Here is a 72,089-nt window from a genome sequence, read left to right on the forward strand (position 1 = left end):
TTCTGATTGTCTCAAACCAGATGGTTTCTCAATCAATTAAACCATGTTGTTCCCTTTCGGAAACCCAATTTCCTAGCGAACGAGAGGAGGAGAGGAGAGGAAAGAAAGAGGAAGGGCAGGGGAGGAGAAAGAAAGAGACAATAGTGTGATAGCCCATTAAAGTTAACTAGAGATGAGAGAGAGAACGAGAGAGGGGAGACAGGAATAATTTAAATACAAGGGTAAAATAATTAGTTTTTAAAGTTTTTTTATAGTTAAGAGAGATGTGTGCCATTTTAAAAATTACAGGAATGATTGATACAATTTAAACAAGCGGATAATTTATAAAATTTATCCATAATTAGGTCTGTTACGAAGCAAGAACGCGAAGGCAAATTGAACAAAGTTTTACATCTTTAGATTTCAGAAATAACAATCATAATAATATTCTCTTAACATGGCAATGGTCCAAGTAACTTACTACAAGTAGAAGTAAAATAGATATACGTATATATTGATCAAGCAAAGACAGAAAACAGCAATAAATATCAAAAAGTTGAAAAGAAAACAAATTTATACTACAATGACAACAACAATAAAAAAAAAAAATTATTGATACAAATTCAAACCTTCGTTTGGCAAGAAGGATAATAAAGGGAGGAGCATCCTTCATGCAGGATCTGAGTGTCTCATTATCTTCCTCCGTGAGCTGAGCCCAAGGGGGTAACAATTTGGGAAGCCACTGCAAACTCCTGCGATGGCTTTGGGCGAGGTGAAATTTCCTGCATCCCTTGCGGACTTCTGGCATCGGAAGAAGCCTCAAGAACTGAAAAGGAGGATGGTGATGAATTTTCTGTTGTGCCAACAGGTTGCATATTGCTCACCAGAGGTACCTTGATGGGGTAAACTTCAGTTACCTCTTCACTGCCCTCATCCAAATATACAACATCCTGCATGGTTAGCTGGTGGTATTCAACAATCTCCCTTAAAAAGCGGTTCTCCCGTGCAAAAACCGAATTTTCTTGCGCCAACCGAGCTTTCTCTGCCAGGAGTGTCTCAAGCTGGAGCCGTACCTGTCGTGCAAATATACGCATCAGGATAAGGCAATTTTAAAAGGATTGATTTTATTGATTCGGCATCTTATTTTTCCTTTTCTATCATTACCATGACTTTCTATACATGATACCATAAGAATAAGTAGAAGGCAGTAACTGCTGTCTAAAACAGGAAAAATAAAAAGGAAATATCTGAATTTTTACAACAGAAAATAAATCCATTTTGACCTCAGTATTACATATATCACTAACATAAAAGATCATTGATTCATTGTACACAACCACCACCAAGTCTTAATCCACTAAGTGGAGACGATTATGTAGATTCTAGCTCATTAATTATCTAATGAAGATCATTCTATTGCATAGGTACGAGTTCTAAGATTAATGGTCAAGAGGTAAAAATTAATAGTATTAGCATCCGGAAGTGAGGCATGAACAGCTCAGTGAATTCAAGAAAAAGATAAGAATGCAAGGAAAAAAAGTGGAAGGGCAAAGCCTTCAGTAGGATAATAAAAAAGAATACCAAATCATCATCTTCCAGATTAACCCCCTTCTCACGACTCTCTCTAAGGACTCTGTTTTCTTCTTCCAGCTGAGAGCAACGTGCCTTTGCAAAAGCTAGGTCTGCTTTGACTGTCTTCAACTCACGAAGAAGAAGCTTTGCTTTGGCAGCCATTGCATTGGCAACCTGGGATGTCAACCACAATGTGCATATCATGCATCTCATCAAGGCAAAAATGCTTAAACATTATTTGAACAGCATAAGGATTAGGAATCATTTAATAATTAAGCAAATAAATTCTCTAGACGATTCTTAATCTGTTCCCAATTCCACTTCTTTAAGTTCAGGTCCTCCTCATCATCATCAAATTATTTCTTTAGAAAATCTAGCACATTAACAGAATAACATTGATGCAAGGGAACCTATACTTTGGTGAGGGACTTAACAGGAAAAACTGTACAGGCTAATGTAAGGGAAGACTTTTCAAGTGCACATGCTAATAGGATTCCCATCTCAACCTCAATTGTAGCATATAACTGACAGTAGCAACAATAACATAAACAGAAACAAAATATGAAAGCAAGAAACTTAGAAACAACTTGCCACATAAAAAAATGGAAATAAAAGCATCATAGGAAATAAGTTAAATAACTGGCATATTATCAACAGGTAAGTAAATGGGAATCCAAAGGTGAATACTTGCAATCATTTCAAACTACAAGCAGCATAATATTGCAGTAACAAAGCATACCCATTTAACATAGGGCAGAAGATAGATTTTTGCTAGAATCCAGAGGATGGAAGGAGCTCTATGGTATACATATGAGTGAATTTAGAAAAGCACTGGGCTTAGCATGTCAGTTTTTTCCTGGGCAGTGCATCTCCCATGTGGCACAAAGGCCACTTCACTAGGTACTTGTTGCATCATGGTAGGATAAATTTTTTAGCCCACAGGAGTGGGGAGATTTAACAGGGTTACTAATACATGTGTAAGGTTGCTTCTATGCGATTGAAAGGACACAGATTTGAGTTGTCAATACAGTCTAATTTGCAAAGCAAGGGTGAGGTTGAGTATAAAAATGATCCTCCCCCATCTCTTGCAAGGGTGAGGTTGGGTATAAAAATGATCCACCCCCATCTCTTGCAAAGCTGGAACTCTTGTGCACTAGGCACACCCCTTTTTACTAATACAAGTGTTAACAACCCCCCCCCCCCCCCCCCCCAAAAAAAAAAAAATAATAAAAAATAATAATAAAATAAAATAAAAAAACCATCTGTTTAGTTATAGTATTGGAACAAAAAATATGAAAGAGGTAGCAGCGATGCATCCAAGATGCTTCGTTATTTAAACCAGTGATATACAGTAAGCCACCTTACGTCGCGGGATGCCTTCAGTTGGGTTTCTAGATCCGTATGCATCAGGGTTTGTGTACGGGCCTGCAGTAGGGGTTGTTGCTGTGTACTACCAACACTCAACATCTGATTCTGCTTGTCAGAACGGCTATCTTTTTTCCTCATTTGTAGCTTGCGGGTTTCTTGAATGATCTCTGAAGTCCGGTTCTCCACGATATTAAGACCCTCCTGATAACAGAAAGGGAAAATCATTGCTAAAGAAAAAAGTAACCTTACTATGTTAGTTTTCAACTCAAAATGACACAATTATCAATAGATTTAATAGATAGAAATATGGCAGCACAATGAGATAAGTAGCTAATAACTGAGTTTGCATGAGTATGCATTTTGGATTCCATGCATATATTTGTGTCCAACCGAAGATGGTAGGGGCGGGCAAGCAGGACAGGACTACTCCTGATGGTGCTACCAAGAATAGTGTGTTATTCCGGTGGTTGCAGCTGTGGCAGTTGCCACAGAAATCAAGTTGGTAGTTAAGGAGGAAAACCATAGGTAAACAGCAATTTGAATCCATCAAAGTGACCTCATTTCTTTTCTGCCTGCTCTTTGCTTTTGAACTAATTAGTACCCCAATGGTTTATGATCAGAACATCTTTTGTCTATAACTAATACTAAATATTAGGCTGTCACGCCTCCAATCTGAGGTGTGGCTAATTCCGAAAATTATGAACAGAAGAGAAATGGAGGGAGAATTTGAGAGAGAAAAGAGAGGGAAAGAATTGGAGGGAAATAACCAAATTCTCATTCATAGTTCCTGCCCTCTATAATAATGCCTTTTACAGGCAAGTCCCTCGGTTAATTAGGCGTAACCGAAAGTTACAATCAATATAAGCGTCAACCGCTAGGTACAACATCTAATGCACCCCCATGTTTTATTACATAATTGCCCTCAGGTTCGTGACATTGAAACCCCCCCCCCCCCCCCCCCTTCCTAAAAGTCTTCCTTGTCCCAAGGAAGATAAGTAGTTGAGCAGGTTGGGGAAATTTCTTCAACAACTGTAAAAGGTATTCCCACATGGCATTCTCTGGCTGCAAGTGCAACCACTGCACCAACACTTGAATGAGGGTTAATTTTCCTTGATGAATTACCCTTCTGTACCAAATAGCTTGGGGTTCCACCTCAACTTCCACATCTTCATCCACTGGCGGCAAGTCAGTGCTCACAATAGCAATAGATTCCAACAATTTCTTCAGGGACACGTGAAACATTGGGTGGATCTCCACTCTCTCCAACAATTGGAGCTTGCAGGCCACGCTTCCCACCTTTTTCATTATGGGAAAGGGTCCAAAGTATTTTGGACTTAGTTTGGATGGTGGTGTTGTAGAGAAAGAGTGTTGCAGGAATCTCTTCACTTTCAGAAACACCCGGTCACCTACATTGAAGCTCCAGTCACTCCTCTTACGGTCTACAATTTGCTTCATTCTGCTTCTTGCTGTAGTAAGCTCCCTCTTTAGCAAAGTGAGTATCTCCTGCCTGCTTCTTAGATACTCCCTTGCCATTGTTTGTGCCTCTGGATGGTCCATCACTGTCAGAAGTGTAGGAGTCTTATACCCAAACAATGCCTCAAAGAGGGGGCCTTCTTGATGGAGTTGTGGTAGCTCGTGTTATGCCACCACTGTGCTAGGGAGTGTTGAAGGAATTAAAGCTCACTGAAATCTTGAGTTACTGTTTAGTTTGTTGTCTTCTTTTAATAATAGTTGCTACTTGTATTTGTTAGTGTAGTTATGTTTATACGGTTATTAGGAAGCTGTTCCAGCTGTATAAATAGGTGGTTATCCTATTGTTAATGGTATTGATCGAGGCATTTATTTTCAGACAGTTTTCTGATTCGATTTCTTTCTCTGTCTGATTTTCATCTTTATCTTGTTCTATTCAAATTCACATGATATCAGAGCCACGACAAATGTCTATAGCTGCTGCTAACGATTCTAGTGCCTCATCTCTACCTCAATCAAACTGTTCCTCTGATTCGGAAATTGATTTTCCGCCTGTTAAGAAATCTTTAAGTTTCGTTCCTATTAAACTCAACACTGATAACTACTTGTTTTGGAAAGCACAAGTTCTAGCTACTATTCAAGCCTTCGATCTTCTTTTGTTCATAAATGAATCTCAAACTCCTTCAAAGTATATTCTGAATAAAAATCCTAATACGGAAGGTTTAGATCCGATGATTTTGAATCCTGCATACATGACATGGGTTCGTTTTGACCAGCTGCTACTTGGCTAGTTATTCTCGACGATGGATAAGGAAGTTCTCACTCAAGTTATACATTGTGAAACTTCAAAGGAGGTATGGTCTTCACAAGAAACTTTGTACTCGCAGCAAACCATTGCAAAGTCGTTTCAATTAAAACAACAATTGAGGTAAGTTAAGAAGAACTCTTTGTCGGTTAATGACTATATTCTGCGTATTAAGACCATTGCACATGCCTTAGCTGCAATTGGTGAACCCCTAGGTGGCAAGGATTTACTGTTGTCTATTTTGAGTAGTCTAGATCATGACTATGACACAGTAATAAGCTTGATGACTTATCAGATGGATGAGATCAATTTCGAAAAGGTGCAATATCTTCTTCTTATTCATGAACAATGCTTAGCCTCTAAAAATTCAGTTGATTCCTCGTTTGTGAATTTTGATTATGCTGTCCATGCCAATGTTGCAACCTATGGTTCTCGATCGGGTAGTGAATCACTTAATAACAATAGAGGAGGAACTAGAAGAGGAAATATGTCTCGCGGAGGAGGCTATGTGAATAGAGGTGGTCGAGGTAGAGGTCGATCTGGTGGCAAGAGAATTTATTGTCAGTTATGTGGCAAACCTGGTCACTTTGTGGACAAGTGTTGCCATCGCTTTGATAGAAATTTTCAGTGAGGTTCTGGTCAATTTCAAGGCTCTGGTCAGTTTGGCCAAGGAGGAGATTTTCAAGCTCCAACAGAACCACATGCATACTTAGCCAATCCTAGTGAGTCTAATGAAGTGTTTATGGCTTATCTAGGTTCTACCTCTCCTTATAATTATCCGTCTCAATCAATGGATACCTATTCTCAATTCTCTCATCGTGCTGATTCTCCTTGGTTTGTTGATTCTGGTGCAACAAATCATATTACCACTAGTCTCAACAACTTATCGCTATCATCTCCTTATCAAGCCACTGATAAGGTCATTGTTGATGATGGTAAGGCTTTACAGATTTCTCATGTGGTGTTGGTCATTTACATACACAGTCTTGTCCTAAATCTGTTCTTTCGTTGCCTAATGTTTTATATGTTCCTCATATGAGGAAGAGACTTCTAAGTGTTTCACAGCTTACAAGAGATAACAATGTAGTTGCTGAGTTTGACTCTACTTCTTGTTTGATTAAGGACAAGTACTCCGGGCTGGTGTAACTCCGAGGAACCCTTAGAGATGGTTTATATCAGTTGGTGTCAGCTTTTGATTCTGCAGTGACTAAATCATCTCAGACCAACAATTCTTTTGAGACCTCAAGACTTGTTGCCGAACGTTGTTTTTAGACCTCAAACATTGTTCTGTTTGTTTCCAATAAATGTCAACAGAATCTGATTAGTCTAGATCTGTGTTCGAATGTAAATTTGGTTCAGATTGTGTAGGATAACAGTGGCATGCCAAATTAGGGCACCTTGCCTATCATGTACTAACACGTGTTGAATAAAGTTCAAGTTTCTTGTCCAAAGTCTGCTTTTTCATTTTTGTGATTCTTGTAAAATTGAAAAATTCCATCAACTATCATTTTCCAACTGTCCAATTACAGCTAAAAACCCTCTTGAATTAGTTTATTCAAATGTTTGGGGTCCAGCACCTGTTACTTCCATTGAGGGTTATTGTTACTATATTGTTTTTGTTGATGCTTACACACGCTACTTATGGTTTTATCCTTTAAAACTGAAATCTGATGCTCTTCAAACCTTAGTAACCTTTCACAAGCTAGCTGAATTACAGTATAGTTTAAAGTTGAAAGCCTTACAAACTGATAATGGGGGTGAGTTTAAGGCCTTTCTACCCTACCTTTGTACTTGTGGCATTCAACCTCGTTTTTCATGTCCCACACCAACAAAATGATGTAGTTGAGAGAAAACATCGGCATATTGCTGAAATGGGATTAACCTTGCTAGCTCATGCTCGAATGCCATTATCCTTTTGGGTTGAAGCTTTTCACATAGCTGTTTATCTCATTAATATTCTACCTTCATCTGTTCTCAATTTCTCCAGCCCATTCGAGCTGCTCCACCATAAACAGCCTAACTATTTTGCTCTTCAACCTTTTGGATGCACTTGTTTTCCCTATCTTAGACCTTATAACCAGCATAAGTTTGATTTCCATTCTGCTAAGTGTGTTTTCATTGGGTATAGCCATGATCAAGCTGGGTATAAATGCTTACATCCTTTAGGAAGAGTGTATGTTTCAAGGCATGTTCAATTTAATCCCAATGAATATCCCTATCCGAATTTGTTTCAATCTTCTGGACATCCAGTCTCTGTGGCTCACCCTCCTGGACCCTCTTCAATTGATATTTTTCATTATCTTCCCTCATTTTCTTCAAGTGTTCCTCGTGTACAACAGTCTGTTTCCTCCTTATCACACATTAGTAGTGATAGCTCAGTAAATACTTCTCTAATGCCTTTGGAGAATCCAGCTATGTCTCATCATTCTTCCTAATCTTCTTCTAGACATTCTTCATCTTCTCCACCTTCTCCATCAATTCGTGTCCCTAAGTATAAATTGCCACCAGCACCATCAATTCATCCTATTCTTACTCGATCTCAAGCCAAACTGTCTTTGGCTACTTCTCCTCATGCATTGTTCACTACCCTAGAACCTAGTTCAGTCCATGATGCTCTCTTAGATCCTCACTGGGCTAAGGCTATACATGCAGAATTTTCTGCATTACAATCTAATCATACTTGGGATTTGGTTCCCTTCTCCTCAGATATGAATCTTATTGGGTGTAAATGGGTGTTTCGGGTCAAGTATAAATCTGATTATAAATCTAATAAGTCTATTCTAAAACATAAGGCTCGTTTGATGGCTAAGGGTTTCTTACAAACACCCAGTATAGATTATAGAGAGACATTTAGCCCTGTTGTCAAGGCTCCAACAATACGAGTTCTATTTTCGTTAGCTGTAAAGTTTGGCTGGGATATACAGCAAGTTGATATAAACAATGCCTTCTTGAATGGAGATTTAATTGAAGATGTATATATGGCACAACCGGAAGGTTTTACTGATTCTCAGTTTCCTTCTTATGTTTGTAAACTTAAAAAGTCCTTTTATAGGCTCAAACAAGCTCCAAGAGCTTGGTAGACCAAGCTACGCCAAGCTTTACAAAGTTGGGGTTTTATTCGGTCAATTTCAGATACATCATTGTTTATTAAACGAACTCCTAAGACTGTGTTGTTTCTTTTGGTGTATGCAGACGATATTCTCATCACCGGTTCTGATTCTTCAAATACATGATTTGGATACATATTTTGAACTCAAAACCTTAGGTTCAGTTAATTACTTCCTAGGGTTTGAAGCATTTTGGGACAAGACTAGCATTTACCTTACTCAATCTAAGTATACGATTGATTTATTGCATAAAGCTGATATGCAGGATTGCAAGCCGTGTGATACACCAATTAACTTGGGGATTTCCTTTACTGATGAAGGTGATGATTTTTCAAACCCATCTCTATATAGAGCCATCATAGGTTCACTTCAATACTTGACCTACACCCGGCCAAACATTTCATTTGTGGTGAATAAGCTGAGCCAGTTTCTTTCTACTCCTAAAATAAAACATTGGACAGCCTGTAAAAGATTACTTTGGTATTTGAAAGGCACTGTTGGCTTAGAATTGTTGTTTACACCTAATACATCTGATTTAGCCTTGATAGTTTACACCGATGCAAACCATGCTAGCTGCAAGGTCACAAGGAAGTCTACAAGTGGTATTTGTGTGTTTCTCGGTTCCAACTTGTTGGTTTGGAGCTCAAGGAAGCAATCTGTTGTTGCTCGCTCAGTAGGAAAAGCTAAGTATCGAGCTATGGCACAAGGTGTAACAGAAATTATGTGGTTAAGATCACTCTTCACTGAGTTAGGATATTCTTTGTCACATGTTCCAATCTTATAGTGTGATAATCTAGCAGCTAAGAGCATAGCAAAAAATCCAGTTTTCCACTCTCGCACAAAGCATATTGAGATAGATGTTCATTTTGTTCGTGAAAATGTGGAAAATAGGGATGTTGAGATTAGATATGTTCCTACTATGCATCAAGTAGCAAACATTTTCACAAAAGGGTTGCCGAGAGATAGATTTTCTTTTCTATGCAATAAACTTGGACTTCAGTGGTCTCCTGTTCATGCATCTATATCAGCAGAATCAAGTTCAAAAGAGGCCAAGCAGTTGAATTCTACACCTATCAAGAAGTCTACATTGAGGGAGAATGTTGAAGGAATTAAAACTCACTGAAGTCTTGAGTTACTGTTTAGTTTGTTGTCTTCTTTTAATAATAGCTGCTACTTGAATTTGTTAGTGTTGTTATGTTTATATGGTTATTAGGAAGCTGTTCCAGCTATATAAATAGGTGGTTCTCCTATTGTTAATGGTATTGATCGAGGCATTTATTTTCAGACAATTTTCTGATTCGATTTCTTTCTCTCTGTCTGATTTTCATCTTTATCTTGTTCTATTCAAATTCACAAGGAGAGGCATCTACCCCAGCTCTTGGGTTTTGCAAAGCACATACACCTCAAATAGGACTCCAGGCAATGGTTGTCCCTTTCAGTTTGTCTGTCGGTTTGGAGGTGATCCATGGTTGACATGTGTAGCCCCACCCCTAGGCTCATGAACAATTCTTATCAAAAGTGACTCGTGAATACCTTTATCTCGGTCTGATACAATGGACTTAGGAATTCCATGTATCTTGGCTACCGCATCTAGAAATACCAGAGCAACCTCTGGGGCAAAATAGGGGTGTGTGAGGCTGATGAAGTGAGCAAAACTTCGTCACCCTATCAACCACTACCATAATGACATCCTTGTCTTCAGATTTTGGGAGCCCTTCTATAAAGTCCATTGAGATTTCCTCCCAAACTTGTTCAAGGATGGCCAATGGTTGTAGCAGTCCCGGATAGGGGTGGGTAAAAAAACTAGTAAATTGAGGAAATTGACCGCACCATGCGATTTTTTGGGAGGAGTGGTTCAACACGGTTTAAGAAATCCCCAAACCGCACTGTTTAGGGATTTCTTGATTTGGTTAAAAACCAAACTGACCGAGTAGCGTATTAATAAAAAAATTAAAAAATATATAAATGCCTAAATGTAAGGCCCAACCTTAGGGCTCCCAGCTCCCTTCTTCCCCTTTTCTTATTCTTCCCGTTACAATCTCTCTCACTCTCTCTCTCCTCCAAGAGCACTGTTGTAAATCATTAATTTTGCGAAATCCAACCGTCTGATCTTAAATTCAATCGGATTTTCATTTCACCAGCCCTGATCTACAAGAAGGTAAGTCTTTTAGTTTTATCAGCTTTATTTTAGCATAGATCCATGATATATATATATGGGTGGTTTGGGTTTCGCCGAAAGTTTAAGGTTAGATCTACGAATATCCAGCCGTTGGATCTTATTGATATTTGGGTATGTTAGTCAATGGGGGTAAGGGCATCGGGGGGTTGCCTCTGATCGTTGGCCACGGTGGTTGGCGCCAATTGGCAGTGTTTTTCCGTTTTGGCCGAAAATTAAAAACTAGATCTATGAAAATCCAATCGTTAGATTTGGCCCATTTTTGAATATATTAAACCCCTTGACTTGGCGTTTCTAATGGTGGGCTCTAATCATAGGAATATCCGACCGACAGTAGTTGTCGATGGCCGCTGGTGGCGGCGGTTGTGGTGGTATAGGTTGTTTTTAGGGTTGGCCTAGGTTGGCAAGGCCCAGATGGTTCATAGGCTCGTCCAATGTGCTTGGGGCCGACTTTGGCCAGTTGTGGCAGCCTTGGTTAATTCAATTCTTAGGTGATTTGATCTTGCATTTATTCAATTCTCATGTAATTTGATAATTTTGTTAGGTGATGTTGACGATCACGGCCTCTAAAACCGTGAAAAGGAAGCAGTAGAGGAAGCACCAAACCACGAAAACGACACCAGATTGCACCATAAAATGCGGTGCGGTCTGGTGCAGTTTCCACACACTAAACCAGACCGCGCGATTTGGTTTAACACTAAACCGCACATATAGTTTGGCATATTGAATCTCCCCTAAACTTCCCAAATCAGACCGTGCCCGCCCTTAGTCCCAGAAATGCCACTTGCTCTTGCTTGGATCTTTGGCAAGTCATTCAAGCCGTCACAAACTCCATCACATCTTTTTTAAGTCCTGGCCATTGAAACAATTGTCGATTGCTCTAAAGCCCGAGTAGCCCCCTAGATGGGAGCTGTGAAGCACCTGAAATACCTTAGTTCTCAGCTCCTTATCATCCCCCACCATCAATCTCCCTTTGAATCTGATCATGCCGTTGGAGAGTGAGTACCACCAAGCATTGGTGGCTCTGATTGTCAATTGGGCATGCAGGGCTTTAGTCGACTTTGCCTTGTCATAGCTACCAGTTAGGTCCCTCACCCAATCAGGTACCACTGTCGTGATTGCCTGACAAACCCCTTCTTCTTCTCTTCGCGACAGGGCATCTGCCACTACGTTTTCTTTGCCCTTCATGTACTGAATTTTATAATCAAGGCCTAACAGCTTGGGCACCCCTTTCCTCTGTAGCTGGGTGTGGAGCCTTTACTGCAACAGATGCCTTAAGCTCCCATGGTCTGTTTTTATGACGAATTGGGTACCCTCCAAGTAGTGTCTCCACTTATCTATAGCCACAATCATAGCCAGCAACTACTCATAGACACTCGTGCCCAGGTGCCTTGCAGCCAATGCTTGATTGATGTAGGCTATAAGCCTTCCTTCTTGTACTAATATTGCCCCCACTCCACTGTTACATGCATCTGTCTCGATCACAAAGAGCTTAGAGAAATCCAGTAGGGCCAAGACCGATGCTTCTGTCATTGCCCTTTTTAAGTGTGAGGAATGCAACCTTTGCTTGGGGATTCCAAATTCCAATTAAAATTACCCTTCTTAAGTAGCTCGGTCAATGGTTTACTGATTATCCCATGGTGCTTTATGAATCTCTGGTAGTACCCCGTCAGCCCTAAGAATCCCCTTAACTCTTTGATTGCAGTAGGCCTTGGACCATTCCAGGATGGCTGTAATTTTTTCTTGGATTCGTGCTGACCCCCTTCTCCGAAACTATATGCCCTAAATACTCCACCTCTTCCCTTGCAAAGGTACATTTGGACAGCTTCACATAGAGTTGGTTGGCTTTAAGGATTTCAAAGGTGGTTTAAGGTGGGATAGGTGTTGTTTCAGGTTAGGGCTGTAAACCAAGATATCATCAAAGAAGACGAGTATGAATTTCCTTAGGTGGGGGGCAAACAAGTGGTTTATCAAGGCCTGGAAAGTGGTTGGGGCATTGGTGAGTTCAAATGACATCACCTTAAACTCATATAGGCCTTGGTGTGTTATGAAGGCGGTCTTTGGAATGTTTGCAAGGTTCATCCTGATCTGATGATACCCTGCAGGGAGGTCAAGCTTGGAGAATATTGCAGCCCCCCTAAAGTTCATCTAGAAGGTCCTCAATCAAGGGTATGGGGAAATTTTTTTTCATAGTAAGGCCATTTAGATGTTTGTAATCCATGCAAAAGTGCCAAGTTCCGCCCTCATTTTTAACTATAAGGACGAGGGATGTAAAGGGACTTTGGCTAGGCTGGATAATGGAAGCATTGAGCATGCTTTTAACTTGTTTTTTGATTTTAGTCTTTTGAATAAGTGGGTAATGGTAGGCATGGATGTTAACCAATTCTGAATTGGGTTTCAAAGTAATGGAGTGGTTATAGGGTCTGTATGGGGGTAAGGTCTAGGGTTCCGCAAATAAGTCTTGGAATTCCAATAGTGAGTGTAGGGCAGTAGGGTAGGTTACCCTAGCAAAGGGATCATTGGTAATAGGGCTTCCCGGCTCCTCATCCACCTCCATAGCACGGATGGAAAATATCTGCGATATCTGCCCTTTCCCCTTAGTCATGAGTTTCTATAGCCTCTTGCCCGTGATCACCTTACATTCCCCTGCTTCCACATTGCCACTCAATGTTAACTTCTTCCTTTTTGTTTCCAAGGTGACTTCTAATTTGTTGAAGTCAAAGTTTAAAGGGCTCACCATTCGCATCCAATCCACCCCAAGGACCACATCACACCCTCCTAACTCCAAATTCTCAAATCAATAGAAAACTCCTTCCCTTGCATCATCCACTTGAAGCCTACACATTTGTAGTGGCTATACATCTTGTTGTCATTAGCCACTGTGACAAATAGGGGAGTGGTGGCAGTAAGCTTGCATCCTAACTCCGTGGTAGTGGCTTCATTCAAGAAGCTGTGAGTGCTGCCACTGTCTATTAACACCACAATCCTCCTCTTCCCAGCTTGTCCTCTCACTTTGATGATCTTTCTAGTGGGTTCCCCCCTGAGCGCATGAAAGGAAATCTCTCTCCCCTCATCATCTTGGGCCTCCTCTAGAACATCTTCCACAATGTCCCCATTGTTCACTTCTTTTTCCTCTTCTTCCTTCTCCTTATCCATCCCTTCCATATTCAATAGCTGCCAACGGCACTAATGGTCGGGGCCATAACGCTCCCCAAATCTAAAATATAACCCCAACTGCCTCCTCAGCTCCAAGGTGGGGTTCCTGATTGCCAAGGGTTGTTGATTCCCCTTCTATTGGCCTACACTCACTCCTGACCCCAAAACCTTGAACTCGATTCTTCCTGTAGATAACCTCCAAGGTAAGCTCCTGCAACTTTGCCTTTTCAGCTGCTTGTAGAACGATAGAGGGCATCATCATCGTCACCATGGACCTCAACTCATCCTTGAGTCCACTAATGAAGCTTGATACGAAATATTGCTCAGTAAGGGATGGCTGAGCATTTCACATTAAGGCCCCTAACTCCTCGAATTTCTCCAGGTATTCCATTACATTCCCCTCCTGTCTAAGTTTATTAAACTCTTCAATGACGTCAGCCATATTTTTCTCTCCAAACCCCCTACATAGCTCTTTAGCAAAATCAACCCAACAAGTCTCCATTCTCCTTAATCGAATCCATCCTTGATACTAGGAATCAGTTGTATCATTGAGATAGGTTGTGGCCAAGGTGATCCTACGAGGTCTTGCCACATTATAAAACTGGAAAAAACGCTCACATTGACAAATCCACCACCTCAGTCTAGATTCGTCAAATAGAGGTATCTCCAACCTCGACAATGACGTGGTGGTACCAGTATGCAGGTTAGTCTCCCTTACCTGGACACCCAACCTCGTGTCCTATAACTCCTCCGCCTCTGATCCTTGCAAACAAGGAAGTATGCCTTGACCGACCAAATCTGAATTGGCCGCTGATCTAGGGGAAAATTTCGGTGGCAGCCGAAATTGTGGTAGGGACGACAGCATGTTGAACATGTTGTTGATTCGCTACCCGAAGTGATCCATAGCTTCTCGATTCCTTCCCAATTCTCGCTACATGTTCTCTCAAGAGGTGGACAAGTCCTCCCACATCCCATCCCTAATCGCAGCCACATCTTCCCAACTCTGTGTGATTGCTTCATGCGTTTGAGTCATCGCGAACTCAATTGTTTCCATCCTTGACTCCAGCAGCTTAAGTCTTGTTCCTTCTGCCATCTTTTGATTTCGATCTCACTTCCAACCACCGTCACAAAAACATCGTCGAGGACCATCAACTCTAGTACTAGAATGTCACGCCTCCAATCTAAGGTGTGGCTAATTCTGGAAATTACCAGTAGAAGATAAATGGAGGGAGAAATAGAGAGAGAAAAGAAAGGGAAATAATTAGAGGGAAAGAACCAAATTCTTATTCATGGTTCTCGTCCTCTATTACAATGCCTTTTATAAGCGAGTTCCTCAGTTAGTTAGGCATAACTGAAAGGTACAATCAATACAAGCATCAACTGCTAGGTACAACATCTAATGCACCCTCGTGTTTTATTACATAATTGCCCTCAGGGTCATGACATAGGCCTACAGACAAATTAAATACTACTCCAAGGATCAAACCAAAAATACCATATTCATACTTAAAAGAGGGACTAATTTGGTTCCAACCTCAAATCCTTGAGGCAATAACATGTTACAAATTCTCAAAAGAATCCTCGAACTTCAATTGAACCTTACCTCAAGGGCATTACCAATGGTGCCACCAATGTAACTCAGTGAAGATGTAATTTTGTCTAAGCGTTTCTGCAATGCAGGATTTTCTTTCTTGGGATAGCTCTCAGGAGAATTATATGAATTGTCTGGCTGCAAGAAACACGTGGATGGAAAGCATCAAATCATAAGTACCAGAATATCTAAAAGTATTTCAACACTAATTAATCTGGAACCAAGGTTTTAGGTAGTGATGGATCAATAGAATTTGTTGTGAGAGAAAAAAGGAACTTCAATAAATCACTACACATTACACAGGGTACAACATAATTACTCTCAATATACCACTACACACTTAATTTCTCAGCCCTTTGCTTTTGAACCAATTAGTCATTTTTTTTTAAAAAAAAAATTCCAGAATGATACCCTGCACTATTATCATTCAAACGCATTCTCAAATCATGATCTCACCTGATCCCTTCCTGCTGTATCAGACCTCTGCAGTCTTGCTCTTCCTGGTGTTTCAAATTCTTGGGCTGCATCATCGTTGTCAATAATGGCTTTGGCTTTTCTAGCTAGACCTCCCCAGAATCCATGTTTAGGTTCACTCAAACTTTTCATTGATACATATGTGGTTGAGTCCTAAAACCACAAATACCACATTAATAAGCAGAGCAAGTGTAAAATAAACGTAGTCTTATTTGAAAAAGGATGAGCACCAGCACAACTGGAAAAGTAGGAAGTCCAAACCATGTTACAAGAGACCAGTATAAAAATGCAAGTCTTAAAACCAGTAAAATGAACTGGATAACAATTACAATATTATTAAATATTACAATTTTTAAACTCCTTGTGGCTTCAACTATGGTGATGAAGCAAGCTTCAAGGAATATGCATCTTGGAGATATGCGCCTCCCAGAACTTTTCTTAAAGGGATCCACCTAGTATTTTATCTTGACATAAGTTAATTATCAACCAATACAGTTAATAAATAATTTGTTCAAAAAACCAAATGGAATTAATTGTTCAAAATCAATCTCTTGGTTAGACCAAAATCATTCCTCCCTCCCTCAACAACAGCATACCAAGCCTTTATCCCACTGTGTGGGGTCAGCTACATAAATTCTAACTTTCCATTCATTTCTATCCATAACCTTACCTCCTATAAGGGCCATATAATTAATATCAAACCTAAGTGTCTCCAACAAGGTTCTTCTTGACCTTCCTCTACCTCTTTGGCTGAATACTTGTTCCATCCAATCCACTCTCTTCACATAAGCCTCTATAGGTATTCTTCTCACATGAACAAACCATCTTGATCATGTCTCACATCTTATCTTAAGTAAAAGCCACTTTGAACTTATAACAAAGTCTCATTTCTAATTTTATCTTTTCTTGCATGGCCGAACATCAACTTAGAATCCTCATCTCAGTTATGCTCATAGTTTTCACATGTCAACACTTTACTACCCAGCATTCTGCACCATACTAGCTGTTTTATAAAATTTTCTTTTTAGTTTTAATCAAGTCCAACTATCACATTCACATCCGAGAAACATAGATATGACAATGCCTCTTTGACCATAAAGATTTGACGATCTCAAAAGCTGTCCTTAGCATTTCTTGTCTAATACAAACTTGCACAAAATGATGCAACAATCTGCGTATCAAATATTTTATATTCTCAACCATTAAACATATACAGCTTCGTAGATTCCTTCCAGAATAGCAGTCCCAGCTGAGAACCTTAATTTGCAGAGGGATTTTGACAGTGTTGCAGTTGATTGAACAGATCAGCTCCTCTTACTAATATACTTTACCCCGGCATTATACCTGGGCACTAACAGTTTATTATTTGTTTTCTTGCAAAGCTGTGAAAAGTCAGGTTTACAAGTCAGTATGATTGTTTATCAAAACTTCCCGCAAACCAAAATCAATCTCTAGTTTAGACCATGAAAAGTGAAAAAAGATTAGCACTTATTAAATCCAGAAAAAGAAAAGGATAGGTCATTGTCAGATCTTCGGATCTGGCAGAGGATATTTGAGATAAAATTCTGGAATTAGCAGGAATTGGGAGGGAAAGATATATGTATATATATAGATAGATATATACATATATATATAGAGAGAGAGAGAGAGAACGGTAAGAGAAGGTTTGAGAGACAGAATTGGAGGGAAAAGATTCAAGTCTTATCATTCATGAATCCCCATCCTCTGGCTGTGGCTTATTTTATAGCCTCACAGCCTCAACCATGCACTCGTGTGAGCATACAACCGGTAAGCATAACTGCTTCTATAGCTAAGTACAAGCATCTAACAGAAAGGAAAGGAAAATTACAATTATTGCCCTTGGAACGTGACACATACCCCCCCCCCCCCCCCCCCCCCCCCCAATGAAACATTTCTTGTTTTCAAGAAATTGTAACTATTGTGAATCAAGGCAGAAAAATCAAGGAAAGAAAATTTGCCATAAATCAAGGAAGAAAGATTTGCCACTGTTGGATTAGTTGTCAATTAGCATGTGATTAGATGTAATTAGTTATCATTTAGGCATTAATTGTAACCTTAATTATTATATAGCTTACTATAAATTTCAATGAAATGAGGCTAGACCTAACATAGAGTTCTACTCCTAAAAATGATTTGCTCTCTTTTCTATCTTGTTCAACATTGTTTTTCTCTCTTTTTCACATGGTATCGAAGCCTAAGAAACCCTAGGACTCATCTTTCTAAGCCTTCATCACCAACTACTCTTCTTCTGCTACTGACAACCCATCACTAGCAACGTTTATTGTTGCCCAGCCTTACCCGATACTACAGCCATCACGAGTAGCCTTCACTGCTGCAATAGTACATTATTTCCCATTCTTCCCTTGGCCCTTCCCATTAACCAGAGATGTCAGCCATCACTAATGAAGCTAGTTCCCCAATACAAGGGAAACACCGGCACCCATGATGCTTCAACCGTTGGGAGAACTACAGCCAATCAATGCAGCCTATCGGCTGGATGGAATGAATTATCTTAAATGGTCCCAGTTGATTTGAACCATTTTGAAAGGAAAAGGAAAAAGAAAAAGAAAGATTAACCATATTATAGGAACCGGACCAAAGAAAAGAGATCCAGCCTATGCGGCATGGAATGCAGAAAATTCCATGATCATTGCATGGTTGTGGAATTTCATGGCTCCCGAAATCAGTGATACCTGCATGTTTTTGTCAACAACAAAAGAGGTTTGGGATTTTATCCAACAAACCTACTTGAAGGTGAAGGATACAGTCCAGATCTACAAGTTGAAGACCAAAATAGCTGCAGCAAAGCAAGATAACAAAACTGTTACCGAGTATGTCAATTACCTAAAGGAACTATGGCAAGAAATGGATCACTATTGGGTAATTGAGATGAAGAACAGTGATGATGCAGCCACCTTGAAAGCTTTTATAGACAAAGATCGCACCTATAATTTTCTTGCAGGCCAAAATGTAGAGTATGATCATATGAGAGTTCAAATCCTAGACAATGATGACCTTCACTTAATGAAGTGATTTCAATTATTATAGATGAGGAAAGCAGGAGGGGTGGTACGTTGGACCTCAAACCAGTTGAGACCTCAGCAATGGTGGCCAAAGAAGGAGGAAATCGCGGGTTTAAGAATGACCAACTGCCAAGAGAAAATAGAAAAACAAGTCTCAAATCCATGGGTAATGACAACCATGAGAACATGTGGTGTACTTTGTGCAAGAAACCACAGCATACTAGGGAGATGTGCTAGAAGCTACATGGAAAGCCACCAAGCAAGGAATGGGGAAATAGAGGTGGACAACATCAACATAGGAGCCCGGGGTAAGTTAATATGGCAACTACATAGGAGGAAAAATAGTCCCAAGAACTAAAAGAATTCAACGAGGAGATTGAAAGGTTACGGTGCTTTTTAAGTACCCTTGAGGCACCATCCTCTTACATGCTCACTGCAACAATCAAGTAAAACCCCAATTTCACATGCTTTAAATGCTTTTGATACATCCCTTATAGACTCATGGATTATTAACTCCAAAAACACAGACCATATGACTCCTTTCTCCCAGTTTTTTCTCTCATAATCACCCTATTCTAGCAATCGGAAAATTGCTACAGCTAATGGTTCTTTGATCACAATAGCTGGAATAGGAGAGATCAAAATCAGTCCTTCCTTGACCCTAAAAAATGTCCTCCATGTGCCTAAATTGTCTACCAACCTAATCTCCGTATCCAAGCTATCTTATGACACTAATTGCATAATGTTTTTTCTTCCTTCTTGCTGTTGATTTCAAGACAAGGACTCGAGACTGATGATTGGACATGCTAAGGAATGGGATGGCTTATACTATCTTGAGAAATCTGATAAATTACCTGTTGGCAGGTGAAAGCAACCCTTAACATGTCTTTTAGCAACCCTCCATGTGCCTAAACTGTCCACCAACCTAATCTCCGTATCCAAGCTATCCTATGACACTAATTGCAGTGTGTTTTTTCTTCCCTCTGGCTGTTGGTTTCAGGACAAGGACTTGAGACTGATGATTGGACATGCTAAAGAACAGGATGGCTTATACTATCTTGAGAAATCTGAGAAATTACCTATTGGCAGGTGAAAGCAACCCTTAACATCTCTTTCAGAACCACATATACCCCCCAAGGACACTATTTGGCTGCATCATTACAGGCTGGGACATCTTGCTTTTTCTACTCTTAAAATCATGTTCCCTTCGTTGTTTCAAAACCTTGATATTAGAGAGTTTCATTGTAATGTCTATGAGTTTGCTAAACATAGATATATTGTTTTTCCAGCTAATAATAATAGATTTCTTACTCCTTTTGAATTGATTCATAGTAATCTAGTTTGTTTCGTTCATTGATGATTGCACAAGGGTTACATGGGTCTTTCTTCTTAAATCTAAATCTGATTTGAGTGATATTCTTCCCAATTTCTTTTCTATGATCCACAATCAATTTGGGGCACAAATCAAATGATTTCAATCAAACAATGTAAGGGATTATTTCAACCAAACCCTTTCCCACTATTTTTATTCATGAATGCTCGTGTGTTTCTACTCCTCAACAGAATGGGATTGCAGAACGAAAGAACAACCATCTCCTAGATACTACTAGGGCATTGTTGTTTCACAAAAATGTACCTAAACAATTTTGAGGAGAAGTTGTCCTCACAACCACTCATGTCATAAACCGATTACCCTCTCGAGTGTTACATTTTCAAACTCCAATAAGAGTCTTTTCCCACTTCTATCCTGCTCTTCCTACCACAAATCAACTTAGTCCTAAGGTAGTCAGGTATGTTTCATTTGTTCATGTTCCCAGCCCTCATAGGGGGAAGTTGGATCCTAGAGCTCATAAGTGTGTCTTTGTGGGCTATTCTTCTACACAAAAATGGTACAAATGCTATCATCCTCTGACTAAGAAATTTTTGGTTTCTACGGATGTTACCTTTGTTGAAAGTGAACTCTATTTTACTCACCCTTCTCTTCAGAGAGAGATCTCAAGTGTGGAAGATAAGGATGAACTGCTCCTTCCTAATTTTTTGTAGCCAACTCCAGCTCCTAAATCTCTACTTGAACAACTTACATTTGAACATTCCCTTGACCTGTTGCCTGAACCTGCATTTGACTCTACCTCACAAGCTCATGAACCTAAATCCTCTCTGCAACCTGTTCTCCAAACTGCCAAGGAGGAGACTGCCACTGAAAAACGGTTTCTCCAAATTTAATCAAGAAGAAATAATCTAGAACCCGAACCAAGGTTGCACTTATCATCAGTTCCAATGTCTGGAAATGAGGTAATATCTATCGACTCATCTTCTTCTAATGTTGATTCACTGACTGATATTAACCTTCCTATAACACTAAGGAAAGGAATTAGAGAGTGCACAAAACATCCCTTATATCCACTCTCTCACTTTGTATCCTTTAAAATATGTTCTCCCTCTCATAGAAGCTTTCTTACAAACATACACAAAGCATCCATTCCTACCACATTATCAGAGGCTTTAAACTGTGAAAATTGGAGTGTTAACCTAGGACTATGCAGAATTACCCTATGATGATATAGGCCTCTCTCAACACTCACAAACCCTCTTGGTGTTAATAGGAATTGAAACAGAAAACTTAAGCAATCAAAATAGAATGAAAATAAGAACATGAAACATAAAGCAAACCACACAAACGCCAAGATTTATCCTGGTTTAGTTCCCTTTGAGGAAACCTACATTCAGCCTTCAGAGAGCACCACGAGCAGTCTTATTAAACCAAAGAAATCGAACCAATACAGCAACAAGATCTCCCCCCTATTCCCGAGTACAAACAACAACTTTTCTCCCAAGATTACAAAGCTAAATCAGAACTCTAGCCTTTCTCTTAGAGAATACAGTGCACTCATTACAATAGAAAAGAATAGAATAGCCACACACACCCCCTAGCACTCTATTTATAAAGTGGGCGGATATCCCTAAAGAAGACATTAAATATTTACAATTTAACCCCTCAATTTCCATTAATCATAGTTTGAGATATAAACTTCTATCTAATTCTTCAATGGCCCTCTAACCCTCAATTGTTCACATGCACTCTCACTGCAAGAGCCAGAGCTATCTTAAATACTAGCTTCCTCCCTCTCACAATCCAACCCAAGCTTACACAATGAATATGACCAAAAAAACAAAAAAAATCAGATTTCCTTATTGCTATACCCTGGTTCATAGGCTAGTTTTGGACATTTCCAAAGAATTCTCCTTGTTCTTCTTCTTTACACAACATTCCAAATTCCATCCCTTGCCCTTAGCCTCAGCTAATTTTATGTCCTATTGGTAGAGTTTTCTTACATAGGTAAGAACCCTAGCTTTAGGAGACCTAGGCATACCTATTCCAACAACTCTACTCCACCTAACATTTCACACCAGAAGCAATTTCCAGCAAGCTCATACTTAATTCCAGCAAGCTCATATACGCTTGGGAATTCTTTAGGGACACACCATCACCACTAGGTTCATCTCACCTAGCTCCACCATGAGACAAGGCCTAGATAGGTCCCCCTAGATCCTAGAAACTGATCTTTAATGGGCTTTTGACATATACAAGGTCTGATTTGGAGATTTTTACTTTAGTGATCTTACCAAATCTACATGATTCCTATTTCCCTCACATCTGCAAATTTTCCCTCCTCCTAACATCCCTAACCTTAGACACCTTTTCTATCTAATTTTCCTAGAGAAATTAGGTTTATCTCAAAACAGGGATATACTTTACACTTGATTATTACCTACTAACACCTTATCATCTACTATGACTATAGTTTGAAAAAAAACATTTCCTATGATGAGTCCACCCTAAACCTAGAATCTATGCTACTTTTCTAGTATTTATACACTTATAGGGCATCTGCACTATCATAGTCAAACTCACACACAGATGAAGAAATTCCAAGATTTTTCTCTAGGAGTTCACTCTTTCTTTTGGGACAATTCTTCTTAATATGTCTCTCATCATGGCAGTGATGGCATCTTATCATTTTCCTGTCATTCCTAGACTTTGACCTAGACCTACCCTTAAATTTAGGGCCCCTGTTTTCTGGTCCAGTCCTAACTGTAAGAGCATCATGTATAGAGTTCTTTCCTTCAACCTTATGTTGTAATTCCTTGGAACTTAAGACTACGGTCACATCATCTAGAGACAACTTGTCTCTACCATGTTTTAAGATGTCAACAAAGATTTCATATGACTTTGGTAAAGAGTGCAATAAGACTAATACCTTATCCTCATCATCATATTGATGTCTATGTTCTCAAGATCCAAACATAACTTATTAAACTCATCTATGTGCTCCTACAGTTTCTTACCTTCATCCATTCTAAAGGAGAAAAATTTGGTTTTCAAATATAACCTAGTAGACAGGGTTTTAGTCAAGTAAAGGGTCTCCAATCTTTTCCAAAGGTTTGATGCCGTGGTCATTTTGGCCACTTCCCTCAAGACTTTGTCCCCTAAACATAAAATCAAGGTGTTAAAAGCTTTCTTGTCAATTTCATTCTTTTCTTTTGATTTTTCCTTTTTATGTTCTCCAATGGAGGTTTCAGGCAGTGTTTCTACCTCATCTAAAGCCTCTTCTAGTCCTAGATTCCCTAGTAATTCCCTCATTTTCATCCTCCAAAGGCCAAAATTGTTCTGGCCATTGAACTTCTCAATATCATACCTAGTTGCAGCCATTTATGACACTATTCTATGATAGATATTTAAACAGATGAAAATCTTGAAGATTCTTGGACTAATCTTGAACCTAGGGATAGGCTCTAATACATCTGTTAGAAATTAGGAGCACAATAGGATATATCTTGCGCCTATTGTTTGGTTTGTGGTTTGATTATTTCTGTTTTACATTCATTTAAATTCGTCATTTATATTTTCTGTTGTTCTGGATTAAGTTCGGGTGTGTTGAGGGTGTGAGAATTGGCAAGAACGATCCTATTGTGCTCCTAATTTCTAACATGGAGGAATGCCATAAATATTGAAATGCAAGCTCTTGAGAGGAATAATACATGGGAAATTGTGGATTTACCAAAAGGGAATAAATCTGTTGGGTGCAAATGGGTCTTTACAATCAAGTATAATGCAGATGGGACACTTGAAAGATACAAGGCTAGGTTGATAGCTAAGGGTTATATCCAAACATATGGAATAGACTACCAAGAAACATTTGCCCTGGTAGCCAAAATGAACACAATGAGAATTCTCTTATCCCTAGCAGTTAACTTTGATTGGCCTTTGTTATAGTTTGGTGTGAAGAATGTTTTCTTGCACGGAGACCTTGAGAAGGAAGTTTATATGGACATACACCTAGGATTCAACAAAAACAAACATAGAACTAAGGTTTGTAGGCTCAAGAAGGCACTATATGGCCTAAAATAGTCACCTAAAGTTTAGTGTGAGAGATTTTCCAAAGTAACGCAAGCTATGGGTTACAAATTGAGCCAAGGGGACCACACTTTATTCATAAAACACTTAGGTTCAAATTTTGTTACAGCTCTTACTGCTTATATTGATAACATTATAGTGACAAGAAATAATGAAAAGGAGAGGCAGAACTTGGGCAGATGTTTGGCTGAGGAGTTTGAGATCAAGGAACTAAGGAATTTAAAATATTTTCTAAGTATTGAAATGGCACAATCCAAGCATGGGATATTGATATCTTAACACAAGTATGTTCTTGACCTTTTAAATTTCAGGGACACAGGGAAAATGGCTTGCAAACCAGCCAGCATCTTGATTGATCCTAATCACAAACTGGGAGAAGCAGAGGAAGACAAGGATACTGACAAAGAAGCCTATCAAAGATTAATTGACAGATTGATTTATCTATCTCACACAAGGCCGGACATAGCCTATGCAGTGAGCATAGTAAATCAATTTATGCACAAACCCAAGGAGCTTCACCTACAAACAGTCCATAGAATTTTGCACTACCTCAAAGGAACCCTAGGAAACGGAATTTTGTTCAAAAAAATAGGGCTAAACTTACCCTAGAGGCCTATATCGATGCAGATTATGCGAGCTCAATAGTTGATAGGAGGTCTACCACAAGGTATTGCACTTTCTTGGGAGGAAATCTAGTTACTTGGAGGAGTAAAAAACAGACTATTGTGGCTAGGTCGAGTGCAGAATCAAAATTTCAAGAAATGGCACAAGGTATATGTGAGTTGCCATGGTTGAAAATTATTGTTAAATACTTGAGACTCAAGTGAAACATCCCTAAGAAACTATATTGTGATAATAAGTCTGCTATTAGCATTGCACACAATCCTGTACAGCATAACCAAACAAAATACATTGAGGTTGACCAACATTTTTTTAAAGAGAAACTGCACAGAGGGCTTATTTGTACTCCTTATATACCAAGTGAATCCCAACTAACTAATGTTCTAACCAAAGGACTCCCTAGTCTTATCTTCCACGAGATTGTAGCCAAGCTAGAAATGGACAATGTCTATTTATCAGCTTGAAAGGGAGTGTCGTGAATTAAGGCAGTGAATCAAGGTAGAAAAATCAAGGAAAGAAGATTTGCCATAAATTAAGGAAAAAAGATTTGCCATTGTTGGATTAGCTATCAATTAACATGTAATTAACAGTCAATTAGCATGTGATTAGATGTAATTAGCTATCATTTAAGCCTTAATTATTGTACAACTTACTATAAATTTCAATGGAACGAGGCTAAATCTAACATAGAGTTCTACTCCTAAAAAGGGTTTTCTCTCTTTTCTATCTTGTTCAACATTGTTTTTCTCTCTTTTTCACAATAACAGTTGAGCCACTCAGGGAAACTACTTGAGGAGGTCGGGCAAATACTCCCATGTTGTATGATCAGGGTATAGGAGAGTCCATTGCACCAAGACTTGAGTCAAGGGCAGGAAGCTTTGGTAGATCACTCTTTTTCCCAACAATGCTAGGGGCTCCACATCAACTGTCAAGTCCTTTGATGGGGAAGGGATATCCAAACTGGTGCTGTTAATCAGTCCAATGGATTTCTTTAACAAAGAGACATGAAAAACCTGATGGATTAGTACTCCATTAGGCAACTGTAATCTGTACGCCACTTTCCCCACCTTTGCTACTATGAGAAATGGACCGTAGTACTTTGGGTTTAGCTTTGTGGTAGGGTTATTAGAGAAAAGATGTTGTAAGAACCTTTTAACCCTTAAGTACACCATATCACCCAACTCAAATGATCTCTCACTCCTCCTCTTGTCTACCATCTGCTTCATCTTGTTTTGTGCTATCGTTAGTTCTTTTTTTATCACCTACAAAACCTCTTGCCTCTGCAGTAAGTAATGATCCACTGCCATCTCCACATTTGAGTACTGCATAACAGCGGGTAGTTAAGGAGGTTTAAAGCCAAATAGAGCTTCAAATAGGGTCCTTTTTAGGGAACTATAAAAGCTAGTGTTGTACCACCATTGGGCTAGGCATAGCCATTTGTTCCAACTCTTGGGTTTAGAAAGACAAATAAACCGAAGGTAGGTTTCCAAGTACTAGTTTGCTCTTTTTGTTTGCCCATCCGTCTCCAAGTGGTAAGCTGTTGACATATGCAACTTTACTCTAAGACTCTTGAATAGTTCTTACCAGAAGTTACTGGTAAATATTTTGTCCCTATCTAAAACAATGGACAATGGTAGTCCATACAGTTTAACAACTGAATCTAACAGCCGTCTAGCTACCTTAGGGGCTGTGAATGGATGTGCCAAACTCAATAAGCAGCCAAATTTTGTCAACCTATCCACCACCACAAGAATTACATCATTTCCTTTCGGCTTAGGTAATCCTTCCACGAAGTCCATAGAAATTTGCTCCCCTGCTTGTTTTAGTATGTCCAGTGGCTATAGCAAACTAGGGTAAGGAATCTGCTCATGCTTGTAGCGCTAACAAATGGGGCATTCCAAAACATATGTGGTTGCATCACGTCTGAGCCTCGGCCAATAGAATAATTGCTTCACCTTGCTATATGTAACATTTAAGCCCGAATGTCCCCCTATTGGTGAATTGTGCAAGGACTACAAGATTCTATCCTTAAGTTAGCTATCGTCCCCTATTACCAGGCTTCCTTTATATCCGAGTAACCTACTTGATAAGGTGTAAGCAGACTAATCTGTAGGTTGAACGGCTAATCGAGTGTTGATGTCTTTTGCCCATGTAGACTGCTCATAACTACTTGTAATCTCCCTAACCCAATCGAGTATCACCGTTGATATAGCTTGGCAACTACCTCCTTCCTCCCTCATGGACAGTGCATCTGCCACTGTATTTTCTTTACCTTTCCTATATTATATTGTATAATCTAGCCCTAGCAAGTTAGTCACCCCCTTCTTTTGCAGCTGCGTGTGTAGCCTCTGATGTAGTAAGAATTTGAAACTTTCATGATCAGTTATAATTACAAATTGATTACCCTAAATAATACCGCCATTTTTCTACTGCCATTAAGACTACTAGCAATTCTTTGTCATATATGTTTAGTCACAAGTGTTTTGGGGCTAAGACTTGAGTTAAGAAGGCTAGGGGTTTACCTTCTTGCACCAAAACAGCACCTACTCCCGAGTCAGAAGCATCTGTCTCCAAAATAAAAGGCTTCGAAAAGTCGAGTAAGGCCAATATTGGAGCTTGGGTCATAGCCCTTTTAAGGCTTGAAATGCTTCCTCCGCACTAATGTTCCAGCAAAAATTATTCTTCTTGAGTACATCAGTCAATGGCCTGCTTATAATCCCATAATTCTTGGTGAATCTTTTGTAATAATACCCAATTAAGCCTAGAAAGCCCCTCAATTCTGACAATCTGCAACCTTGGCCATTCCATCATAGCTGCAATCTTTTTAGCGTCTATACTTACCCCTTCTCCGATGATTATGTAGCCTAGATATTTCACTTTTTCCTTAGCAACGGAACATTTGGACCTCTTCACAAACAGCTAATTGGACCTGAGAATTTCAAATGTTGCCCTCAAGTGGGATAAGTGTTGGTCAAAAGATGGGTTGTATATGAGGATATCATCGAAAAACACAAGGATGAATTTTCTCAAGTAAGGGCTAAAGATGTGGTTCATCAAGGCTTAAAATGTGGCAGGGGCATTAGTTAAACTGTATGGCATAACTAAGAATTCGTAGAGCCCTTGATGAGTCCTGAAGATTGTCTTGGGAATGTCTACAAAACTCATCCAGATTTGATCATATCCAACTCTTCGGTCAAGTTTTGAAAAGATGGTGCTAGTTCATCTAGTAAGTCCTCGATGATTGGGATAGGAAATTTATTTTTAACAGTAATGGAATTTAGTTGGCGATAGTCACACAAAACCACTAAATCTCATCCTTCTTTTTGACTAATAGGAAGGGAGGCAAATGGGTTTAGCTTGGTTGAATGATAGATTTAGTCAACATTTCCTCAACTAATTTCTCTATCTCGACTTTTTATTTGGGTGGATATCTGTAGGATCGAATGTTGGCAGGTTCTGCATTGGGTTTCAAGTGTATGGCCAAGGAAGTGGGCAGGGGGGAGGGTTGAGAGCTCATCAAATAAATCCTCAAACTCAGTCAACAATAAGCGTAAGGGATCATAAGGGTGTACCTCAGTGAGTGAATGCAGAGGGAAATCAATGTAGGCCATGAATGGTCTTTTACTTCTGTTGTTGCCTTACTACCTTCCTCTCCTTCCCCAACCTCCACCTCCACTACATATATGAAGTGTAATTGAGCTATTGAAGCCCCTCCTTGTTGAATTAATTTATGCATCCTCTGGCCTGTAATCATTTTGCACTCTCCAACCTCCCAACTTCCTCTTAATGTAAGCCTCTTCCCTTCCATTTCAAAGGTTACCTCTAGTTTATTGAAATCAAAGACTAGAGGGCTTACCATTTTCATCCATTCCATCCCTAGAACAATATTGCATCCTCCCAACTTCAACATTCACAAATCCGTTGTGAACTCCTCACCCTGCATTGTCCACTTAAAACCTTGACATTTTAGTTTACTTATCATCTTACTGCTATTGGCTATTGTAACTGACAAAGGGAAGGTAGCATGTGTTAGGCAATGCAAGTCTTCAGTAGTAGCCTCATCTAAGAAGCTATGTGTACTCCAGTCTCCCGCTATCAAAGAGAATTGTCAGCTTCTTCTTCCCCACTGAGCCCTTCACCTTAATAATTTTAACCAATGGATTTCACTGCAATGCATACAAAGAAATCTCACCATCTTCCTCTCCAGTAACCTCCATCTCCCCAGCAACATCTACTTCCTCTTCTTCTTCTTCTAGCCCTTCCATGATCCATCTGTAGAAGTTGTCTCCAGCATTGGTGCCCAGGGCCATACTTCTCCCCGCACAGAAAATACAACCCTAGTTGCCTCTTCTGCTCCATGGACAGAGACTTTGCCGGAGTTGGATTTGGTGAAGTCTTTGGTAGCACATTTCCTTTCTGCAAAACTTGATTGACAATCTTGGACACTCCTCCACCCCCTTCCAGTGGATTGCTTGTAGTCAAGCCCTTTGATACCACCCGATGCTTCCTCAAACTTGCCTCTAGGGCTAATTCTTCCAATTTGGGCTTTATCTGCAGCCTGTTTAACGGTGGTGGGTTGTATCATTTTGACTATTGGTCTTAGCTCATCGTTTAACCCATTGATGAAGCTAGACACAATATAAGATTCATCTAAGGTGGGATGGGAGATAACTAGTGTCATGACCCTAGAAATTACCCAATGATAGATTAGTAAATATAATAGTAGGAGTTCACATTTCTTTTTGTATTTTCTGTTATAGGACTTTGTCTTTAGCTAATAGGCAGTTGGGCTGTTTGTTACAATGCACATGGGTGCAAGTGGGAGACTATTAGACCATATATAAACCACAACTAAGGATGGAAGATTAGGCTTGAGTTGATTGAATGAAATTCTGATTTCTCTCTAAGATTTATCTCCAATCTCTCTTTTTTCTCTCTACTACTCTCGCTCATTTCTCTCTAAATTCTTTCCAATTTCCCTCTCCCATCATTTTGTTCTTGATCTTACTTCAATCGGATCTTTTCGATTGCCAATCTAACCCTAGGCTAAACTCTAGGTACACGACAAATTGGTATCAATGTGGTACCATCCTCGGTTGTGTTTTTGTTGCGGCTCCAATTTGAAGGCGAATCCGATTGGGGCTCAGCAATGTGTTGCTCATTTGGATCAGAAGGTGATTTTGACCAAAGCCGACAGTCTTGCAGTTGGATGGGGGTGGGTCGACCAGCAAGCACGCTGTAGAAGCTAACGATTGTTGTTCATGAGAAGCGGATGGTAGGGTGACATAAACGAACGTCGTTCGTAAGAAACAACAATCCGTCGGAGGATTAAGGAGACCACCACGCATCCGCGACAATAGTGGACGTTCCGAAGGGCCTTGAGTCCGCCAAAGGGTGAAGCAATCCGACAATATAAGCCGCAATTGTCGTGAACTTAGGCGACTCAAGCAGGAGAGTTTAAAGGAAGTACACGATTGAGGCAACGAGGCTTGAGGCAACTTCATTGGTCCAGTGGTCGGTGATTGGGCAACGACTACATCGGCGATCTTGAATTCACTTTAAGCAAGAGGAGATAGCGAGAAGGAAGGCATGCATGTGAACAAGGCAGCTGATCAATCTTGGTTGTCACGACTTTGAAGGTGAAACGGAGCAACTATTGAAGGTGGAACAACAGGGTGAATTGCTGCTATTTTTCGAGTTGCTGTAGTTGATCAAGAAGGCAAGGCGAGTGTAGGAAACTTTTGCAACAGGCAAGCCAAAAGGCGAAATTGGATCTGTTGCCTAGAGGTTCATTTTGCTGGAGAATTGAAGATCATTAACTGTGGTGAGGCAATCGCTTATCCTGGGCAACTGATGTGAAGCGAAAGTGCAAGTTGTTGCTGCTATTTTTCGAGGCTAGGCAGTGTGGGTCAGCAAGCCAAAGCACAACAACTAATTCCAGCGAGTTCAATTGGTCTCGGCTGTTGAAATCAAGACTGATCATAACCAAAATGGAGTAGTAATTCTTGGTTCAGAAGTTGCAGTGGTTTTACAAAAAATTTAGACAACAACTGATCCAACATATCCGATGAAATTCCTTATCAAATATTGAATTGTGTTGAGGCGATTCTAATTTAGAGCATAATAGCTTACGGAATGGGGGATTCATCATGTATGGAACTCCACTACCTAGACTTCGAAGTATACTGTTTGAAAAAAAATTGGCCATGGAGAGTAGTGCACACATGAGACCATTGGAGTCTCAATTGCAACAGAAGAATGCTACAATTTCAATAGGATGTCTTGCTCGTGTGGCCATGGAAAGCAGTGCACACATGAGGCAATTGGAGCCTCAATGGAAGCAAAAGAAGGTTGCACTTTCAATTGGAAACAACAGGAATCATGAGCAATTTGGCCAAAAGAATCAAGCAAGGGAAAAGTTGGATAATTAGTTCAGTCAAATGCGCAAGGAAACGAGCAATATGATACATGAATCGAGCAAGGAATTCGGCTGTATGATACACGAGCAATTGCAAGAGGTTGTGATGATACTAACCAAGAAGTATCACTACAGCTTTCCCGCTGAATTCTTTGATGATTATCGCGGGAGTTTTAACAAAGAGTCGTCCTTTAAAATGGGGCAACCTAAGGAAAGGTTTAGAGATTGGGGCTTGTCTAATGTGGTGGAAGAGTTCGACAAAATCAGGCAGGTAGGGTCAATGAGGAAGTACCAATTGAGGTTTGAAAAACTGATGGCCTTGATGCTCAATCATAACCCCTATTTGACATAGGCCTATTTCGTTTCAAGCTTCATAATTGGCTTGAACGAAGAGTCAAGGCCAATGGCAACAGTGTTTCAGCCCAAGACTCTCAAGCATGCTACTGATAGTGTCGAGCTTCATGAATTAACGTTGGAAGGACTGAAGAAGAAACAGAGAGATAGAGATGTTGATGGAACAACATGGGATCCATTAGATAAGCTGATTATTAAACAAACTGGAGCTGAGAATGGCAATGCTTGTAACATCTATCCTTGTGAAGGTCCACGTGCAGTTGAAGAAGGTCTGATGGAACAACTAGGACCTGAACAATCTTATATTGACTCTACGGAAACTGATTCTAAGGCTGATGAACTTGGATTGGCATTAAGGAAGAAGCTAGAGGTTGAGAAAAGACATTCTTTCAATGGGACTTTGGTTTAGAAGCAAGCTGAGTCGTCCTTAACTTGGGTTAAAATTGGCAATGAGAAGGGTGAAGATAGTGCTAACTGGAGGAAAGCTAAGGGGGATAGCTAAAGAAGTCGAAGGTTTGGCCGAAGAAAACAAAACTATCGTTGTTGTGTTGGTTTTTGCTCCTACTGGAAAATCTAAGTTGTTGTCTACTGCAAGGTGGGATGAACCAATGGTTGATTGTGTTCTTAAAGTGGAGACCAATCTTGATTCGACAACTATTGTAGAAGGTGAGTGTATTGAACTTGAACTCTATCAGGTTGCTCATATTGAAGTTCTAGGCCAAATTACGATTGTGATTGATCTTGGACACTTAAGAACGAGGAAGAAGAAAAGGCTTAGAAGGAGAAAGAAAGAAAGATAAATCAGATAATAGTGTTCTAAAAATTGCTCTAAGCGGCCGCTGGCCACCTCGAGTACGCCCTGGTCGGGCCTCCTAGGCACCGGCCCGATTAATCGGCCGCGGCGGCGCCTAGGTGACCTGCACCGCCTGGGCCACCCAAATTTTTGCTTTATATATCAGTCGATTTTAGGGTATTTTATTTCTTAATCTCGTCTCTCAGCCTCTCAGCCTCTCCCCCTCTCACCCCAAGGCCACCGCTGTCTCAACGTCGTCGACTCGCCGATACTCTCTGAGTCTCTGGTTATTAGTTTCTCTTTCTCTTCGTTACATTGTTTCTGTTTTTCATTTTTTATTTTATTTTATTTTTCTGTTCTATTTATATATTAGATATATATTTAGTTTTAATTATTATTAATTATATATAATATATGTGTTTTTACATGATGAAGAAGATTGAAAACAAAAAATTATATGAGGTTATTGGTTATTTTGCATAAAATAATTTTTGTTTTCATTATATTATAAAACAAAAGTTATTTTGCTGTTTTATTGTTTTAATTTGATTATTTTGTAGTTATTTTGCAATTATGGCATGATATGTTATTGTTATTTTGAATATTAAGTGAGGTTATTGGTTATATATATAGGTTTCTATTGCAAGTTTCTTCAATTTAAAAAAAAAAATCAAATTTTTCTAGGCTCCGCATAGGCCCCAGCCTGGGGCCCGACTAGCGCCTAACGCCTTTTAGAACACTATCAGATAAAGAAGACAGGAATTGGATGAAGCAATGGCTACTTGCTGCAAGTTCTTGGGGATAAGAACTCTTTCAAGGAGGGGGGAATTGTCATGACCCTAGCGATTACCCAATAATAGGTTAGTAAATATAATAGTAGGAGTTTACATTTCCTTTTGTATTTTCTATTATAGGACTTTGTCTTTAGCTAATAGGCAATTGGGTTGTTTGTTACAATGCACATGGGTGCAAGTGAGAGACTGTTAGGCTATATATAAGCCACAACTAAGGATGGAAGATTAGGCTTGAATTGATTGAATGAAATTCTGATTTCTCTGTAAGATTTCTCTCCAATCTCCCTTTATTTTCTCTCCACTACTCTCCCTCATTTCTCTCTAAATTCTTCTCAATTTCTGTCCAATTTCCCTCACCCATCACTATGTTCTTGATCTTACTTCAATCGAATCCTTCCGATTGCCAATCCAATCCTAGGCTAAACCCTAGGTACATGACAACTAGCAACAACTTTTAGTTCCTCAAATCTAAATAGATACTTATCCACCATACCCTCCTCTTCAGCTTGTTGAATTCCTCAATAACGTCCGTCATTGTTCACTCCTCGAACCGCATACAAAAATCCTCCACAAATTCCAGCCAACTCAATTTTGTCCTCCTCCTACTCCACCCTTGAAACCATACATCCGTGACGTCATTGAGATGAGCAGTTGCCAAGTTCACCTTCTGTCCTTCTGCCACTCTATATTGGTAGAAGAATTGTTCACGTCTTCATATCCACCATCTTGGATTGTCTCCTTCGAATACCAAAATGTCCAATCTCGGTGTTGGAGTATGGTATGGGTTTGCATAGGCTCATCCAGTGTTATTAAAAGGCCAAGACGCAAAAGGGTGTAGAAGCCTTAGGCGCAAGGCAAGGTGCATGCCTGATGGAACTAAGTGTATGCTAACTAAAAAAAATGAAAAATATATATCCTAGTTGAAGAATAAAATATAAAATAAGTCCTAACTTCTAATAACATATTCAACATATTCACAAGCATGTTATCAAGAAAAATTAAAAAATTCAACATATATTAATGAAAAGAACAATAAAAAATGCCAAAGGATGCAATTTAAAAATCATTTAAGTCAACTTAAATTAAATCTTAAACAATTTATAGGTCTTAAATATTAATTAAAATTAACTAATTATGTATTTTAAATAATCTAAAGAGTAAAGATCATCCTCGTCATTAAGATCAAACATTTCTATATTTTTATCATTAAGAGCATCATCTCTAATATCCTCTTCTTCCACATTATCTCCCTCTCCATCTTCATCAAGTTCAAATTCAATTGGAGCATTTGAAGTAGTAACCCTTTTACTCATTGTCAAATTTGTAGTTGAAACAATAAATATAAACCCTAAACAGTAAAAATTTAAATCAAGTAATAAACAGTAAAATAAAAACCCTAAAAGTAGTTAAAAAAAGTCTAGGCACGCCTAAGCCAAAGGCACCTTGGGCCTAGGCAAGCCTGGGCGTGCCTCGCTGGTATGTGCCTGCCTGGAAGCATTCCAAGCGCCCACGGTGCGCTTAGGCGCACCTTTAATAACATTGGGCTCCTCTTGTCGACAATTCCGACACCAACTCTAACAGCTCCTGTGTTTCTATCAGATCAGGAGTACATTGCCTGACTCTGGCCCTAGCAAGAATCAGGGTTGTGTTGGTTCTCGATGAAAAGTCCGCAAGTAAGCTCGCGTTAGGCATTATGGAGAATAGACTTAGGACAGTGCTTAGTCGTTGTCCAAAACCAGAGAATTCTTCTCTGAGACTAGAGAAGTCTTCTCTCAAGTTCCTCTCCACCACCATCATCTCGGCTCTACCTTGACTCACTTCCTCTTGAGTCTGACAGAGGTCGAGTTCCATCGTCTCCAATCTCTCCTCCAGTTTCTCCTGGTTCTAACAAAAGCGGATCTCCATCATGTCCAACTGAGTTTCCAATTGTTTCATTCTCATTCCTTCCACCATCACTTAATTCACTCGTCGCCTTCGATCAATTAACTACCCAGTTCACCAGATCTCATCAATGGAGGTATCCAATCGCAATTGTGTGACCTTTGATCGCCTTCTATCAATTAACTACCCAATTCACCGAATCCAATCAGTTGATGTTTCCAATCATAATTGTGTTGAACTCGGACCGCTCAAAATTGTTACTCGCTAGAAGTACTTGAAACCAAATGGTCGAGGATCGCTGAGCTCTGATACCAATTGTCAAATCTCGGAATCTGACAAAGGGTATTTGAGATAAAATTATGGAATTAGCGGGAATTGGAAGGGAAAGAGATATACATATATATATAAAGAGAGAGAGAGAGAACGATAAGAGCAGCAAGAAGAAGAAAAGGTTCGAGAGAGAGAATTGGAGGGAAAAGATTCAAGTCTTGTCATTCTTGAATCCCCATCCTCTAGCTATGGCTTATTTATAGCCTCACAACCTCAACCATGCACTCATGTGAGCACACAATCAATAAGTATAACCGCTTCTATAGCTAAGTACAAGCATCTAACAGAAAGGAAAGAAAAATTGCAATTACTACCCTTGGAACCAAATAGTCATTCCCTCCAAGCACTTGCAATGGACGTGAAGAAACAGGAGGGCTTATTCCTAAAATTACTCCAATGCTTCATCCTTAAGTCCTTATATCTATCTAATGCAAGGATGAACTAGGTCAAGCTATTTATTTGTTGTACTTATTAATGATAAATACTTGCCTTGAGGGCCACAGATAGACAACTAGATAATAGCAATCACAAGCTTTAATCCCACTAATATGAAGAGAGACAACTAGATATCTGAAACATTTGTACTTTTTTAAAAAGCAACTGGAAAGTTATTCCTTCGTCAAGCAAAAAAAATATATATATTCCTTTAATATAGGAAGTTAAAACTTGATTTCCATCTGCTACTTAGTCCTCAATCAGCAGATGCAGATGCAGATCAAAGTTGAATGCTGCCAGGTGTTCTTGTGAAGCATGAGGCAACTGAGGATTGACAATGTCTGTAGTTATCAGCTTATCTATTTTTTAAGTATAAGCTAAGCATGATTCTACTTATGTGGCCAAGCTACTAGAAGCGATTGTCATGGGTCGATGTATAGATCAAGCTCTAAATTTACTCTTTCTAGTTTGTCTAGAAAGACCAGGTGCCTTCTTAGTAATAAAGTACGAGCTGTTCACTGAAACAAGTTGGCTCAAAACCAAACACACCCCGGTGCAAAGTGACAAGGCATAAAATTGGAGTAACCAGAAAGCATAAATTTAGTTTCATCAAAGAATTTATTGCTCAAAACCATAGAGTGCTCGATGCAAATATCATGAAGAACCAAGCACACAGCAAGGATAACTGGATTTAGAATTACATATGACAGCTATTGCATATAAGACAACACATGTGTAATGAGAGAGAAAGGAACCTTTGGCGCAGACGAGGGAGAAGATGAAGATCTGGCAGAGTTTGGGGACGGAGAGGAGGAGGAAGCGAGAGCGGAATGACCATAGGCAGAGGAAAGAGAGGAGTCGCGATACGCCGCCGACGATGCTCTGATGGCTTTCGCCGCCAGCAAAGAGGCGGACGGCGACGACAAGGAGTCGTCCTCCGGCGGCGGAGGAGGACGAAGGTCAGGGTTCGTGAATTCTTCTCTGGAGGGCGTCGAGAGCCTCGCCACTCCTTGCTTTCTTCTATACGCCATCGAATTAGTCCGACTGAAGAAAAATTCCCCGCCGCCACCGGCGCTGCCACCGACACCGCCGGAAGAGGAATTCGGGAAATCAGGAAGTTCTCCTGGCAAATCGAAACCCTCACTCAGCAGTCCCTCTTACTTTTTCTCTCTAAAATGCGTCAACAGTCAACGGCCTTCTGAGCTTGGTGTCGGTGGTTTGGTGATTCGGCCAGCGGAGATCAGATCTACAAGAAATGGCTTTCTGGGGTGGGCTGGGCTGGGCTGGGCCAATGGATCTGGGCTGAAGCACCTAATGGTCATTTGAAGACTTTCAAGTATTTTTTAGACTGCGATTTTTGGGCCGAAAATTCATTTCTCTTGACTGTCTATCGAATACGTATTGTACTAGTATTCAAAATCAATTAACTGTGCGCTTTTTTAAAATAAAATAAAATATTCTTAATAAGTTAATATAATTTCAATTTAATTTTATATAAAGTTGTAGATTTATCGGGTTATGACTGGGCAAAGGCAATGATTTTGATCCCAAAAGACCCACCAACTCATTGGATTGGTCTCTGGTCGACTCAATTATCACATACAAAATCTTATATCATATTAAATCTATAACTTTAAGAAAAGAAAAAAATAACAATAACTATAATACACACACATATTCACGCCAAAGTTGTAATTTAGAACAATTATACGGCTCATTCATAAAGGACTACTATCAGCTTAAAATTTCTTATAACAAAATAACATGGTCCAAGAATAAATCATTTTTTATGCGAACAAGTCGACTCTTATAATTCTATTTTTTTATATTTTAAAAATATACTTTTCATGTTATATATATATTAGTATTAATGTAGAGTAGTGTAGACTCTTTAGCACATAATTGAATATAAAGGCTTGCTAAGCCCCCTTGACTGCTCGGGACCTATAACACTTTTAAGTAAATATATTAACTAAAATGAAAATTGAGCATACTAACTTCTTGTGATTGCATATTGTATTCTTTATTTTTTCTAACAATTTTTGAATTTCCCTTCAACTAAATAACATTGGAACTTCATATAAGTTCCTTCTGTGTTTAATTGAGATACTTATTTAAATTGTAGAAGACCCAATCTTTGTATCTCTTGATCCTATTTAGCTCTTACATACTAGTATTTTTTTGTCACAATTATATGATTATTTTATTTATTTTGTAATTATAAACAAATATTAACGACACAATTATTTATATAAATAAATTAAACAAGCATTAATATCTCATATATTCATTATTATGATTTTTATTTTTCACAAGTTTTTTACACACCGTGATGATATTGTCTATAATTAATAATTTTTTAGATATAATTAATTTTATCTCGCAAAAGAAACGAAATAGTATCCTAATCAATAATACTTTTTATAATTTGAGATTCACTATTGAATTAATGATATATCTTTGCTTTTTGAAAGTTTGTATCTTCATGTGACCATTGACCAACACATACTTTAATAAATTAAATTCACTGTTCTTCACATATTACTTTTAAGTTGAGATATGCTATATTATTATATCTTCGCAGGAAAACATTATGTATATTGTTAGGATTATTTTCAATATATAACAAAAGAAACTGATATTTAAATTATTTATTATTATGATTTAATACATACACGTAAAAAAAAAGACAAAATAGCAGTTTTTTTCCCCTCTAATTCTTCTTATATATTTATTCTATAACCAATCTTTAAACTCTACTATATATTCTTATTTTCAACCACTATTTTTTAAATTCAAAGTCAACATGTCCTATTTGAAATAGGTGCTCTATTTGGCACATAAGTCAAAAAAAACATCAAAAGAGTTCGTTAAGTGAAAACTTGTATATTCATGTAAATTTTTCTATACATTTAAATCTTGATACAAATTTATCTGACTTTGATGACAAGATAATTAGACAATACATAATTAACTTAGCTGAATGTGCTTAATATGCCAATATTGTTTTAATCATCATTTTATATCTTTTTACTTATCTATCATCTCTATAGTTCAATCTCACTTTTAAATGTTGATAGAGGTAGACTATAATTCTCGTAATTGAACATTTTTCCCTATCATTTTTATTATTACTAATTATTTCTAATATTTGCCCATCTTACATAAAACTTGCAATGTAGGGCATATGCATATGCTAATGTTTATATACATCAACCAAAGTTAGATACATGTTCATCGATTCTAGGTAGAATCCTTGATAAAAATTAGGAAATATTGTGTGTGCCACAGTGGAGGCCATGGCTTTTCCAGACAAACAAACATGGGGGTGAGCCCGACGGCCATGTATCAACTTTCATTTGTTGAGATGTACAATTAATTTACTTAAAATTAAAGAATTAATTTACCTAAAACTAAATAATTTTGGAATCCATATATATATATATATATGTATCGTTTGCAGTATTGTGTTGGTATTTGCACAGCATCGTCAAGACATCAACACATGATATGCTTCCACTAGGAAGGTTTGATGATAATAAAAGATGTATTTTTGATGATAATGGGGTGGTGTTAAAGCGTATATCCCACATGCAATGGACAGGAAATGTCACGAATAGCTGGATCTTTCCCAACGTATTGATTCTAAATAAAAAAAAATTATAACATTATTATTATATACAGCATATATACGTATGATTAATTGTGATGAATTTATCATCCTAATGCTAATTAATTAACTTGATTAGATGAGATGACATTCAGTTGCCAAGGGCTGGTAACTGGTCACTGTTAATTGAGAGGTGTCAAATATGAACAGACGTTGAGGTTTCTCTCTCCGCTTAAATTGTATGGTCAAGCTGCAAACCCAACACTAGATGTCATCTATTTTTTTTTTCGGATTATACATTTGCAATAATACAGGTAAAACCACTAGTTAAAAAATATGAACCTAGCACTAGCTTTCTGTTTAATTAACAAATTAACAAGATTAATGATGTGATCTGATTTATCTACTTAGCCATATGATGAAAAACTATAATAATTAACTATTTTTATGTCAATTTAACAGAACTTTTTAGTTTTTATATAAAAACTTTTGTGGAAAAAAATTAACCTCCTGGGGAGATAGATTGTACGTTGAGTCGAATGTGAAGGGAGGAATTGCTTGGTCAATAATGAAAATCCGAAGGGTGTTTATGTCATTTGAATTATGTTCCATCACCTCAATCTGACACAGGTGATCTGAACCCTATTCTCTCCTTTACTTGTAGTTTCTTACAAGGACTGGTAGAAAAAGTAGAGAGTGGACAGCGGACAGTATTTTGTCAAGAAGTACAGCTGAAAATATGGAGAGAGAGAGAGAGAGAGAGAGGAACTAAATCGGGTAAATAGTGAAAAAGAAGCAACACCCCTCCGGCCCCTCCTTTTATTCTTTCCCTGCTGGTGTATTTGTGATCCAGCAGAATTGAATTAAATGGCCTAGAGCGTTATCCTTTGTGTATAAATACACATTCGTTGGATGCCTTCTTCGTCTCCTGGAAATCTCCAGACAGAGAAAGAAGACCCTTCTCTCTCTCTCTCTCTCTCTCTCATCTGGTTTGTAAGGAGATCTATATGGTTCTCCTTTCTTTCCCTGACTACCATGAAGACAGCGACCCATCTTCCTCTCCTCTGCCTTTTCCAATTGCCACTCATCCCTGGCCTGCGCTTATCTACTTGGGAGTTTGCAGTTTCTGTTAACTTTCGTTCTTTCTATTTGTTTCTTCTCCTTGTTGATGGCTGTTCTGTTCTGTGTCTTTGAATTCCTTTTTTCCTCTTTATTGGGCTGTAACTGCTTTACTTAACAGTGCAGGCGATTCTATTTTGAAAAGTTGAAATAGGGTTCGTGGAGATTAATGGAGGTATTGGCTTTCCATTGGTAGAGTGATCTACAAGAATATCGCAAGAGCTCGGTTCTTTTTTTGTCAAATAGTCTTATCTCATTGATCTTGTGCAGGTTATATATCAGCGGTTAGAAAACAAACTAGATCTGGCATACGTTGTTAATGGGAGTAGCATTGCATGATCTTGCAACAATATCTTTGTTTTTGCACATTTTTTCAGATTAATTTGTTTTTGCGCTTTACACAGCGGGATTTGATTATATAGGCTCTAATGCCAGCCGAGTATATTCTTTTACACGGTTTTCTCTCTTCTTGCGTTAAATTTTGTCAGTAACCTGATAGGGTTTATCTTACCAGGGTAGCTTTCAGTCTCTAGGGTTAGGGTTAGGGTTCATGCAAGCACTTTTCACCAACGATCCTTTTGTGGTTTTGGAATCCTGAATCAAGAATCAAGAATCAAGAATCAAGAATATGTTAAAAGCTTATTGAATATTAGGCTTGCAAGGAGAATCTTTCTCTATTAAGATTTGTGTTCTGCATATTCAGAATAGATTCATCATTATGCTTGGCTTCCTAACGCAAGATCTGAATGCGATTTATGAATTTTCTAAGAAAAAATTCCGTCGAATATTTTTCGTTATCAAGTTCTGTAACGTATGATGGCTCTCTCTTCACTTGCGAGTGTAATCTTAATGCCACGCGCATTAATTTCTAGGACAAAACATTTTAAATTCTTATTAACCGGTTATTTAGTTTGTGGTTTGTTTATCTCTTTCTCCTCTCTTTTGTGGAGTCAAAACATTCTATTGCCAATTTAGAGGGGTATCAAACTGAAGAAAACATGAACAGAACTATCATAAACTGGATCAGTGTCCTGGATTATTATATATGTATATGTTCTGGTAAAATGCATATCGATCTTGAGGGTATCTTAGTTTCATAATTAGCTTGATTTTGACCGTCATATTTTTCTTGAATTAAGTTTCATGTTTAATGCTTTGTTCCTTTTCTATGACTTTTTGAGTTATCCGAGCAGCATATATATGTATATATATATATAGAGAGAGAGAGAGAGAGTCTCTATACTTGAATAGTTCAAGAGGGGAGCTTTCTTCAGTCCACTCATGGGCGGGTAAAGGATTTGAAATTTGCTGCCGACTCATTCATTCAAACAAAGTAGAACGACGAAACAACTGCTACTGTGAATGTGTGAATGATGCGGGAGATGAATTTCATCCTTTCTTCCCTGTGCTTGGACTGAAGGGAGCTCCCTTTTGTTGTTCTCGTTGTATTTGGAAGACTCCATTCATCAGGTACTCCAGCGTCACTTGGAAATTATGTATAATACTCATCACCTTCATTTGCCCTTGTTTCCCGGAATATATAGCTTGTTACTACTTAATGGATTGGTGGCGGATTTAAGGGTTTTATTTTTTGTTTGCTCGTTGAGTAAATACGAAAAATATGTACTTGGAAATGTATTTATCTTGCTACAAAATACGTGTTTTGCAACTGGGTTTTCTTCATTTCAAAGAAAATCTCAGATGCATTAACTTATATTGGCTTCCTTGTTCCAGTATATATGTTCATATCAACAGAATGCATGTGTGCGCGCGTAAGTATATATATCCTTCATCTCTGTTCCATTTTTATTAGACTGCAATCCCCTGCCATTATTTAATTTGAGTAGTTACCACTTGGAAATGTGATCAGAGATGATTCCGAGAACATTTTTTGCGAAGTAAATTTTCAAATTTGCATTTGCTTATCCAAGTTTATGCTCAAAGTAATTAACTTTTTGAAACGAATTCAAGATTTGTTAAGAATTTAATCTAGGGTTTAGAAGTCCTTTCCTTTTCAGCTACCGGCGCTGGAACTTGTTCTTCGTCTTCTTGCATCACTGAGGCCTTATTTCTTGACCGAACGAAAGCTGCAGAAAACCGGCATGATCCTCAGAGAGCCATGGGAAGAGGCTGTACGACTGAAGACGAACAAGGCGCAGTTGGACCAGTCAAAACAGTCCCATAATTATATAGTAGTTTAAAATGATCCGCCTGGTGTAAATTCTATTTTCACGGTTGGTGGTTTTTGGAAATAATGAAAATCTTCAAACATTACTTGATTTATAGTCTCTTTTCTAAATCTTTGATTGCTTTCTTGCCTATATTCCGAGAAAATTAAGAAAGAAAAGAATCCGAGGAAACTAAAAATCATGATACTTCTAAATCACGGTTGTCAAATATTCTGTTCTTTTTCTTTCTCTCGTCTCTTCTGGCTCTCCTTGTCGTTAAATAGCAGCTGCACACAGTTCATAATAATCTCTCTGGTTCATGTCATGTCTAATGGACCAGTAAAAAATCACTGCGCTCTTTGGAACTTGTAGCTAAGTGGGTTGTTGGCATTCGCGAGGTCTATTTGAACACCGAGCGGTACACAGACTGCGCACACATAAATGGGTAAATCACACTTGGCCGGCTTTTTAAGGTTGTTCATAAAAAGAAATAAGCTTTTAATGTTTATAAAATAATAGATTTCTTTTTACATTATTGTTATTTTACAGATATTTAAAATTTTAATATAATAAAGTTATTTTTAGGTTTCCTCTTTTCATTCTTTCTTTTCTTTGTACAGTGAATTAATTTGGGTTTGAAAACAGCTTACTCATCGTCAAGAGGAAATGTAATTACATTTTTGTTATATTAATTAATGATTTTAATAATAATTAAGATTAAAAATATTATCAAATATTAATAATATTATTGCCTCTTTATCAAAAATTAAAAATACTGATCATAATTTACCCCCCTCTATAGATATATATGTGTGTGCGTGCGCCTTTAGATGTATGGCTGTATGCATATAATAAATAAATAATACATAGAGTGAGGTTGAATTGAAGTAACGAGAGGAGAAATTAGGAAGGACAAGTGTGCCGCCTATCCAACTAATGAGCGGCTTCCCAGCCTTGATTTGTGTTCAAAGGTACGGCCAGCAGCGGCCAAGTGAGTCATTCTCTCTTCTCTTGTCTAATTGGCCTTCTCTCTCTCTCTCTCTCTCTTTAACTTATAGTATGCTCTGTGCTTTCGCTTCTTTTCTTGAGCCTTATGTATGTATGCATGCTCATTAATTAATTGTTTAAAGCCCTTTTCGAGCCTTTGAAGCTTCCTATATAAACAATGGCAGTTCAGTGCGCGGACCGAGAATGAAAGTACAATATATATCTTGACTAAATTTGTTATGGTTTCCAAGGGATGGGCCTCCCTTTTTGTTTAATCAATTACTGGCTTTGTCTTTGATCATGTGGTGGCTTATGCCTATTGCCTATCCGCGGCTTCTCTAATAATCTATTAACATCGTTCCCTCTTCTTATGTGCTTGCTTTTATATTTATATATATATATAGTCATCATACCATGTAATATTACGTGCTGTTAAATTATTTAATATGTGATTCTAATATTTTTTATGATCATATTTTAAAAAAATATGTTTAAAATGTGACAAATTATAGACTGATATACATATATGTAAATATATATGAGTACTTAAAAGTGAATGACACGTGTTGAAAACCCTAATGCTCTTATAAAAATTAGGGGGTGCTTGGGTTGCTGCCAATGTCACAAAAATAATAATATCAAGTATTCTAGTACTAGTGTCGATAGAAAATATGAAATTTGTGATAGATTAAATGTCAACTAATCTTATATTTATTATTAAATGATACAAATGCTCATTCAAAATTAGAGTTAAGATTTGTAAATGGTAAGTGTCCAGAACTATTATTTTTAAAAATAATAATGAATTAAGTTTAGATGAGATATACTTTTATTTATCTTTTGTTTTTGTATCTATTTTTTTCTTTCTCATCTCTCAAGATAATGCATTTAATTTTTCATTCTCATTCACAGTGAGTAATGATAGTAATTAATTTAATACTTAGTATCCGATCAATTTATTTAACAAATTTAAATAATAATTTATCTTTAAAAATAATTTGGGTTCTCAATCATAATTTTTTCTCTTGATATTAACGTCTCATATTTTAAGTTCTTATTAAAATTTATTAACACGAACAGTATTCTACAACTAGGAAAAACCTATAACACAAGTTTAAACAAAATATATATTTTCAGTCCTCTAATTATTAGTAAGATATCAATCTAACTATTTTGGTCTTGAATACATATCTAAAGCATATTATGACTCAATTAAACATATTATTTTATATCACAAAATTTGTATACTTTAGCATAGCTTATCTTTGTTCTCATATATATATCATTATCTAAAATAAAGATCTAATTAAACGTATCATTTATTAACATATTACCTTACCTTATATTTGGGAAACTGTTCTTGTGCAACCTTCAATGCTCATGTCCTCGATTAAGTCAAGGAAGATAAATTACAAGTATGAGCTTTTGTCTCATTGCACAGAATAAAAATTAAACTCACAGCCCATCGAACTGACATCGATATATTGTTTGTCTGATCGTTCGACTTATACCCTGAAAGTTATCCTACCCTGTAGTTGTTCTCATACCACCAAAATGCATTAACACTAGAATAAATTTAGTAGTGCAGTTGTGAAATATACAACTGCCAATCAGCATGTTGAGCAACCACAAGCACCAACCGCTCCATTAGAAGCCACTACCACAAATATATATATATAAGATCACCCAATCATATATAGCATGAGTCCAAATGATCCGCAACGATGCAAGAGGATAGATATAACTAGACAGTCATTTTAGTTATACTAAGTTTAGGTAGCTATAGATATAATAGTATCAGGGGAAATATTTGAAAGACAATACTAATTAAACCATACTGATCCTTCGGTTTCTCCTCCTTCCCTAGGCTGCTCTCGTTTCTCCATCGTCCATTTCATTTCTTCAAAGACACTTGGTTCCGGGTTCTCAGACGAAGGGCCAAATCAGGGTCCCGAATGCCTCCCAAGGACGACTGTTGCTGAAAGTTCCAGATTTGAGCATTGTTGTCGTTCAGAAGCTGTGCTTGTGGCTCTTGCTGAAGAAGTAAACTCTGGCCCAGTACATTATCATCATCTTGAGGCTTTACTTGCATGAACACTTTATGCACCGGCGGGTTATTCACCTCACTTGGCATGTAAGAAGAAGCCACCGGGAGCTGTGGTGTGGGGTGCCCAAATGCATTCTGCCCCAAAGGATCATTCAGCAAGTTGGGGTTGTACTGTTGCAGTTGCACGTGAGAAGGACTTGGCATGAGGTTGAGCCCTTTCTGTGCGAAAAATGCATCCTGGCCAACTAGGTATGATGTCTCATTGGATTGCTGTGGATATACCTCAGTAGACTGCATTTGGATGAATGGAGCTACTGATGAAGAAGGACCCAGCTGGGGCTGGTGGTTTCTATACACCTCTCCCAGTGGATCATTGAGATCGTTAAGCAGGTTGAGATGTGGCTGCATTGGCAGGAAATCGTGGATTCCTTGCACCTGGCGTGAGCTAGCTCCATAATAAGGGTTCAGTAGGGACTTAGAGTCCTTGTCCAAGCCGTGATGCAACATGGTGCTGTCCTGACCCGGACCCAATGCATTTACAATTGTCGATGGGTATACACATGATCTGGGTCGGCGTACGCAATCAAGCAGCCCTGACCCTGAATCTGATCCAAAGAATTCTGACGGCTGCTGCACCTGATCGCATAACTGTCCAGAGCCCGCTATCATCTTATTATCCATAGACATGTACTTGCTGCAGCTACCGGTCATCACAGGGGGCGGATTGTTTACGTCTGCAACTCCAGCATTGAAGAGAAAAGAATCCAATTGGCTCTGGCCGTTTTGAGTATCTTCAGAATCTGAATCCCCTAGAAGAAGATCCATATACTTAAAGCTTGGATCTGTTAACTTGGCATTGTCACACCCATGTAGGTGGTCTTCTCCAAACATAAGATAGTCCAAGCCTAACATGCCCTTGGTGTAATCACTTTGACGAGTAGCATATCCTCCAACAGCTTGTGCAATATCCTTTTTATCACTCAAATTGATAATCCGTAAGGAGGGTCTAACTCTAATACCAGCATCAATGTCTTTATTTTGAGCTCTGTCAATACCCTTCCTATCATCATCATGAACCCTCTCCCCCGGTAAAGCACCACAAATTCCGGTTGTGCCTCCGCCATAACGAGTTCCTTCGTGAAGAAAACGTTGAAAATCCTGCCTTTGAGACACAGCTTTCTTTCCTCCACTAGCACCAGTGTGAAGATCCATGCGGTCACCAATGAGAATGCCCTTGTCTTTGCGACGGAGAGCTTCTTCAAGGAGAAAATTTTGAAAATCCAGCCTTCCAGAAATAGATGACCTTCTACAAGCACCACCTTGGGGCTTCATGCGATCATAAATGAGAACGCTCTTTCCTTTGCAAGCAGCACCCTGAATCGTTCCTCTCTGAGCATTACTGCCCAAATCTATTCTCTCTATGGTGAGAGAATTCTTGTTTTTAGAAATGGCTCCATGGCTGACAAATGAGTTATTGGCATCTGCAGTTGCACCACCAAGGATTCCATCCATACTAGCAGATGTGTGTTGGTTCGCTTGAAAAGATGTCAGATAACTAGAATCCTGAACAGAATGCCGAGGTGTCTGAGTCAAGTCTCCCAATTTCTCCTCTGCCTCATTTTGAGCAGTTTGTCCCAAATCTTTAACATGGTGCAGCATACACTCCTCGTAACCAATATCCCAGTTACCCTACAATGTCAAGAAATTTCAATTAGCCTAGAGAATGTATCAGCTAAACTGAGAAAGAAAAATGAAAATCAGGGCGAGAGCAGGTACGTCAACTTTGCAATAACAGAACATATTACATAAAAGTGTTGCAAGGAATGTAGTGATTTGTGTCATATGGCTTGATCTCTAAAAAGATGTGCTCTACATAGAAAACAAATCTCATCTATAAGCAGGCAACAAAATAAGTAAAGGAGCACTTGGTAAGAGACAGGTATAGCAAAAATTTTAGACAGTTTTTAAACAAAATCAAGCAAATCAACCAACTCATCAACTATGGTATACTGAAAAATATGATCAAGTTAAGCAACCTGGGCGCTCACAACCCAACAAGAAGTTAAATTTCCAACTGCTATGATTCTGAACTAGCATGAGATGATGCAGGAAGGCTAATTTTGGCATGCACAGAATATGAAAGGTTGTGTAACACCTTAGCTTCAATTGTTTTACTTAAACATAAAAGCATCAAACATAACAATACTATCTGAATTTCAAAAGTTAACTCCAGTACTAGGTCATCAAACTTCAATCTAAAGTCAAAGCTTTTGTAGGATGCATAGTTCAAGTACTGCAAATATGGGGTCTGACTATAGGTACCATCCATTATTAACCTTGCCAAAATCAATAATTAGTATTCAGCAATCATAGTGATATATCTAAACTGGAATTGACATATCTGATAACAGAAACGGCTGAAAGATATGATAATGAGCAAGCAGACAGATTCATGACTCAAGGAAAGTCTCAAGCACTTTAGATGGAAAAGGGAGCAGGGCTGAATAGGGTCAATTTTGAAGAGCAGATGAAAAGAATCCATTAATTTGCTTGGCAGCCACAAGCTGTGGAATATAGCGCCAAGTGTATGCACACAAGTATATGAAACTTACAGGTACAAGTTGATTTGAGGAACCATAAATTGTTGAAATTATTGACTCATTCTCAGTCGTTGCAGAAGAAGGAAACTTGTATATTTGGTGCCTTCCAGATTCAGAGTTCTCATTTCCACCACCTCCAGACCCTGTTCGGAGAAGCCAACAAGAAATTTAGTAAAGTTTATTCCAATAAAAGGTTGAATGTAATAGAATATGCATAATTCAGATTGTCATAAATATCCTCTATGAAATTGGAAGGACCAATTTGGTGAAGAACAGAGAGCGCAAGTGAGAGAGAGAGAGAGAGAGAGAGAGAGAGCACAAATCATTAAAATCAGATTGTAGACGAGCAACTACACTAGCATTCTATATGTCTGTTAGAACATTTTCAAAATTAATAAAAGTTTCTAACACTTTCCTAAGAGTTGTATGTCTTAACAAAAGATGCAAATAATGGTTAATTAAGTATTGACTACCCAAGTGACTATTCAAATAGTCTCAACTCTTCATAAAGGAGGAGTAAGATTGGTTAGTTAGCTAACAACTACTAACTACCTTGGTGGCTATTCTAAAATCCTTGGTCTGAATCTATATTGCATGTTTGTGTCAAGTGCTGAATTTGGGTAGGTAATGAAGATAAGATGCGGGAGACAAAATTAAGATGGTTTGTTCATGTGAGAAGAAGATTGATAGAGGCTCTTATGAGGAGAGTGGATGGAATTGAACAAATAGTTACCAAAAAAGGGTAGAGGAAGACTAAGAAAAACTTGACAGGAGACACTTAGGTTTGATATTAAAGATACGGGCCTTACAAAAGATAAGACCATGGATAGAAAAGAATGAAAAGTTAGAATTCATGTAGCCGATCTCATATAGTGGGATAAAGGCTTGATATGTGTCCTCTTCCTTGTTAAACACTTTGTTATTTCCCTCTCAACTTCTCTCCACATTCGTTTTTCTTCATCATATTTTTAATTCATGTTTTTTAAGATAAATTGATTTCTCCTAGTATATATTCAAAGCTCATATATGGACAATAAGGATATTTGCTTCCAATTAATAAAGGAGTTGGAAATTAGCAAATCTTAGAAAACTATCAGATTCAACTAGTACAAAAATTAAATGCGTGTACTAGTCCCTAGGCCATTTGACTGTAGTATATTCCAATAACATTATTTCAATGTTAAGACTGCATCTTAACTATTTTGAAACTGATATTATTTTATGAAACAATTACATGCAGAAGCTAGTTATTTTAGGCAAGAAAATAAAGAAGACAAAAGTATAACACAGACAGAATGCCAAATTGCATGTATAACTGAAGAAAGTGCTCATAAACATGCATCTTGTATTTTATTTTAAGTATGTACGTATATAATAGCAACACGCCTAAAGCAGGTGAATTCTGTACCAAAAAAAAAAAAAAATCTCACTCTAAAAAGTAAGAAAGATCATCCACAAAGCTTAGAAGGGCACCAGGCAATAAAAAAGGACCCTCTATAAGCCCCAAAAAGAGAGAGACGAGAATGATTCCCTTTAGACAAAGACCTGAGACTCAGCTCCATCAAATGCTTTTGAATTCCTCCCTCCAAGTACGCCACATGATACACAGGGAAAAAACCTTGTAGGCTCAAGTATATATAAATGCTATGGTAACAGATCTAGAAAAGCCTAAAAAATAATCACAAAGGCCATGGCTTTTCTGCTGTTTCAAGAAGTGTGAACCAAAGATGACATGAGAAAAGATAAATATATGTATATAAACTTTCATCCTTACCAGAAAAAAATTCATCAGAAGCATTTTCACCATCTGACCCAAAGTAAGCTATTTTCTTTTGCCCATGCTTAACATGGGAACCTCTGATTTCACCTTGGGATTTCTTCTCACGTTTTCTTGTTTGTGAGATCTCCAGTAGAATTTTTTCTGGATCAGTTTTTAGAGTATGAAAGATTCTCTTTGCCAGTTCATGTATAGCACGGGCCTGTGATAACAAGATACACACAACTAAAGCATCAAAAAACTTCCTAGAATGAGTATGATTGTTGGGTTTTCATCTATGTTCACAGATATCAGATAAATTTACCTGTCTGAAGTAGTTGGTAACACATGAGTTGAAGAGCATTGCATTGCCAGTCATGAGAAAAACATCTTTCTGTACAACAATTCAAGAAAGCTAATTATTAACAGCAGATATCATGTTCTTAAAACTTACATTTTCCTGCTAATGATTCAGAGAAAAATGAACTGCTAACAGTCTTCATAATGCTCAGGAACTCAATATGTTGAAAATTTTCGTGTCTGAGTTTTGTGTGTGTTCCACACACATTCTAAGCAATGGAAAAGTATTTAGGCCATTCAAAGTAAAGAATACCATAATTATTGACTGAAAGAAAACAAAACTTGAAAAGAGCAAATGTAAAGAAAAGGAGCGTATGCAAACCTCTAATTGATCCAGACCAGTGTACATTCCTTCTTGAAGTTTTGCCCTCATAGTACCAAGATCCATTGGATTTTGAATCATAGTGTAGTACCCCACCACCTTCCAAAGCAAGAAGCACATCATCATTGGGAATCAAAAGGAAAATATGGAATTTAATAAATGGAAATCAGAAAGCAACCACTAACCTCCTTTGGGTCAACTGGCTGAGCAAAGATTTCATGCGTATCTCTCCTGAAAAGAGAAGTAAATAAGAGAAAAAACCATACATTTGGATAATTGAAAACTGTTATATCTTTGATTTTAATCAGAGGAATAAACTTTTTTTTCTTTTCAAGACTGCAACATTCACCCTGCAAATAGACGAACTACATTGGTATATGAAACAGAAAGAACTCACTTTTGTAGCATGTCAAGGATAAGTTCGGCTATCCGTCTTTCAGGGATCCGTTTTGTGGATTGCTGAGCTGCTCGTGTATCATTAAACACTACCAAATTACTATGCTAGTGCACAACTATAACGACAGTAAAATTATATAATAGATCTTCTAGACAAAAAATACTCACCACTGTTGAGAAGAGGAACTTTACCATCTATCTTTTGTCCACTCTGCATGCAATAGAAAATAAGAAAGAACAAAAATGAAATGTGAAATTAGAACTTCACAAATACATCCTTGTAGATTTGAAATCACTGAGCTGCCAACTAGAGTTTATCCAGCATCCTAAAATTGTCTCAGATAAGAATGCCAAAAGCAAATTCCCTAATTGAGTGGCCATACTCTGGTCAGCTTGAGCATGCGACGACATATTCATGCATTACGAACCAGTCTAACTAGAGATAGGTCCAACGCTATAAATAGGGCTCCTAGGTTGCTCCCAACAAATAATCAGGGATTTGTTTCTTGAGCAAAGAGACATAGAAACAATCAAATTTCTTTGAGCCATCCTTGTGCATATCATTGTTTGATTGTCTTGGCGGATTCTAAAGATTAAGTACTAAGGGGTCACTAAGTCATTCTGTTAATGATTTGCATGAGTAATGGCACATGAGGCTCTGAAAAATAACTAGGAGTAGGTGGTGGAGTTACAATTATGCTCAGTGAAAGCATCATTGTAACTGTTTCACATTGATAGTGCAAGCTTTCAGATTGAGTAAATTTAATGATGTCCCTCTCAATTAAGGTTTTCCCCATGAAATCTAAACATCACTTGTTTATTGCTTTCTTTTGCATATTGCGTGACTGTGTGATTGTTTAATTATTACATAAGCAATTAAACCAAACTGGCAGACATTAGCATTACTTATCTAGTTTCTGGTGGTAGGTTGGAAGAAATTCTTCTATTCTCAACATCAATAATATCTAAGTGCTATTGACGCAGGACTTTGTTATTCCTGACGCATTAGCGCAAATACCAAAAAAAATAAAAATCCTAATTTGATTTGCTTTGGACCAAAGACCTTCTTCACCAGGACCCTTTGCTATCCATATAAGACCCTTTTAATTCACTTCAAAAAACACTGAATTCTTGCACTATAAACACATATAAGTGTCCATGCTCCCTCAGTGCATCAATTCTGTTCACCTTCAAGATCAAACTCTTCCACATACCTCTATCAGGTGCATCTGTCCACCTTCTCTCAAGAAGTCCACTTTCACATTGATTAATTATTCTCAGCGTATCACTGTTTATTTCAGTTTCAGCAATTAAAGAAGAAACAAAATGAGGAACTAAACAAGGATGATATGTATTTTTTAACAAGCTACTAGAGAGAATTATGCACAAGTTTAATATGAGAAATAATGGGCTTGGTTTATTGTGATAGATGGCAAAAGTAATATGATCAATATGTTAATTTTTACCCCAAAAATATATTTTCTTCAGCCAAATGATGACATTTGTATAAAGGAGATAAGACAAAATATGAATTTAATGGAAGTGACAAGCAACTGTTAAAAATAGGACCAAAGAGCGATTCTGAAATCGTGGGCTGAAAAGAAGTGTCGATGACAGTTTGGTATAAATTTTGCAATAATTTCTAAGCCATTCAATTTTTCCCTCCAAACAAGATAACAGGTTCTATAGAGCAACAACATACACACTTAAACACATATAAGTGAAACATGCCATTGAAGATAAGCAACCTGGTAAGGCTATAAAGTGAGGAGCTAAATTCCAATCAGTTTAGTTGGGTCATCCTTAACCCTTCTTCACTAACACATGGTAACTTTATTCTAGATAAATGCATGTCAGACCCCAGTAGACACCTTTCCTCCTACACATGCGTTAGCAATTTTTTGAGAAGATGAGCAAAATAAACTGGTAAACCTCACCAAAGTTCCCAGCAATTACATAACAAGCTTACTAACAAAAAGGCATATGGAAATATGACCATAATGTCTTGATGGGAGTTGCTATTCACACCTGAAGTAAAGCCATTTGGCTCAATATTATTAAAAAGTTATCATTTGTTATGATATTTATGCCATTTATTTGGCGCTAGGATTAAGCACACAAGCAATGAAGTTGTTCAACCTCCACTTTCTATTAGGAATATAAAATCCTTTATGTTAACCACTGAACATTTTTTCCTCTGAACAACCACTGAAAAAGCCACTTTCACATCCAATTGGGCACTCAAGATTGCAAAAAGAACAGATAGGCAAAGGTATAATATAAAGTGAAACTTATAAAAATTGTCTAAGAACTGCATAATTATCAACAAGGTACAACTATGCTATCATGATGAAAAATATTTAAAAAGGGAAAAAAGAATAGAGGTCACATGGTACCCAAAAACTGTACAGGGTCAATCCTGGACCAATCTGCATCAGTAGATCAACCAGATAAAAGAGTAAAATCTATATAAAATTATTTTGATAAATTTTGTTTGGCATGTCAATGTGTAACCTAACAAATTAAGACCCAACAACAGTTTTTGAATGAATATCAATTTAAATTTATAAATGGGCTTGAAAATTTCTAGGTCCCTGCATTTATTTCATATTTTGCCCTTTATTACAGTTATGCTTAATAAAGCTAATATAAATACGCAGGTGAATGTTTACCAGTTGTTTAAATTGAACAAAAGTAGCTTTCTAATGTACCTCTTGGCTATTGAAAGTACATTCCATCGAATATATGATTAAGTTAGATGCAATAATATTACATATAACAATCTATTTATGCACTGCAACCCTCACACTCTCCACAACTATTACATGCTTGAACCTGAGTGTAATGATATAGTCTAAACAAATGCAATCAAATAAACTACTACAAAATTTTGATTCTCTCAAAATTACACCGATATAACAAAAAACTTAGAAGAAACAACCAGTTGACATTGGTCTCATAATTACATTCGATTCAATGACAAAGGCTGAAGGCAAATAAGTGGTAATACAAACACTAAACAGTATGGCCGACATATGAGAATAGTCATTGCTGCCCAGTTAGGATCAACTCCAAACTCAAAGACAATAAATAAACAAAAGCAGAGAATAAATAATGAAGTCGAACCCAAAATAACAAGAAATGACAAACGAATGAATATATAATAAGATAAGCATCTATTTGCGTATATGAAATTTGTATACTAATGCGTGTGTATGTGTAACATAAAAGAGAGAGTACCCTTCCGATTGTGGGGCCAAAAGGAATAGCTGCCACTTCATCCAGTCTTTTCTTCTTCCTGCCCCTTTTCTTTGGCAGAGGTGGCATGCAGGGTGTGGGTGATAGTGGTAGAGGTGGTGGGCATGGTGGTGGTGGTGGTGGTGGTGGTGGTGGTGATGATAGTGGTGGTGTTGATAGCGGTAGTGGTGGTGTTGGTGGTGCCGGGTATGGTGGCAGTGGTGGTGATGGCGCTGTTGCATTGTACCATGGGGGGGCATCTGCTTGTTGCCTAAACGCTGCCTGTCTAACGGAATTGCTGCAGCCAATGCGTTTCTGCGTACTCTGGAAGTCTCTGCGTACCAATACCCGGACACTCTTCTTCTTTTGCACTCTTCCTCTGCTTCTCTTCACCATTTTAACCCTTTTACCTGTCTCTACATACAACAGAGAAAATATGTGTATATATGGATTTACAGTTACTTTTCACTATAATACCCAACAAACAAAGATTTCTTTAAGAACCCACACATTAACCAATCACCAATGTGTATATACAGTTATTCACACACATGAATGCTAAATCTAACTTCCATTTCTTTACAAATACTTGTATATATGAGTTGTATCAGTGTGTGTATGTGCATATATATACAAAGTGGAGACCCAAAAAAATTTCCATTAAACAACAAAAACCACCACCCAAATTTTGAGATGGATCTGGTTTTCTGTCACTTCCATGGAGTGAAAAGACAAAATGCCAGCAAAGGAATTATCAAAATACCCCATACCCACTTGACAAATCCATTGAAATTCCCTGTTTTGCAAAAGGAAAAGCATATTGAGTGGGGTTTCAACTTTCAAGAACTAATGTCTATATTTCCAGAATCAAAGAGAAGAAAAAAAACACAAGAAAAGGAAAAAAAAAAATAACAACTAATGGCTACACCAAGAGACGCTGTTTATGCAGAAAGTTTGTTTTTTCTTTTATTCTTTTCCTCACATATTTGATGGTTATCCTGATCAATAGACAAACTAAGAAAAGCGCAAAAGTGATGCGTCCAGACCAAGATTTTTATTTATTTTTTAAAAGAATTTAGCGAAAGAAAAAGGGCCCGGAAATCATGTCAGGAAAAATTGGGATTGGGCCTTTCTGGGCTTGAGATCCTGATGTGACCTCCAGATTCAGGCCCCAATCTCTCTCCATAGATGCACAAAAATAATCTTCAAATTTTGTTTAGGTGATTCTTTTGGAAATTTGAAGGGAAATCTAAAATACATAGAAATGTTCAAATAAAAATATATGCGATTAAATACCCAAGCCATACTGAAGAAGAAAGACAGGCAACTGAAGAAGAAGTGCCTAAAAGGATGTTTACCAAAATTCACCATCTTCCTTCAATTGAACAACTTAATGGTGTTTGCCCAAATTTGAGAAGAGGAAATTTTTACCAAATGCAAAGAAAACACTCCATCTCTTTCCTTTCCCAACTCTCTCCTTCAATCCTCAGCAAAAAATCATTAAAACTACTCCAGATAACACATTCTATTTCAGATGCATCATGTGGCCTTAAAAATGGAAGATCAAGAACAGATATCAAGGGTGAGTCCACAAAAAAAAATATATTTCATACTAGAATGCCAAAAAATTGAAGAAGAAATGCTTACCAAAGTTCACTTGCTTCCTCCTTCAATTGAAGAACTCTTGAAGCCAAAGCAAAGTTTGAGAGGAGCTTGGTATTTATCTTTTCAACTCGGAATACGTTTCTGATGCTTTATCAGAGTCGATAACATCGATAATAGTGTACTTTAGACGATACATTGCACCTAAATTCAAAAGAGAAACTGAAGCGTTGGGTGGATTGATGAGTTGGCAGGATAATAATATTTATTTTGAATTTTTATAATAATTAATTCATTTTGGTGAACAGCGAGACTAAAATTCAAATTTTATTTCTACAACATATATATTTCTACTTAAATATTTCTCATTTTTAATAATACGTTCAATGCTTTTGAGAAAACGACAAACTAAACACGACAAAATATCGTGATAAATGCATTGAATTTTGTAATCACAAGATTACATAATATTTCAAAAGATGAGATGGCATACGTTGCAAAAAAATGTGCATTATACTCGTGACCTCTAAAATAAAAAAATTTATTATTACGATTCAAAGTTTATTTTATTTATTCTATTATATAAGCAATCACGTCATTTTGATGAATATATTAAATTTTATAATTACAAATTTTCATGACAAAAAAAATTACATTATCTTCATGAGCTCCAAAACAAAAAAGAAATATATATTATTTTAATTTCTCTTACTTTTTTTTTATAAACACACCCTACTTTAGTATTTAAAGCCTTATTAACAAGGTGATTCTTTAAAATATTTTTATATATTTTATTTTAAAAAATAAAATTTACTCTATTAACAATATTTGAACTCATGATTTTCAATTTATAATGAATAACAATTTTGTCACTATATTAAAAATTATATATTTTTAAATTATTTTATAAAAATAAAAACTAAAATACATTTAAAATATTTTAATATTTTTACTTGCACAAATAACCTTACTCAAATAATAAAAATATAACATAAAATTGGAAGATGAAATGCAAAATTTAGAACCAAGATCAAATGAGAATGGTTAATATTCTATTTTATAAATCATTCTAACAACTCAAATAAATTTAATTTAATCTTAAGTTCTTTATAAGAAATATCCAAAATCAGTTCAATTTGAGAGAACCAATTTACCTTACTATTTTTCATAATTTTCTTTTCTCAAAAGGACCCGATTTTAAAAAACAAAAAAAAATCACTTTTTCAATTTGAAAATTTGTGCTAGTAAAATAGAATACCATATGACATTCCACCATTTTAATATGTAAAAGGCTAAAATCCATTAAATTCCCTGAAAGTTTATAATTTAGAACACTAAACTCTCTTATAGTTTTATTTTTTTTACCATAAATCTTTTTTACATCATTTTTTTTATTAAAAAATTATATTTATATGCCAAGAAAAAGAGTGACCATAATGCTCCAATTAATCTTAAAGAATTATATTATTAAAAATTAATTAAATAAAAAACTAAACTTATTCTTAAGTGGAGGAAAGTGACACCAATTGATGATTTAAAAAAGAAAAATATTAAAAAAGTGAAAAAATATAACTACTTCAATAACCAAAAAAGAAAACAAGAAAGTTCCAACTTTTAATATTAGAACCACAAATATAATGTTTGAAAATTTAATCAAAAACTGTATTTATGAATAAAAAAATTAAAAAAAAATCTAAGATTTGTATGTTTGAAAACTCAATTAAAAACCATATTTGATGATGAAAGAAAACAAGAAAATTTAATAAAAATTTTAATTATTTTGAGATACTTTGTTTCTATAATTCAAAAATAAATTAAAGAGTAATTTACTTTTGTAATTTAAAGATGAATTGAATTTTGTGTTGGTTATGGGCCAATTGGCTTTTGCATTTAAAATTTTTCTTGGGTTTAGAGACTAATTAGAGTTGGTAGTTACTTTTTTTTTTCTTTCAAATTAATTATTAATTAGCTTCATTTCCCTCCACTTAAGGATAAGTTTTGTATTTTTATTTTTAATTGATTTTTTGTAATAATTGTTTAAAATTGATTGGAATATTGTGAGCATTTTCATATAAATCTAATTTTTTGACAAGAAATTATGATGAAACTATAGGGGTTAAGTGTTGCAAGTTAAAAACTTTGAGGGGATTTAATAGATGTTACTTAGATATAGTAAATTTAATGAAAAACAAAAATAAAATTTATTTATTTTATCTTTGCCAAAATATGGTGAATAAAATGAAAATATTAGAAATTATTGAGTACATAAAAGTAATAACTTTCCAAATTGAGATTATTACTTGAGATTAGATTATACATCTCGTGAGTTAATTGCATGCAAATACACTATTTAGAAAACAAAATTTTATTTGTTAATATTTAATTACATTAAATATCTTTTGTTGCAAATCTAATAAAAATATTAAGCCAGTTGTGAACGATGCCAAAAAAGATGAGGTAATATGCGTTACCATGCAAAAAGTTGCAATCTCTACGTTATTATTTAAACATCTATGTATATAATAATAATAATATATTTATTATATATTTCGAGTCAAACAATTTATTTAAAATTATTTTGTATTGCTTTATGTTTAAATAAAAATAACACCTCTTAGGCTCTGTTTGTTTTGCCACAAATTGTTTCTAATAAAGTATTTTACTTATTATTTAATAGTGCTTGCAAGGAAAAAAATGAGTAAAAAAAAAAATAATATATATATATATATATATATACTATTTTTAAGCTAAAGAACTAGCATGGTTATTATTTGGTAGGTGATAAGCAAAAAGTTTATTATTTTCACTTACAAAAAAACAGTTACCTAGAAAATTTTGGAAATTCATTTTCGGCCGAAGACTGAAATTAAAATCCCCTTTGTACATTTACAACACCTTTTTAATTTTTTAGGATTTGATCTCCTTAATATAAAATATAACATGCTTAATATAAAAATAATTTCTCCAACAATATGTAAAATATATATTGTTTTAACGTATATATTTTATGTTTCGAAAGTTTAAATAGCAGCCAACCACAAGAAACATAAGAAAAGTTTTTCTATGGACAAGTTATTTTGATATAAATATTTAATTTAATATAAAACTACAGGAAGAAACTACATGACACGAGACTTCCGATTTGGCAAAGGTCAAGGGCCATTTTTTAGTTGAACCAATACCCTTCCACTTCCAGTGTGATAAAACAACAATTTTACCATGCATTCCTTATCCAAGGCTCATCCTCGTTAAATTGATCTTTTATTAATACAATATTATTTGAAAAATCATACTGAGTAACCATTTTATCTTCGGACTCAATTTCACACCAATCAATCATCCCAAATAAATAAATAAAAGCATTCTTACGGTGCATAGACTATTAGTATTTTTCGTATTACCATATTAATATGAACTAAAAATAATACTACATAATATTGGTAACTGTTAATAGCACAGCTCCTGCAGACACCTTCAATGGCCCAACAACTATTGCATGATGTTGAAACTGGCCATATAAAAGATAATACGATTACATACCTACACTAGATTTAGAGAGCATAATCAAAGGCAGAGCAGTCAAAATGAAACATAGTTAACTGCAGAGAAACAGCTTGAACATCTATGTACAACTGCACTGTCAATTAGCCAAATCAACCTGAAAGCCAAGAGAATATATACAAACAGATTATCTTTAATTGAAGATGAGACATCTATCTTGCAACAATTGCCTATTCCCCCAAACATTAATCAACCCAACCTTGACCACTTTCAGGATGGCAATGGAGCGAACATTGATCTCCCTAGACTGGCATATTTGCAGATCGGGGACTATATTTTTCTCTTCCCCCGTCTTCCGATGTCTAAATCCATGAGCCTTGATGGAGCAGGTGCTGTAGCTGACAGACCAACAGATTCTGGAATGTCAAGACTGATACCCGTTGATGGGCCGGCCATTACACGCTTGATGTCAACTTCATGCAGCTGATGAACATGAATTGTCGTTTTGTCGATCTGCTTAAGGTGAAATAAATTAGTGAAAATCGGCCAGAAAATAGATCTTACAATCCATTCATACTAATTTGCCCAGCTATAATATGGCTGATTCTTCATAGAAGGCCAGAAGTATAACGAGTACAATATGAAAGCCTCACCAGTTCTATATGATGAATGGATGAACGAGCATCATCAAGTCTCTTCTGCAGCTCCCCCATTTTTTTGTTTTGATATTCAAGGTTCTCCATTTCATTGCCTTTCTCACCTAGTTGCTGATACAAAGCTGCACAAAGTAGATGTTATAAACCAAATGAACGGGCACCATAAAAGAATGAACAATCACTGCCAAACCACTGGCGTGAAGTGGGGGATCCCACTGTCAAATCATGTGGCATATGGAGCTTTTTTTACACTTTTTGTGTGCAGTGCGTGACACAAGCTACAATTATTCGATTTTTGGAGTTGTGGAGTTTGGCTTGCCAAATAATAGACAGCTTTATGCGTGGAAGACCATTCTTTTTTGTATCTTCCGACATATTTGGAGGCAGAGTGAATTTTGAGAGCTTTTGAACGTGTAGTTAGTATCTGTCAGTTTTATCATCTTAAAGGAACTATTCTTGTTTCCCCTTTTACATGGCTTAGGGATATTTCCTTTTTCTTCTCAAGTTTTTTCTGAGTTTCATTGACTCTCTCTTTGTAGCAGTTCAGTCCACTTTCTTTTCTTCTTTCTTCTTTATTTTTTTTTTTCATACAGTTTTGCCCCTTTTGGCTGTTCTCTTAAATACAGTGTTATTTATCCAACCAAAAACCAAAAAAGAAAAAGAAAATCTCTCAAACCACTGCTTAGCCATGTTCTTTTATCTACTACTTGTTCATAATTTGCCTTTTCAAGTAGACGCAAAAATCTTATATGATTGTATTGGTAATGCAGACGACTTGGACACTTAAAGCAACAAAAGAGAGAAATTCAAGTGGTCATGTTCTGGTAAGGTTCTAAATCATAGAATGGTTCAAGTGCATCATGTAAGTTGTCTTATTTATGAAAAATGATATTGCCACTATTCCAAGGACTTAGCTAATATAATATCAGAAGAAGGAAAAAAAAATAGTGGAATAATACGCAGAAGATAGTGCAATAACATGAAGATGATCTAATTTATAATATAAAACATAATTTATCGAGTGCAATATTAACACTGAGAAGAAAGGATAAGAAAACATCATGGAACTAATATACACCCATAAGAAATCAGAAGATGCTTATTCCAGTTCATTTGGTCATCCCATTGAAATACCTTATTCTTAGCACCTCAAACGATTTGTTCCTCAGTCAAGCTTTATTCCCCCCTCCAAAAAAAAAAAAAAAAAAAGAGAAAGAGAAGAACATGGGAAAGACATACCTGTCAGATTTGACAACACCCAGATCTGAGTGGGGATATCATAAAGCTTTTTTGCCAATGTAAGGGCAGATCTCAATATCTCCCTGGCTTGGCCAGTGTCGCGAAGAGCAAGTGCCAAATTGCCAAGGATAGTCAAATACTGCGAAACAAGCTGAAGATTTCCCAAATGAATATGCGTCAACTGCAAGCCAGTAGCTAGCCCAACTCTGCAACCAACTTGTCACCCAGTGAGAGAGAGAGAGAGAGAGAGAGAGAGAGAGAGGAGCTGTAGAGATAGTACAGACACTCAACCTCCATGGAACTAGGGGTAAAGGTCCACAATTATGGGTCACACTAATGGGATGGCCATTGTTAAGGCACTATGATAATCTCCTGTTTCTATCCATAATATATAAAAGCTAGTGTTGTATTGAACTCCAAAATGGTGTTTCAAATTGCTTGGCAACTGGAGAGAATTTTCATAAATACTAAATTAGACGGGGTACACATATATCAGGTGCAAATATGCATTTTTAAGTGTCCAATTCAAATAATTCTTGTGATGACAAACACTAGGATATTACTAAATTTCATATTTCTTGAAAATATTTGGTGTCCCTAGAATTGGACACTGAAGGCTTTTTGAGTCATGCGTACTCTTATGCTGAATTCTACCGCCTACAAGTTACATATTTATCTGTTGCATGTCCAACTAACTAGCCATATTAGACGTATCCCACATCCCAAACCAAGTGCAAGTGCCCAGATAAAGTAAACTCAAGTTTCAAAGAGTTCATTTCTATTTAATATTTCCATTTTATTCTAATAGATAAGAATCTGAATTTGAGTGCTTGACGTCCACAGCTAAAAAATATAATAACAAAAGTGGCATATTCTGCAACTTTTCAGACAAATGTTTATAACCATGAAGCAGTGCAACTATGCATCTGGACCAACCCTACTCCAGGTCTTTCCACCAAAGCTGAAGCTTAAAAAAGATATTAAACAAATAAAGAATATAATATGTAACGTCCCGTAAATGGTAATTAATTTAATTTTGGGGTAATTTGAGTTAAAAGAAATATTAAAATAATTTGTGGTGATTAAATAAAAATAAATTATGTGATTTTAAGGAAATAAGAAATTAAGGTATTGATTAATTATTTTAGGAATTTCTGGAATTAGAAAAAAATTGAAATAAATTAATTTGTGTGATTTTTAGAAGTTTCGGGCATTTCTGCAATTAATATAGGGGGTGAGAGTGCAATTAATGGAAGTTTGGGGGTGCTGGCACGAGTTGCGGAAAAGGCCAAACATCACTTTAAATATAACCTAAGTCATATATAGGTTGAAGAAGCATGCAGGCGCGAGTGGTCGCGTGCGAGGGTGACCAGGCTGCGGGCGTGGGATCGAAACCGCGGGCAGGCGCGCGAGGGGGGGGATTTTTGGTTGATTTAATTCAGCCCCTAGACGTCAAAACGACGTCGTTTTGATTGAGGCCATGGCCTCCCTAGCGTTGCCACGTGGCCGCCCCTCAACCGCTTCTTTTGCACGGATTTGAGCCCGATTTCAGGCATTTCTTTTTCAAACGAACAGCAGCAAATTTTCAGAAAGAAAGCAACGAGCTCGCGACGTGAAATTGAGAAATTTGGGCTTCAAAAATCAGATTAAATCAGGTTTAATTCCGGATTTAATTATCCAAGTATGTAGAGCAGCTAGTGATTAATATTCTCTGTGGTCGAAATTTTATTTAGAGCCTAATATTATTAATTTTGGCAATAATTGAGATATTGCAGTTTGTATAATTTTGACCGCGTTTGGTCAAATCGAGTCTAAGGCTATCTTCGGAAAGGCAAGTTCTTTATACCCTCATTGTCGATTCTTTCGTTATCAATTTATTTGACTTCCCTTCGTTGGTTTCGGTTGTTAATAAATTATGAAATTTAAAACGGTTTGTTTTAAAATTTAATTTATTAAACCGGTCTCGAGGGTTTTATTCGTTGGTTGCCTATGGGAATGATGCCGTACTCACCCGGGGCTAGGTTCTTAGCTATTCGGGTATTATTATGGATTTTTGATTATTTATTGGCTAGAGCGGTTGTGCAATAGGGGCAAGAATCGGCTGTTCGGTGACGGAGTGACTGTCGTACGGTCTATCTTAGGCCGTCAAATGGTATCTCCTGATCACTGACCGCTGACCGGTGCCAAGCACTGTTGACTGGCTCTGCCTGTTACGTGATTATAGCATGATCTGGTATCATTTTATTCTTGTAGCATGGTTTGATATGCACATGGGTACGGGCCGCATGCTGGGATTTATCATGTTTTGGTTATGCTTGATCACGACATTCTAGCTTGGTTAGGTTGCATCCAGCACGGGCATATGCATCGCGTGTGATTTACTATATGGGCGGAGCATGGCCTGATGCCTGGATGTATGGGCGCCTTGTATCACGTTGATGCTCATTACGCCATTGCATTTTATATGCATTGCATGGTTACTGGTAGTATTTAGTTCTCGGACAGGAGTACCGTTCCGAGGGAGCCTATGGCTCGGCTGTCGGGAGTACCGGCAGGGATACGGGTGACGGGAGTACCGACCCAGGACAGTGCGCACAGGTTTGTTGGAGATCTATGTTGCCTTTCAGGGCTAGCGGCAGATTGGTCTGGGACTTGGGTGCCAGATATCTTATGTGGGCCCCAAGGACCGGTATGTGTTTTTATTATGCGGCACTGTTGCGTTGTTGCGTCACATGGCTTGTGTGTACATGTGGGTTTATATTTGGGGTGATCTCCTCTTCTATTTCATTTACAGCCTTCATTTTCATATAAACTTGCTGAGTCTTGCGACTCACCTTACTTTCCATCATTCCAGGTAAGGGTAAAGCAAAAGTCGAGGGCGAGGACCGCGCCATCTAGCAGTCAGCCGTGTCGGTAGGGTGTACAGTTAGATGTTCTGTTAGGAGTTCTGACTCTCATTTTTGACTGTGCCCAGTTGTTCCTTGTATCTTTTATTTGTTGGCACAAGGTGTCTGTATATTTTTATATACTCCTTGACCGCTGTTCCAGCGGGGTACTTGTGGGCGTGCATGTATATTGTTTTGCTTTCGCTGTTGTATTTTTCGTATGTATGCATGCCAGGGTATTTTTGTCTTATATCTATTTCTCTTTCCTCTATGTAAGCGCTTTCGTTCGGATAGACCGGGTGGTTGGGATATCCGGGCGGGGGTGCTTACATAATAACTTGTGCCTTTGATAGGTCAGTCTCACATATGCAAAATCTACTTCAAAGCCTCATTATGTCACCTGCCATTAGGCCTCTGAAAATATGCAGCCCAATGGAACAAATCCAACTTAATATGCTTCCCCAAATTGCTTGCTTACATGGTCTACCTACTCCCACATTTGACCTAACCATCTGTTTAGATAACAGAAATTACCCCCCATCACTAAGTCAGATTCCCACTTGGTCCATTGGGAAAAACCCAGAGCAAACACTTCAGAATCCATAAAACATGCCATGAAGTTTCTCTCAAACTCAAAAGCCTCTTACTTTCTCATAATACATCACCTTGGACCACAATCTAGTGTTCCCATGCTAGTCACAAGAAGTCACCACAGAATATGCGACACTATTGAAATCTTGGTCTTCATAAACACACTTAAGGAAAAAGGTTCATAGATTCAAATGCTATGAGAAATCAACAGAATGGTTTTGTACAGCAGCAGTAGGGCACAAAGTATCTCACAGTGAATGCCTATCCACAAACAATTTATAGAGAGCTTGGATATATTTACCGGGCTTCTTGTAGATTTTGCTGCCTCATTAATAGAAAGCCATATGCAAAGAGAACACTGGTTTTCTCTCGGATGCCAACAAAAGAATCCATCATTTCATAAACTGGTCTAATCAAATCCAAAGCCTGTATTCGGAAAGTACAGCTTTGATATTAAGCACAGTAAAAATATTCTAAATGTGACAAACATGTTGATAATAACAGGAACTATTTCACCTGTGCAGAAGATTCTGAACCACCAATGCAAATGTAAGAGACAGCAGCATAAACTTGGCACATAGCTTGTAGTGATTTGCTTTGAGTCAGCTAAATGTAGAAACACACTGGACATCGTCAGTTAGATTTCATGATAAGGATCCATCTTAATCTCTCTCTTCCCATAGAAATCATGTTAGACCAAAACTAACTATTAGAAACATACAAACATGAATATTAAGATCTTGACACAATCATTTTTCTCCCTCTTCTTGCATCCTCACTTCAACCACTTTTCAGTCACCAAGAGAGGAGGAACAATTATCAATTTGTACCACGTACTATATCATAACTTATTATTCCACTTAAAATCACTAAGACATTAGGAGAATGAGTTAACAACCTAAAGAAGACACACGGATCCTGTTTCTTACAATAATTGGAAGAACCCAATTGGTTCCAGATCACTAAGATTAGAAAGCAAAAAGATAAAACTAAGACTACCGATTGGCTCAACTTGCAACTTTAGCCTCCTCTATCAAGTAGTTACGGAGGCAAACAAGCTTGCGAAAGATATCACAATAGGAGTGGCCCCATTTTAGGAAAATTCAAAAACATAAAAGTGTCAAATATCTCAAACTTGGCACATTCAGTACGTTGCTTCATTACTAGAAGACTGTTGTGAAGAATTCACACTGTTTTCCAGTATTACCATCACAGTAGTAATCTGTACAATCAGAAGGAAATCCTCATTTGGTACAAAAGAGAGTATCTCATATATCATCTCCAGTTTGATTTATTTCTGGGGTGCTTAGAGTTCAAGAATCCAAAAGTTTGCCCCATTTTTTCCTTTTTAGATAAATTAAGAGAGTGGGAATTATTTTCCCTTCTTTTTTTCAGCTTAATTGAGAGGATGGGAAAGTCATTTCAAGTAAAGGTGGTTAGAATTCCTCTTTTATTTCTGATTGCAAGTGTAATACCAAACAGTCTCAGCAAAATGATGTGGTGGAGCATGTTGAAACAGCTATTCAAACCAAAACTTCAATTCTAGCAACAATACATTAACCAGTACATAAACTCTCCAAGCTGCTGAGGGTATTTACCAACATACCTTTGCTGATTCAATAAAATGAAAAGCAGCTTCACTATAGCAGCCAACAGAATGAGCATATTGCCCTCTAAGCATCTCAATAATGCTCTCACAAGCTTGTAAAATTGTTGGAAAGCGAATGAACCAATTTCTCATCTGCACCAAAGCCTGCAAACATACTTATCACGTTCACCATTTATATTTCGCAAGCAATATCTTGATCTACTAGTGAATCTATGTATAAGGACAAAACAAGGCAGATTAAAAGGTCAGATATGTGAACAGCAGAAGAAACAAACAATTGGCAGAATGTTATTATAGGTCCCTTTCAACATTTCTAAGGAGGAAGTTTGCATTTTTTTTTTTTTCTTCTAACTCTTTTCAACTAACTACAATAGAATGGGAATCAAAGATTTACAGAACAGATACAGAAAGGAACACAGAATGCTGCCAGTAGTATAGGTACCTTTCAACATCTATAAGGAAGAAGTTTGCATTTTTTTTTCTTCACTCTTCAACATGTATAATAGACTGGGAATCAAAGGTTTAAGAGTATAGAGACAAAAATGAACACAGATACAAAATACCCTAGACACACTGGCACAATAATTGCCAAAAAGATTAGAACATGACAAAGGAAAGCAGACGTCAAATTGTAAATTACAGATCTTATAAATATACATAAGAATAACCCACATTTTACAGATTAGGAAATCATTGTATTAAGTTTTAATTTAATTTTAGAAAACTCTATTCGTAAAATGTTATGGAAGTAGGGAGGAGTAATATATAAATCCATATCATTTTTATTACTACAATTTATCCTCAACTTATTTTTCCGTGCTTCTAATTTGTAACATCTGATGATAGACAGGTTTCCCCAAGTGTTCATAGTTAAAAAAAGAGTGTCCCTAGGGTGAGGCTCTCCACTTTGCAAGGAGTAGGAGAGGGTCATTTTTGTATTCAACCTTACCCATGCTTTACAAAGAGGCTATTGTCACAACTTGAACCCATGGCCTTCCAGTCAGAAAGGAGTAACTTTACCATTGCTACCAAAACTTTGGTTAAAAAAGACTAGAAGATAATAAGATGCATTTAGAGTGCCAAACACATATTTTGGAAGTGACCAATGAATGTTGGTGTATTGGCACCAGGGTCCAGGGCTACAGAATGCCTTTATACAAAGGTTCAAAGTAAAGCGTAGTTACCAACTTAGAAAAAGGAAAAAGGCATAAGAAAACAACCTAATACTTTTCATTTATCTACACAAAAGAGACCCAAAAAATCCAAAAAGCAATTAAGCAACCTAGAAAACCAACCGTGCAAGATGTGCACAAAATACTGTTTTCACTTGAGAGGTGGCTCCTAAACTCTTATAAAATATCTATATCTTCAATCTCTAAATTGGCCATAGAGCATACCAAATAGCTGATATTCATCTTTCTTTATTTTCTTACCAAATCTTGTCATCCACCAACCATCATTGAAGGGCACGTTGTTCAATGTCAACCACATCTTGTTGCAGACAACCAAAGCCCTATCATTACTATTTTCCATTTAGATAATGAATGTAATTCCATAAAATTAGTTTTTAAAGAGAATGAAGATGATGAGATGTTTCTCACAAATGCTTTATCTCATCTCCAGAAATGTCCAAAGGTCCCTAAAATAGTGTTTGTTGACACTGGTTTGATTTTGATATGCCAAAATATTATGATTAATAGATATAAATAAGAAAGAAACGACAAAAATTAGTATATGAAATTTTAGTGTATTTCATGTGTTTCCACGTCTGAGAGATTGACCAATAATATAACAGCAGATACAAGAAAACAAATTCAATTTTCAAGGAAATTTCCTAGTTTTTCATTCTTTGGTATAGATTTCTCTTACAACAATTTTTAATGAATTTCTTGGAAACAGGATGCCTCTTGAAGATGAAAAGTAGCTAAACTGTAGAAAGTTTGTAAATTTGTACTGCAAACCAGATCTCAACTTTTTATTCTTAAGGGTTTTTTTTTTATATATATATATATTTTAACTCAATCTAAATGTGTTTTTTTTTCTTTTTTTCTTTTTTTTTTTTTTTTTTGGGGGGGGGGGGGTGGGGTTGGTTTACCTCCTCCTTATGTAAGTACAAAGCAATAAATGGACAAGCCAATCGAAGCTGTGCAGAGATCAGACAGTTGATTGTCCAAGTGCCGACCACCATAAAAATACAAACTCATTTAAAATGAAAAATGGAAAAAAAAAAAAAGAAATAGTTATATTTACATGTCTACATATAAAATGTTTCACAATTCATCTAAAAATTATCCTATTAGGTTGATGTGTGGATCCATGAGTCTCAACAAAATTCTCTCCGAATTCTATAATGAGCTATTCATCATTAACTCATACTGTCAGAGTTAGTGCCGTAGTGGACTAGAACAAATGAGGGTTAACAAACAAAAAACTAGATTATAACTGTTTTAGCCTTCAAATAAACTAATTGGATAAACCTGTTGGTACAACTATCTTTCCACAGTCAGTCAGAGCAACATGATAAAGATATGTAACACATTCAGCTATTAGAGAAAATGGAGCTCAGAACCAACCTCTTGGGCTTCAACAAATTCAGATCGGGTGAGCTCCACAGCTACTTTATTCTCAAGGAATTGCATCAAAAGCATCAAAAATATACCAGCCATCCAAATGGCAGAGTGCTGCAGATCCACTTCTGCTTGACAAAACAATCCACAAAAAGCTCATGTCAGTACCATCAAGGAAAAAGGTTAGACAAAATGAAGCACCTCCACGTAAAATATAAAAAATGTTAGAAATCAAAAACAATGACGAAACTTGGATTTTGTTAATAATCAAGAATGTGGAGGCTCACCTCTCACACCATCACTGATTCCAAGCTTCACCAGCTCATCTGCACATGAAAAATCATTCAGGTTTTGAATGTGTATAAGTGGTTAAAGCTTGGTTAATTAAAAGTCCCAGATGCTTTCAAATGGAAACTCATGAACTTTTCAAATAAGTTGCTACACATCAATATATGGACCATTGTTCCATTCAATAGTCTGCACCCTTTATCCAAGATACTTCAATCACATCAATATCTGGACGAATTTTCCATTCAATAGCCTGCACCCTTTATCCAAGATAATTTAATCACACCCCGTGAAATAAAGTGCATGGTGTGTATATATCAATTAAAATAACATACCACTAGCCTCCATGCATTGGTCTCTAAAATTTTCAGAAAATTCTCCACAACGATCAATGACATAAGCTAAAACTTTTTGCATGACTATAGAGAGGAACTGCATAAATATGACAGATTATGTTCCCTATTTTGGGGCAAAATTTGCACAGTATCTCATGCCTCATGATGAAATTCTCTAGTAGACATATAGTAAGTTAAAAGTACCACTGCACAAGTACAGGTATCTCAAATCATCTATTTTCATTTGTTATTGCATATTCTTTCAAGTATGTTTACAACTGGGACAATTCAGGACATCAGAGCTCAGCAAGGACAGCAACAATGGACTCACCTGCATAGGCTCACTACCAATGGGTATAAATGAGGACAAGAAAGATGATTAGTGATGTAATCTTAAACCATGTGGGGAGTCAGAACCAAAGGAAATAATGTAAACCCATTACTTCACAAACAAAATCAGGATACATGGCTATGTGCAGGTGAGGATTCAACATGACAGAAGCAGACACATGCCACTATTGTCTTGTCTTAATTTCATAAAACCAACCTTTGATGGTCTGCAGACCAGATTGAATCCGCTTGCCACACTCCTTAAGAAGTCCTTTTGGACGCCCAGAAAGGACAGCCATAAGCTCAATTAATGCAAAGATAGCACTTTTTGGGAGCCACTCCCCATCAATTGGAGGTGGTGCCAACTCAAGTTTATCTGCCCAGGTCCGTCTGACATTTCCAAAGTATGCCGGTTCCAAAGATTCTTTCCCAGCTGAATTCATTCCAGTAATTTTACTGAGCTGTTCTTCAAGCTGAGCTTGTTTTTCAGAAAGCGCAGACCTCTCTCGATGGTGTAGGCCAGACCGAGAGAGACTAAGATTTAATGCATTAAGCTCCTTGGTCAGCTCCTGGATGTGCCGCATCTGTTGCATGTCAGCCTTCATAGCAGAATCCAAGTTCTCAACATGCTGGGAAGCACTCTTGTAATCGCATATACGGAGCAGATAAAATATGTGCAGCAGCTCATTGTAAAAGAATAAACCAACACATTGTTGTCTCTGTTACGGATAGGAGTTGTCAAAATAATAATATAGAAAAATGAAATAGTGAACAGGATAGATCATATTAAAAACCAAAAGAATGAATATTGGAATTCAGCAAAAGAGACATAACATGGTAAAGGCCAAAAGAACAAAAATTGAAATTCAGTAATAGCACATAAAACAAAGTTGGTTTGGTATGTGAGAACAATCAGCCCTAATGTAAAGTTGTCTACCAAGAGCTTGGGCACACAGCATGTGCCCAACAAATTTGGGGAACAAAATTTTTCTTACACAACGGTCAAGGAAACTGATTCAAACAAGATCTAACTTCAGGGTCCACAAACAGCCACATGACTACCAAATTACAGTAGCAAAATCTCACAAGAAAATTTTTATTATTTTTCCTAACAAGTAAATGTATTAAACAAACAAACCACCTTAAAGGGAGTAACCCTCCCTGACAATAGGTTAACTAGCTACAGACATGGATAAGTCAACCAAAAATTATACAAGAAAAAAGGACATAAACTTCCATACCAAACTTACCCTATAAGGGGACCAATTCAAGCATTTAAGACTACCCATCACCTCTAAGACCACATTTAGATGAAATAACATTCCTCTGAAAGCCCTCCCATTTTTTAATACCCAAACCACAAGATCGAAGGAGAACAATATTGATCCCAACTAAGTACACAAAAAAAAGAGGACAAGAAGTACATGGTACATGGGAATACTAGTGGTGTTGCCCTTCATAAGGACACTCTACCACCTTTAAATCATATTGATCCCAACAAAGTACACAAAAAAAAGAGGACAAGAAGTACATGGTACATGGGAATACTAGTGGTGTTGCCCTTCATAAGGACACTCTACCACCTTTAAATCATATTGCCTCTTCAAGAAGCATGTGGTTTGTATAACCTTGTCTAAGAACTTTGGAGTAATCAGTAATGAAAAATACCCATTGTAACTCATTGACCAGCAGTGATAATCCAATGGAAGAAATATAATACATGATGATCCTTGATCCCCCCTTGAGCCAAAACCGTATTCTGTCCATTAGATACAGAAGGAAGCCCCAATAGATATGGTCATAAGCTTTTTCAATGTCCTAATTACAAATAAGGTCTTGGCTCTTATCTTCAACCTAGTATTTAAGCATTCACTGGTCACCAACATGCCATCCAGAATATATCTATTCATCACAAAAGCGTTATCATGTTCTAGTACTGCTTTTGTAATAGCCATCTTCAATCTAATAATAGAACCTTAGCCAAGAGTTTGTACTCACTTCCTATAAAACTGTGGCCAAAAATCCCTTAGTTCTTCTGCCCATCCCTTCTTGGGAATAAGAGCAATAAATGAGGCATTTAGAATTTTTTAGATTTTCTTC

The 72,089-nt window shown here is 37.2% G+C and overlaps 3 protein-coding genes across 5 annotated transcripts in view; all 3 read right to left on the reverse strand.

Moving 5' to 3' along the window:
• Nucleotides 1-375: 375 nt before the first annotated feature.
• On the reverse strand, nt 376-36,991 carry LOC127797706 (uncharacterized). Its single transcript, XM_052330817.1, has 6 exons — nt 36,540-36,991; nt 15,681-15,851; nt 15,237-15,362; nt 2,917-3,120; nt 1,561-1,725; nt 376-1,052 (listed from the first exon to the last, which is right to left on the reverse strand). Exons 1-6 carry the CDS (start codon nt 36,813-36,815, stop codon nt 672-674), a joined length of 1,323 nt encoding a protein of 440 aa, XP_052186777.1. The 5' UTR covers nt 36,816-36,991; the 3' UTR covers nt 376-671.
• Nucleotides 36,992-45,322: 8,331 nt separating this feature from the next.
• On the reverse strand, nt 45,323-55,344 carry LOC127796409 (uncharacterized). 3 transcript variants are annotated; one of them, XM_052328542.1, is made up of 10 exons: nt 55,157-55,344; nt 54,390-54,802; nt 51,318-51,360; nt 51,151-51,217; nt 50,939-50,984; nt 50,754-50,852; nt 50,397-50,465; nt 50,090-50,294; nt 48,328-48,458; nt 45,323-47,404 (listed from the first exon to the last, which is right to left on the reverse strand). In XM_052328542.1, exons 1-10 carry the CDS (start codon nt 55,203-55,205, stop codon nt 45,563-45,565), a joined length of 2,964 nt encoding a protein of 987 aa, XP_052184502.1. In that variant the 5' UTR covers nt 55,206-55,344; the 3' UTR covers nt 45,323-45,562. The 3 variants fall into 3 exon arrangements, with proteins under 3 accessions (XP_052184502.1, XP_052184503.1, XP_052184504.1); XM_052328543.1 differs by having other exon boundaries at nt 55,161-55,283; XM_052328544.1 differs by having other exon boundaries at nt 55,150-55,276.
• A 4,136-nt stretch (nt 55,345-59,480) lies between these two features.
• The window catches only part of LOC127797097 (sister chromatid cohesion protein SCC4), a 28,916-nt gene continuing 16,307 nt past the window's right edge, over nt 59,481-72,089 (reverse strand). The window contains exons 5-13 of the mRNA XM_052329628.1: nt 70,207-70,708; nt 69,324-69,362; nt 69,043-69,164; nt 66,467-66,613; nt 65,377-65,466; nt 65,162-65,286; nt 61,385-61,590; nt 60,143-60,267; nt 59,481-60,002 (exon numbers count right to left, since the gene is read on the reverse strand). Of these exons, the coding sequence (XP_052185588.1) occupies nt 59,820-60,002; nt 60,143-60,267; nt 61,385-61,590; nt 65,162-65,286; nt 65,377-65,466; nt 66,467-66,613; nt 69,043-69,164; nt 69,324-69,362; nt 70,207-70,708 (1,539 nt within the window). The 3' untranslated portion in view covers nt 59,481-59,819. The remainder of the gene's footprint in view (nt 60,003-60,142; nt 60,268-61,384; nt 61,591-65,161; nt 65,287-65,376; nt 65,467-66,466; nt 66,614-69,042; nt 69,165-69,323; nt 69,363-70,206; nt 70,709-72,089) is intronic.

Source organism: Diospyros lotus, chromosome 3 (genome assembly GCF_014633365.1).
Source record: "Diospyros lotus cultivar Yz01 chromosome 3, ASM1463336v1, whole genome shotgun sequence".
Lineage (NCBI taxonomy): Eukaryota > Viridiplantae > Streptophyta > Magnoliopsida > Ericales > Ebenaceae > Diospyros > Diospyros lotus.

Excerpts from the sequence above, each read along its gene's own strand:
- LOC127796409 (XM_052328542.1), bottom strand. The coding sequence starts at position 55,205 with ATGCTTTTCCTTTTGCAAAACAGGGAATTTCAATGGATTTGTCAAGTG. Across the intron at positions 50,466-50,753 it reads CTGGTCTGGATCAATTAGAG|AAAGATGTTTTTCTCATGAC; the intron begins GTTTGCATACGC and ends ATTGTTGTACAG. Across the intron at positions 47,405-48,327 it reads CCTCAAATCAACTTGTACCT|GGTAACTGGGATATTGGTTA; the intron begins GTAAGTTTCATA and ends TTGACATTGTAG.
- LOC127797706 (XM_052330817.1), bottom strand. The coding sequence starts at position 36,815 with ATGGCGTATAGAAGAAAGCAAGGAGTGGCGAGGCTCTCGACGCCCTCC. Across the intron at positions 15,363-15,680 it reads ATACAGCAGGAAGGGATCAG|CCAGACAATTCATATAATTC; the intron begins GTGAGATCATGA and ends TGTTTCTTGCAG. Across the intron at positions 1,053-1,560 it reads ATCTGGAAGATGATGATTTG|GTACGGCTCCAGCTTGAGAC; the intron begins GTATTCTTTTTT and ends TTTGCACGACAG.